This window comes from Medicago sativa, chromosome 4 (assembly GCF_051527215.1).
Source record: "Medicago sativa cultivar Bolivia chromosome 4, Bolivia_mono, whole genome shotgun sequence".
NCBI classification, from domain to species: domain Eukaryota; kingdom Viridiplantae; phylum Streptophyta; class Magnoliopsida; order Fabales; family Fabaceae; genus Medicago; species Medicago sativa.
Window position 1 is genome coordinate 99252946 of NC_140752.1, and position 70007 is coordinate 99322952.

The window sequence follows — 70007 nt, forward strand, 5'->3', positions numbered from 1 at the left end:
GTTATCAAAAATTTCATTAGAGCTATAGAAAAAAGTTCTCAAAATCATGCGTTGGTCAATCCCCGACATTAAGAAACTATGTTTATTGGTTAGAAGAGACCAAATGATAGTTGGGAGAAGCTTAATCAGGCTAGAGCGTGTAAAAGCAATGGAGAGATTGTGGGATGCAGAGGGCTTCTTCAGAATTCAGATGGTAGGCGGCTTAAGAGATTTAGTGGTAAAATTCGAGGTTGTGATGCACTGTATACAGAGATGTGGGTTCTTTATCTGGGACTTGATATTGCTTGGAGAGAAGGTCTATCTCACCTAATTGTTGAAAGTGACTTGAAAGTGTTTATTGATATGGTTACAAAAAATTGCAAGATCAATGGAACTACCCCCTTCCTTGATTCGGCATATTCAACCATTTCTTCGGCATGATTGACAAAAGAGGGCCAATACCCAGTTTAGTGACTGCAAGTTTTCAAGATGAAGTTGAGCGTAACAAAGGTACAGCGGAAATAATGTAGGTGTCGGAATGACTATTATTATACCTTTTCGAAAAGGGAAATGGCCCCCCGAGTTTAACACATCCCTTTGCCATGACATTTGAGCTTTTTAAGCCATCAGAGTTCATCTGAAGGCCAAAAATCGATTTTATTATTTCAACCCAATTTTAATAATTTCCCGTTTTAGATTTCGGTCCCTTAGTATTTAAACACTTCTTGTTGTAAGAGAGACATTTTTTTTCATTCAATACAATTTTAGAGAATTTTCTCAATTTTTGGTAGATTCTGAAACCCTTTTTTCACAAGCTTGTCGCTTGCAAACTTGTCTCTTTCCAACCTAAGTTTAGTGTTTGATATCCTACGCTTTCGACTGTGTCAAGGGGTCTCTGTGAAAGAGGCATAGTATTTTTTTTACTGCATAATTCGCTACATTAACTCATAATTTGGCATGGTGTTTTTTTAGTGCATAATTTCCTGCAGTAACTCATAATTTGGTAGCAGCCAGGTAGTTTAAAAACATTTCGGACGAGGCTTTGAAAGAAAAGATTGTGAGTGTTGATGTGGTATTATCTTGATAATCTAGGTATGTTTTTGCCGTCAAATTTTGGTTCTTAACCGGGGTTGGTGTCTTTTGTTATTAATGTCTCTTAAGACTTCATTTTTGTAGAGTATGGTTTGAATGTAGAATGCAAATAGAAATGTCGCAAGCTGGAGCTATAATTTAATTTTGGCTTAATAGCAGTTTTTGCCCCCTAACTTTCACGAAGTTGCGATTTTGGCCCCCTAAGAAAAAAAATTACAAAACAGCCCCCTAAGTTTTGCAACTGTAGCAGTTTTGGCCCCCCAAGACCAATTTTTGGTAAAAAAAACAAAAAAAAACACGTGGCACCTCACTTAGGGTGCCACGTCAGCGTAGACCGAGTCAAAATTGACCTTGGGGGCTAAAAGTAAAACTGCCACATGTGCAAAACTTAGGGAGCGGTTTCGTAGTTTTTTTTCGTAGAGGGCCAAAATCGCAACTTTGGAAAAGTTAGGGGGCTAAAACTGCTATTAAACCTTTAATTTTTTACTTTCTTTCCTTCCACTTCTTTTTCTAAACCAAACATGGTGGTAGTGATTTGAACACACCACAAATCCAAATAATAATGTATACCCAACAAATGCTTCCACTTCTTGTTCGATTCATAGCACATGAAACAGTGGGCGAAATACCATGGCATCACTATTTATTTTATCGCCGCATAAGAAAAGCTCATGTGACTGACACTCTTCCAACAAATGTCTTTGCCCTTGTCCTTGTCAAATTCCTCAATCTGAGACATATTTTAAATGAACCATTATCACATGGACCAACCTGAAGATAGAAAAAAAGAACCTTTTATTTAATACAATTATTCAATAATTTGATCAGAAATGCTTCTGAGCTCATAGAGTCCAATAATGCAAGAAAGCATGTCTCATCTTTGCACTATTATACATTTGATTGAGCATATAAAAACGTCAATTGATTCAGCTTCATTCAGGTCACAATGGGTCAGATTTACTTTTTTTATTATTTCCCACCTCTCCACTTATGGATATAAAATTAACTTAATGACATGGTTTAGTCGTTTAGAATGCTAAGCATGCAAAGCTTTTCAATCAATATATTTTCTAATGACACAATTTATGGGTAATATGGAGTATGATTAGTCACCTGTTGCTTATAAGTAGCTTTCAAGTTTCTTTATTTATACATTTCTCAATTTAACAATGATCTCAGCATTTTGCGCTGTTGCCATACTTAGGATTTAATAATTAGTTCATTAATTTCAATATGTTACACTAATTATACTTATCCACATGGATCTATATACATATTCTTTTCCTCCAACTTGTGCTAAGCCTCATATATCACACATTTTCATATATAAAGTTGGTTATTTATTTCTACTTCCCATTCTGTGATCACCGTTTCTGCCTTTTCTAATCTCTCTATTAATTTGAGTATATGAGTCACGTTTCTCCTCTTTTAATACATTTCTGTTTCTTCCATTTATAGTTATGTCACCAATGTTTGGTATCTGTCTCCATTGGATTTAGTTTGGTCAATGTAATTTAGTGGTTTATCACATGACAAAATTTAATCTCACTGGTACTGTTTTCTGTCATTATTCTAGATAAATTCCATTGGTTTTTGTGCAATTTGATTTATCTCCCCAATAAAATTTTCACCTTAAGCTTCTTCTTTTTTCCCATACCTGATGTTCCTTTTTTCCTTAACATAAGGAAGTGTTGTGTTGTGTTGTGTTTTGAGAGCATATATAGGCTATAGATTCCTTCAACTCACATAATGGGGAAACTTGGTAAAATGTTGGATACATTCTGTTTTTCTTCTGGTTCAAACTCATGCTTCTGTCTAAATTCCATAAATTTTGATAATGAGTTTGAGAGTAAGCCCTTGATTGCAAGTGACAGAGATGATCAAAAACTACGATTGAAGGATGTTGTTGCTGGAAAGCAAACATTGGCTTTTCAATTGAAACCTAAGGTGAAGTTTTTCTTCTCTTTTTCTTCATTGATGTTTCTTTAGTATTAGTCACTAGTATCAACTTAGTCCACCAGATTGCTTATATTTTAAAATGATCCCTATACTTGCACAATGTTAATCAAATCTGTCCCTTTATCTTGATCTGATTTCAAACCCATCTCTGTCATTTTTAACTTAATTTCAAAAGCATATTTGACATTACCGATTTGATGTCATTATAGTTCCTGCAAATACCAACGCGGAAGGACGAACTTGACTAACATATCTTGCGATTTCAATGATATTTTAGAATATTAATGAACTTGATTCACATCTTACAATTTCAAGGATATTTTAGAATATTGATAATGTAGAGGACTAAGTTGATACAATAATTAATATACTAAAATTTCAGAGATCAACTTGGATATTTACTCTTCATTATGGATACTCATTCAAGTAAAAAAACAAAAGAGATAGTTGATTAAGAATGTTTCTATTATATATTATATAATACAACTTGCTAGATATCTTGTTGTTCAAATATGCAGATAGTAATATTGAAGGTATCCATGCATTGTCATGGCTGTGCAAGAAAAGTTGAGAAACATATATCAAAGCTTGAAGGTGAGTATTTTCATTTCCTTTAATTTTGTTTGTATTTGTATGTGATATATTTATTTATTTCAAGTTTGAAAAGTTCATAGAAGATGAAACAAATTGTATTGGTTAATGTGATAAAAGCAAAGAGGTTGCCCACACCTCCCATCTTATGAGATATATTATCTTAGCCATCTTGATATATAAAGGCCAAGTCACATATGAAAAATTCAACGTTGTTATTATTAATTTAGTTTCTCATAAGATATAGTATCAAAATGTGGCATGGTATAGACATGGAGCTATTTTGTTTGCTTAGTATTTTAATTGACTCTTTGCACTTATGAACAGGAGTGAGCTCATATAAGGTAGATCTAGACACCAAAATGGTTGCTGTCATTGGCGATATTCTTCCATTCGAAGTGTTGCAAAGTGTATCAAAGGTTAAAAATGCACAGTTTTGGAATTCCACCTGCTAATTATAAAGAAAAGATATACATTCTGCATTGCTAAACTCCACCGGCATTAGCAGATTCCACCAAGACAAAAGTAGACATACTCTGTCATTTTGTTATTTCATGAAGAGTATAAAATAATATTATTGTTATTATTAAATAATCAATACCCCATGCAATGCATGTTCTAGCAACTCTCTTTGCAGGAAAGAAGTTGAAACAGAGAGAAAAAAAAAATGTCGGTTGATCTTTCTCCTTCTCGGATGAATCATGCACATTTGCTTTATGGTGCAGAGGCTGTAGGAATTCAATTTGATGTTTTGTGTATGAGAAATGAGAATGCACATCTTTTAATTAGTAAATTTGGTTAAAGTTCTGAATGTAAGAAAGACATTAGCATAATTATAATGGCTACTTTTTTTTTTTGGCATATATGTTATTTTATACCACTGGCTAAAAAATCTACTACGATATTTGAACTGAAAGACACCATGATACACTTTATGAGCTTCTAGTCTAACTCAAAAGCAATCCTAGACCACACAATACACAAATGAAATTAGTAGCGTGACCAAAATCTTAATTGTATTATTGATGTTTGAATTTGGGTGAGTATTTAACAAGGAAAATTCTATGGTGAAGTCATGAGAATGACTTTTTTGGTAAAGTTAATCCTATGGTCAATCGTTGAACATTTGTGTATTTAATCCATGCCAATTTTTTCTATATTGTAGTAAAAAATATACTTCAATGTCAAACACATGAATAATCCAGCACATATGTATTAACAAAATGTACATAAACTCTTATAAAAAAATGTACATAATGACAATAACAAAAAAAAAAAAACATATGCAAGGGTAATATTTTAATGTAAAGCAGAACAGTGAGTACCTTCGGGGTGAGCCATCTTTTGCAAGGCTGTAGGGGCAATCATGATAGGCATTGATATATTTAAGCCTAATATAGTTGTTGTCAAATCTATCTTGCTCACATCCATAAGAATCTGGGGCCTGAACCTATTTCTCAGATAAATATAGATAATGAAACGAGGATTTGAATTCAATAGAACACAAGGTTCAACTAAACGGAAGATGAAAATCAAACAAAAGTAGTTTGTAAATTACAGAATCCTTGAGAATGCATGTTGGTTCTTTTTCAAAGTCCACTGGTCCTCTGCCCTGGATGCATAGTAGTCATAAATCACCTTTGACAACTTTTCCTTTGCAATTGCTTCATAAAATAGTAGTTATCCTATTCGATAAACAAAATAACTTTTTTTAAAAAAAGTTAGTTTTTTGACTGCACTTTATAAGTGCCCGTTTAACGGGTGGCACTTTGGTGACATTAATGTCACGGTGACATTAAATCTGAACCACACATTACCATTGTCATTGCATCTGGGCCGCACAACACATCTAATGTCACCCAATGTGTGGCCCAGATTTAATGTCACCGTGACATTAATGTCACACAAGTATTTCCCCCATTTAACAAAGAGAAATGATATTTGAACATCCATTTGTGATAACTTTTGTGACAACTTTCTCTCTCATACTCACATTACTTTTTACTTTATCTCTCTATTGCTTTGATTTTCGTGCAAATATCAACTTTTTCTTTATAAATTGTGGTTGTACTAAAAGTTGTCAACCAAATGGTTGTTCAAATAACACACCTCTTTAACAAACGTGCTTTTGAATTAATTTAATTTATAATATATTTTTTTCCCGATCAAGTAGTCTAATGACTAGAAATTCACCATTTATAAGATGAATAAGTTAGTGACCATTCACGAGGGTTCAAACCTAAGCTCTTGCATACATTATGCAATGTCGATACCAACTTAGTTGTACGTAATATTATTTTTTCTATAATTGACTTTGAACTTTGAAGTTAATTATATTTACTTAAAGAAATTAAATTATAGAAAATACCTTCAACTATTTGCTATAAAATCTTTAAAAAAATAATATATAAATTATTAAATATTAAAATATTTTTGAATCTGTAGCGAACGAACTTTTGATTTTATTAAACAATACTCACTTTTGAATACTTTCTCTAGCACTCACTCTTTTATTGGATGAAATTCATGCAAGTTTCACAATAGTATACACCCTTCGGTCACAAATATAAGCAAAAATCAATGTTTTAGATTCATTCAATAAATGATATAAAAACTAATGATTCATTCAATAAATGATGTATGTGGTCTTTATTGTAATGCTCATCATTTATTGAATGAAATTAGCTACTTTTTTTTTGGTAGTTGATAGTGGCCGGGGTTTGAACCCCGGACCTTGCATATTTTATGCATTGTCCTAACCAACTGAGCTAAGCTCACAAGGACATCAGCTAGCTTATTTGACATCACTAAATCGAGGCAAAACCACAATAAGAAAAAAAATAAACTAAGAAATTAATTAAGTGGTGATGTCTAGGGTGAACCATCAATTAAATGGTTCACCGGTGGACCACTTTTATATACCATCAAGATATATCTAAAGCTCTAGATTAAATAGAAATGAATATGAGAACACGTACATTTTACCTCACACAATCCATTTCCCCTCTTCTCTCTCCCAATTTGTTCAGATTCACATCCCTCAATCCAAAACCCAGCCAACACTGCAACTGCCACAAACTATCTCTAGCACCCCGCCTTCAAACATTTCTCCATCCTCCCTCCTTCAACGGTACTAACCGTTGGTTAAATGTAAAAAGTCAGATATAAAACATCTAAGGGGATTCAATTCATTCAAATAAATTGGCTGACATTCAAGAATTGTTTTATTATTTCCACCAACATTATTGTTTTGTTTCTGTATTCTATTTTTTTTACGGAAGTTTCCATATTTTTTATGTCAATGTAATTTGATTTTTATCATCAAATACATGAGTGATTCAACATAAAACAATATTGAATCATAACAAATGATAAATCAAAAAATTAATATATATGAGGCTTGCTCCATCGCCCCTAAAGATGACATAGTATTCCAATTTCCTCTCTCTTAAGTTCTATTATTATTTTTTGAATTCAACAGGGTTAAGTAAATCACAACTTGCAAATAGTAAAAAAAAAACGTTTCAGATAAAAGAAAGTCTATTTTTAATTGTAGAAAATGTAACCATGAACACGAGAGAGATATGAAGTTTTGTGGAGAAGAGAGAGAGGATCAACATAATCCAGTGCGGTAATGAATATGGAAATTGTGTGTATCTTTTTAATCTAAAGGTCAAAATTAGTGGTACACCGGTGAGGGACTTAGTTGAACCCTCACCCTAGAATCCACCTAATTAAGTATTACAACATAATATAACGGGTAATTTAAAGTTTTGTGACTAATGTAATGTAACCTTGAGAAGAGAAAGCAAAATAAAAAGGAAGAAAAAGGAGGAGGGGCTAAAAAGTCAGAAGACAATAATAAATGTAACTAAACATAAGAACAAAGTATGAACCAACCAACCAACGGCATCACAGGAAAAGAATGCTACTACTTCGTACTGTCGTAGCTAATAATCGTTTTGTTCTTAGTTCATTTCTATCTTCTTCTTCTCTCTCCAAAATCAAACCTTTCTTCTCTTTCCGACCCATTTCTTCAATGGCTGAAGAATTCGTCAAAGGCACCGTTAATTCTAACGGTGTTGCCCTTCTCACCCTCGATCGCCCCAAAGCTCTCAACGCCATGAACCTAGGTTTCTTATTTACATTCATTTTATTGCACTTTTCGTATAATTCTCTCTGATTTATCTTATGCAGTTCTCAATTTCTTCAAAATTACTATTTCTGATTATTGTCATAAGGCACTTGAAAAAAAATATGTAAAATTTGGGTTTTTTTTATTCATATTTTAATGAAAGGATGATTCTAGCTAGGTGTTGATTGTTTATCATGGAATCAGAAAAACTAAGAATGTTTCACATGTACACTTTTTTGAATTTTTAGTTAATTATGTAGGATTCAAAACAATTGATTTTTTTGTGTGTGTGTGTGAGTGTTGTTGGCTTGATTTTGATTTGGAAATCTTTGTGGTGCAGAAATGGATATAAAGTATAAAAGTTATCTTGATGAATGGGAATCTGACCCAAATGTCAAATGTGTTCTGGTTGATAGCAGTTCTCCTCGTGCCTTTTGTGCCGGTATGTATGATTGAGTCATATTAGAGAGAAATGCGCATAGTTTATCATTCTTTTAATGCAATATTGAAGCATGTTTCTAGCTCAAATACATTAAAAATTAGTCTCTTTTGCAGATGTTCTACTTATTTGGTTTTGAGTGGTAGGTAAGGTTTTGAGAGTCACCATTAATGGTCAATGCAGGTATGGATATTAAAGGGGTTGTTGCTGAAATACAGAAGGACAAAAGCACACCTTTAGTGCAAAAGGTCTCAATATATATTATTTGTTAATACATGTTTATCCAGTTGCATTTTTTACATGCTTCATTGGATATATATTTTGATTCTTTGCCGCTTTCGCCATCATCATCATCCTTCTTTGCTATGCAACTTTTCTTATAGTTTCTGTTTCGTCGAGTAATTTTGCTTATCTATTCTCGATGACCGCTTACTTGGTAACCGAGATCTTAGTTTATCTGCAGGCGGTGATGTGAAGCACATAGCAATGAAAAACAACCTATCAGATGTGATTGAGGTCTAGTTGTGTACTTCGTAACTATATGCCATCAAATTCTTAACCTTTCATTTATAAAAACCATGCCAATTCAAAATGAATACCTTTTGTGTAGATATTATTAGCATTTCTAAACTGACAAACTTAGCTCCATTGTCAGCATGATGTCTTTTGAAAACTTCAATGTTTTAAAATAATTGGTAATAAACAGTTATTAAGGAAGTTTCATGTTCAAGTAGATCAAACATAAAATGTATTAAATATGCAACTCTTGCTCGGTGTTAGTTTGGCCTGGGTTAGAATGTACTTCCAGTTGAGGTTCTAATGAGGCCTTAACCTTTGAATTGCATCTGCTTCTCTCATTACAGGGTCACCCTTTAGTTACATCTTTTTTGTCCTCCAGAGACACTGAACTTCCTTATGGATGTTTCTGTGTGTGCCTATTAGATTACATTTGTAATTTGGTTGATTTTAAGCAGTTGATTTTGTCGATTAATTTACATTTTGTTTGTTACTAATTGCTGTCAGCACTTTAAGTGATTACACGTTTTTCTGCATCTTGCATTTTTGCACAAGTTGTTAAAGTGGAGCGTCAAAATAATATACCTATTATGCTGCATATTTTAGGTCTTCACAACCGAGTATTCTTTGATATGCAAAATTTCTGAGTACAAGAAACCATATATAAGTTTCATGGATGGAATAACAATGGGTTTTGGAATTGGCTTATCTGGTCATGGCCGCTATCGTATCATAACAGAGGTATGGCCGCTATAGTATAGTTGCTTAATTTAATTTTACATATTTTTTAAATTCATAATAACTGTCATTCTAGATCTTGTTTATGACATCTTTTTATTAACACATTTCCAGAGGACTGTTCTTGCAATGCCAGAAAATGGAATTGGCTTGTTCCCAGATGTAGGATTTGCTCATATAGCGGCTCAAAGTCCAGGAGAAGGAGCTGTTGGTAATTTTTTTTTTTTTTTTTTATGATACATCATTTGTAGTTCTTTCTTGTTTATTCGATGATTTAATAAGGACTGAGGGTTATTGAATTACCAACCCTTCCATTTCTCCTTTTTGTGCACTATTTTCATAATTTTCTTGCAAATACAAATTGTGTGACTATTAAAACATCTAGATGTGGTCTCTGGTTTTCGTTAACAGCTTATTAGTTTTCATAGGTTTTGTTGAAAGGTTTTTCCACTTACTTTCTGTGGAATCTCCGAATTCGGTTTGAATATTTTACTGACTGCAGGTGCTTATCTTGGATTGACTGGAAAGAGGGTTTCTACTCCAGCAGATGCAATATATGTTGGCTTAGGAACACACTATGTGCCATCGGGAAAGTTAGGTTCATTCAAGGAGGCCCTTTTGGCAACAAACTTGTATGTCAGCATTAACCTTTAAATTGCTCTTGAGTCTTTTTCTTTAGACTACCACCCTTTAAACTTCTTAAGTTAAGATTGAATTGGACCAATAAAATTATAATATAATACATTGGCCTGATTGTGTCGGTAATATAAGACAAGTCTTTTACATTTTACTGCATTCACCATATGTGTCATGGTTTTTTTTTTTTTTTTTATTTTGTTTTTTTTTTTGTTTCTTGAAATAATCTCCATCAGCGTAGTTTGTTCAGAAGTATATAATTGTAAAGAAAGAGTGCATACATATCAGTCGTAATAACTGCAACGATCTTACACAAAACTATTGGTTATTTAGTTCTCAGGATCCCCATCAGGACATCAAAGTACTTTTAGCAAGATATGAGTCAAACCCGGACAGTGAGGCACAGTTAAAGTTGCTTTTACCTGAGATAATTTCTTCATTTGGAGGAAATAAATCTGTTATTGAAATCATCGAGGAGCTAAAAAAACACCAGTCGAGCACTGACTCTAATGGTATGCCTATCATTATCACCATATTTTTTGCTTACACTGAAATGTTTAGACACAGTTATTGTTGTGTGTGTTAAATACTAGTGTTTGAAATTATAGCTAATTGCTTGTTGAATGCTTAGTATTCTAATTTTTTCTATTTCTAGTTGCTGAGTGGGCTGATGAAGCTCTCCAAGGCCTTGCAAAAGGTGCTCCCTTCTCCCTTTTCTTGACAAACAAGTACTTCTCTGCCGTTGCCTCTGCACTAGGCAAAAACGACTGTGAATTATCCACGGTGAGCAGGTTCCTTTTCCTTTTTTTTTGGTGATGGTGATAGTTTCCATGTTTTCCAACATGAATTTAATGAGTGTTCTATCTGTATTGGTGATAATCCAGCTTACCAGCGTAATGAAAACTGAGTATCGCATTGCCTTGAGGTCTTCGCTGCGACATGATTTCGTAGAAGGTGTCCGAGCAGTATTAGTGGATAAAGATCAGGTTCTCTCTTCTTCTCGTGATTTTTTTATACTTTTATCTGATGAGCAAACTTTACTTGTTCGCCAAACCAAGTATAGGTGCAATTGACATGCATGCAGAAAATTATTGGAGGTGTTGCTAACATCTATTGATAAATTTTACTTTTGCGGCACTTCAAGATAGTACAATTGGTGGAATGAAATGACGCATAAATATGCCCCGTTTATGCTTTTATACTCATAATTGCCTTCTAAACCAGGCAAACTCTTTAGAATCTACTGTTTCTGATTTCTCTGCATATGAAATTATGAATATACAGCTTAAAGTGAGTCTTTTTGGATTGACTTGTTTGAACTTATTTATATTGGTGTAAGCACTCGTGAGACACTAGAAACAACTTATGACATGTTCATAAACTGTTTTAAGCATATTTCCATAAGCTTTTGAGGATAACTTATGAAAACAACTTATAGTTTATATGAAAACAGTTTGACTTTGACTTCATTTTATCTTTTTGTTATAGAAAATTTTTATACATATCACTTATATGATAAATGCTTATGCTATTAGAGCTGATTTAAGCTGTTTATCCAAACATGACCAATCTATCTGCATATATTGGGGGAGCTCAAATGCTGGTTCTATGGATCCTTTGTACAAATCCTTTTTTTGTTGTTGATAGATTTGTACAAATCCTTTTTTTGTTGTTGATAGATTTGTACAAATCCTTTTGCTCAAAAAAAAAAAAGATTTGTACAAATCCTCTTTAACCCACAGTTATGTTTTGTTCAATATTTGGTACATGTTCTTGTTTCAATGATATTAAACAAGTATTCACTGCAGAACCCAAAGTGGAAACCATCAAGGTTGGAGGAAGTTGATCCAAGTGAGGTTGAAGCCGTCTTTAAACCCTTAGGAGCAGAGGTGGGCGAGTTGCCCGTGTAATTTTCGATGGAAAGGTTTCATTTCATTGAATGCATTACTGAATTGTACGACACTTAATCAAATAAATAGATGGTGTTATCATCGGGTCCTGTCTAGTGTTGCTTGTATTGTTCTAATCATGATAAATAAAATTCATGGTCTTGAAAATCAAAGGGATGATGTTGCTTCTAGTGTGTCTGCATAGAAATCATGATAAATAATTTTATCTTATGGTTTTATCGCAATTTTTTATTTGGATGACAGCAGAAGTACTCACATTTTGAATGACAAATTAAAATCAAAACCAAAAGTACTCACATTTGGTGTAAACACTCCCACACACCTTGAATATGACTACCTCCGATAGAGAAATCGAAAAAACTGAACGCACTATGCACAAAGGAAAATCCTTTGTTAAGAGAGGAAACCGAGATAAATTAACATATTTTCCATATCTCAAAATGAAGTGACTGATATATCAAACTGTTTTTGTGCTGTTTTTGGTATTAACTGTTCAAATAAAGTATTCCACTTCTCTTTATCAACTGATGTAAAATCTTAGACAAGAAAGATGAGAGACTCCTTCGAACGAGGCTGTAATATCTTCCTCGTCAAGTAATATCTTCCTCGTCAAGTACTCGCATTCTCTATTTCTTCCGTAACAGCATTTGTTACAAGAAAAGGCAAAAAAGAAAAATGAAAATTTGACAAATTGAAAACAAAATAACTACTAAAAAAATTCATAATAGAGATATCTATCCTTCGAGAGTTTACTTCTAGAAAAGTTTTTTTTTTCTTTCCAGTAAACCTTTCCCCGACAAACTACCCTATCTAATCCTAACTACTACAACTCCCTTCTATTCTTTATCCTTAACAGTACATAAGGAAATCTATTGAACTAACAGACATCTAGTGAATGACCAACATAAAAGATTCACCAACTCTTTGTTTCATTCAGATAATTCCACACTATTTACAAAGTATTATAACATTGTTTCTAAGGTCTTATCTTTTCCTTCAAGCTAAAAAAAACATAGTTTTGAAGGAAGAGATGACACATGCATCAGAGAAGCTCCACAATCAGACATGTGTACAGTACAGCTCCATTTAACATTGATTTACAGGACATGGCCAATATGCTTTAGTATCAAATGACAGTATAGTTTTTCTCACATTCTATCCTGTAGCTGAGACTTGTGCTTTCTTTCTCAATCTTAGAGATCTTCGGTTCGCTTCATGCTTTGAATTTGTCTCCACAAGAAACAAACGGGACATAACATATGACAAAAGTTCTTCATGATGAGAGAAGGTAAAATCCAAATGAGCATATTCAAACTCATTGAATGACACATCTACACCAACCTCCTTCATCAATTTATAATGTCTCTTTACCATTGAAGGTCTTACGACTTTGTCTTTCTGACCAGCAACCAAATCAACAGGAATGTCAATGAGCCAATAATGTTCTCCTAAATCCAAAGGCTCAGGTGAACCGTAAACTTCTCTATTAGCAGAGGGACTTCCATAATCAAACATTCTAAATCTTCTAGTTCTCTTTATCTGTGCAAGATGAAGACCAACATAAAAAGATACTGCTGGCATGTCATTCATGTTGTAATGTGGTGTTCCTAAAACTCCTACCCAATTCGAGCTGTCCCCTCCGAGAACATAACCTACTAAAGTTTGAACCAGTCCTCCGACTGCTGGTAGGTTTTGCAAGTCCCGGGCTAACTTGTTAACAAGCATACGAAAGAATCGGGTTGGTATATAGAAGGCGGGGAAAATACGAGACAAAACAGGAGCTAGAAAAAATATTACACGTTCCACCACAGAAAAAACTATGTTGGAGTCATGATGAAAGCCAGCAGGTGATAACAAAATCAATCTAGAAAGTCTATGAGGCTTCTCTTCTATCCTACGTGTAATGACATACATCAACATAGATGCTCCACCCAGACTATGGCTAATTGCACAAAGTTTGTAGAGCTGATCATCATTATTATCCTTCTCAATATCAGGCTTACTAAGTTTCAACTCGGCAGTTTTTACTTGATGGATTTTTTCTACCATAGCAGGAATGTCCTCAGTCCCATGTTCGTTGATTGAATACCGCCAGTATCTGCATTACGTCGATATCATAACAATATTATCGTTTCTGACAGCAGTAGTATTATGACATTGCAATAACATGATAGGGTTTGTTTTGAGGACTTACTCGCGTGAGGAGATGTTCTTGTTGATGTGTTCTCTAGAAACCAAACCGCGAAAGTTTCCCAAAAACACGTCATACCCTGAAAACAAAAACAAACTTGTATATGTAATAATTCAAAGAAAAAAACCGATGTTCTTAGAGCATGCAAACTATATTGACAAATATATCAAACCTTGATCATAGGCTGCAAAAGCTGGAGATCCAACAACACCATTAGATACCCAACTGAACCAACAAAAAAAGGTTTAAATGAATTTGACTACCACTATTGCTTTGATAAAATTTGGAAGGTTAAAATGTAAGTACATTGATAAATGAAAATATGATCCTATAATAATTGGCCAGAAAATAAAATTCTTGCATCCCACAATGTAACAGAGAAAATCGTTTCAATAATTGAAAACAGTTCACAGTTCAGAGAGTACAAGTAAAAGAAAAAACAGAGAAAGTGGGATACAATACAGAACAGTATAGCTCATGAGTCATGACTCTCACCATTCCATACATGCCCTGATGAGTTCACAACTCGCTTACACACAAAGCCTCCTAAATCTAAGTCAAGATGGTTTAAAGGCTTGAACAAGACACGTCAATATTACTCACCCCATTGATGAATCAAAAACTCCATGCTGAAGATAAACAGCTTTTCGAGCATCTCGCCTGTGAAGTCAGATTACAGGCATTAGAGTGTACACAATAGAATTTCGTTATATCAGTAACACAAGCTACTTTATGTCTATTCTTCCTACATATTGCTCTCTAATTATGATTTTTGAATATTTTCTGAATGATAACACTGCACTATGCCTTCACAGAACTCTTCCACATATACACATAATACTCATAGGTTATGATCCCATAAGTTGACACCATAAGTGCTATATTTATGTCAGAAATGATGCACAAGTTTGAAACGAATATGAACAAAAGAAGGGAAAAAAAAGACATGCGAACATAATAATTTCATTTCAAATATGAGTTGTATTCATTGCATAAAACACAATGAAATAGTTGAGAGATCAATAGATATCAATTAGTATCATGAATGATGTTTACATTTCTATAGTTATTAACCATGGAAAACCAGATGTTATACATTTATGAAGGTCCCGCTTGTTCAAAAAATTTATGGAGGTCCTTAAGAAGTGTTTGCTTTACCTGGGTATTCTTTCCAAAAGAAGAACATATCCATCAGCAGTGATCACATGAATAGCTTCGTACGGATATCTGTTAAAGGTAGAAGGATAAATCATGAAGCGGACTAGGAATTACCAAAACAAAAAGAACAAATGTAAATGCGGCTGTCCAATAAGCTTTACCCAAGCTCTGTTATGACATCCTGACAAGTTCGGGCATCCGTGCTAAAAGACTGCCGAAAATCAGTATTCCTATCTGTAGGTGTGGGGACATTCTCTCCAAGAGTAGCTGTATAAATGGTGGCATTCTCAACCACATTATCATCATCTTCAACAGCTCTTTCTTGTGATGAAAACAACCTAGACAATTTTCCAAAAGCTTCTGATGGGGAAAGAAGAAGATGTACTGCTTTGTAAACAAAATCAAACACAGCTTCTATGAATATTTCCATGGCTAAATGAAGATCCTGATTGACAAAAATTAAATGCACATAAGAATCGTCAACAAAAATATTTATAAATGATAAGTAATACAACAAAGAAATTAATAAGGATAGAAATAGTTTCACAACCTCTATGATCCCACGTCTCCTATCAGTAGTTCGGTGAATAATTTGGTCCTTGAGGCTTTGCACCCTCGCATGTAAATGTGATTGTGCTGCATAGTGCTGATTTTCAGAGACGGAGCGCGGTTTTGACAACCCAGAATAAGCTAACTGGAAAAGACGAAATGGAATTCCGAGCAAAAACTTTACAGAAACCAAAATCCAAAGTAAGATATATTGGATCCAATCCACATGATTCCTACTGTAATTGGTAAAACTGGCTCTAGAGGAGGCTCTAGAACCCGCAGATGAGGGAGTTTCAGGATAATCATACCCATCATCATCATCATCATCCTCATCATATTCTTCTCCAGATGAGTATTCCACACTTGAAACATCAGAATCCACAGCAAGTTCATGAATAAATTGGTTGAAAGAGGACACGCCACTGGGAAAACAAGGCAAGCAAAGCAATGTCAAGAACATCATCCTCGTTTACATGTGGCAGATTATTAGGCCTTGTTTGGATAAACACCTCAATTAAGCGCTTATGCAATATCAAACAAAGTCAAATGGTTCTCACATAAGCTATGAGTTGTTTTCATAAGCTATCATGGAGAGCTTATGAAAATAAGCTGAAAATAGCTTATAGACATGTCACAAGTTATTTCCTTCAAAAGTGTGTGTGTCAGTAGATAAGCTCAAATAAGCCAATCAACCAGTAGATAAGCTATAACTAAATGCATTCATCCAAAAAAGAATGCAAAGCATAAACATGATAACGAATACAAAAACACATAATACAAAAATAACTGAATGATTCTACATGGACATTTGCCAACTTACTTTTCCATCCAACGGGGAAATCGCGGTCCACGAAAAGTTGGTCTAAGCTCCCAACCTTGAATACCTTCAAGTATATTAGCTTTACCAGGTAGTAAAGCCAACAAAAGAGCTGATACTCCATTGATAAACCTCACAATATTGTTCAACGACTCATAAGTAAACGTCTTCACTGACCTATACCAAAATTCAGATTATTCCTCTTAAACATCAACAAATATATATATCCATCTTTCCAACTAAGAAGCATCAAGACTCCAAAATATTTAAGATTGAGCAAATGTTTGGTATCACGGTAGCTTTAGCAGAATCACGGTAAACCACCAAGACTCTGGTGAAGCCACCGTGATACCAAACAGGCACTAAATAGTGTTAAATTGGTTGGCAATTAAAAAAATTGGGCATGCAGAAAATAATCCAAGTAAATATTCCTAGAAATGAAAGAAAAAAAATGACATAAAATTCAATAGAACTACATAATAATAAATGTACACATGCAAGAAATGAATTTGGAAGCAGAGAAATGTGCTTACTCTTTAGTAACAGCGATGACATTATCAGCAAGACGTTGCATATTCTCTCTCGATCGATCGATCAAATTTTGGGTTATTCTTTCTTTCTTTCAAATTACGAAAATGTGAAAATTCAGAATATACTGCGTCCGACAAAATTCGAATATTTGTTTTTTTCTGTGAAATTAGGGACAGACGAAGCGAATCGAAACCAACGAAGAAAACGATAAACACAATTCTTTGCTTACGACGATCGAAGAAGAATCTTTTTCTTTTCTTACGAGGAACGTTATTAAGTCGGTGGTGGATTTACGAGTGTTGTCTCCGATTCCACGTGGTTGCATGTGATTGGGTCGATGTGATTCGTGTCTTATTCTTCTTGCGGTGAATTTTTGATGCCGGTGACAGTTTACACGTAGCGTTTACGAAACAAAGGATTTTCGCGGTTATATCTATGGGAATATGTGGACCGTTGAGATTAGTTGTGATGAACGGATAGGATTGTAAGTGGATAAAGATGTTGACTATTGCGCATGATTCACACGTGGTATAAATGAGGTCGGTTTTGGTGAAAATGAAAAGAAGTGACGTGGCAGTTTAGTTGGGGAGGCACGCCACACAAATTAAGTAAGGAGGAAATCTATCACTTTACCCAAAAGAGATAGGATCGACCTAACTTAGATTAGAAAATGAAAGCTCATTGAAAGTATTATTATCGCAATCTAACACTCCAATCGCCCTTAATCATGAAGTATAAAGTCTTGTTCTCCTATACAAATTGTTATTGGATATTTTTAAACATATATATAATCAATACTATTAACTTGACTTAAAATATAAAATATCAAATTAATTACATATAAAAACAAAGGACGATTTAATAAAAGTATAAATTAACAATACTATCAACTTCTCTTAACATTAACATGTGTGAATTTAATAAAAAAAAGCTTATAGTAAGGGACAGAAGGAGGAGTACTAGATTTGTGCGTTAAAGTAAGTACATCTTTTAAATTTTTTTGGTGCCGAAAATGGTAATTAATGTTTTTGATACAAAAAATAAATGCCGGTTCATTTGAAAGAAAATATTTATTTTGTATCTTTAATTATAGTTTTGTTATATAAAGATAATGGGTTTTATCCTTTACCTTAATTATGGTCATGAGTTGCAGCAACGATAAAATTCTTATAAAGAGTTTGTCGTTTATTTAGGTCTCACAAAACTTGAGGGATTAGTCTCCACAAGTTGTCGCTCATTTAAGAGTTTGTCGCTCATTTAGGCTCATACAAACTTTATAATTAATTATTAAATGAGGAGGTTGTAATTCAAGCATTTTATGGGGAGGGGAGTATAAGATTTATTTTTTAAGGGAGAGTTGTGTATATTTTAACTTAGAGAAGAAAAGAGTGTAATTCGAGTTTCTTTTTACACTCTCCTCCCTTGAAAGATGTTTGAATTACACTCCCCTCTTATTCAAAACATAATTAGAAAATATTTCACTTCTCACCCTTGAAAGAAGCTTGAACCACATTCCTCACTCATCTTATGTTAAATCTACAATTTCCCCCCTTAATAATTTTTTTTTATTTCTATAAATTTATCAAAAAAATATATCAAACATACTCCGAAGAAAAATAGTACTGTAGGTCCACTTTAATATAATCAAAATTCATATTCTATTTTTTTCTATTTTTTATTCACAATTTCATTAACATCTTAGTCTTAAATCTTATTATAAATTATAAATATAAAACAACTGTTACCAAGTCATGCTAACAAATTCCTTAAAAAAGTCCTCGTCCTTTAAAAAAAAAACAAATTCCTTTTAAAAAAAAAATCATGCTAACAAATTATTACATGATAATAGTATAAATAAGGATATCTTGGGAATCCAAGCAAGTTAGTTAGGGTTCTTGTATTATACGCTATTGCATCACCATTGTATGTTATGGTGCAACTGCTTTTTAGTATAAATACCCTTGTACTCTTTGCTCTATTCAATAATAAGATTCAGTTTTCTAGTTTCATAATATGGTATCAGATTTTCCCTCAAGGGAAAGTTTGTTACGATCCTCGTAACCGTTTTCGTTGTGCCTTGTAGATGAAGTTTTGTTGAATCTTCATCTTCTTCCTCTGATTTTCCGCCATTTTCGTTGCTTCAATTGCAACGATTCTTGTTAATTCTTGTTAATTCTTGTTGATTTGTGAAGAAGCTTCTTGTTCTTCTTCTTCGTTGAGTTGATTTTACTCTGTTTTCTTGATCCGTTGTTTCGCCATTGAAGCATCTTCGTCTTCTTCATTTTTCGTTCAATTTTCGTTTACTCTGTTTCACTATGGTTCGCAATAACAATCAGCATCAACAATCGGATTCTGAATCCGCCTTCTTTGTTCATCCCAGCGAAGGACCAAATTCCGTTGTTGTTTTACCAAAGTTCAATGGTTCTAACTATCTTTCATGGAGTCGTTCTATGCAACGCGCTTTAGGAGCTAAGAACAAGCTCTCCTTCATCAATGGAACCTTACCTGAACCTGATCAAGATGATCTGAACCGTAATGCATGGGAACGTTGCAATCACCTAGTTCATTCATGGCTTATAAACTCGGTTTCAGACTCAATTGCACAGACAATTGTCTTTCATGACACTGCCTTTGAGGTTTGGGAAGATTTGAAAGAGCGTTTCTCCAAAGTTGATAGAATTCGCATTGCTCAATTGAGAACTTCGCTTCATACATTGAAGCAAGGTAACAAGTCTGTATTGGATTATTTCACAGAGATGAAGGCTTTGTGGGAAGAGTTGCACTCACATAGGCCTCTTCCTGCATGTCATTGTCCTTTTGCTTGCAAGTGTGATGCTGTGAAGTTACCTAAGACCTATAGGGTTGAAGACCAGATTATTCAATTTCTCACTGGTCTCAATGAACAATTTTCAGTGGTTAAGACTCAAGTTCTTTTACTTGATCCTCTTCCTACACTGAACAAAGTGTTTTCCTTGGTTGTTCAAGAAGAGAGCAATAATACTTCTGTACCTGCTATGGTGACTCTTGATGATAGCAGTGTTTCTATTAATGCTTTTGATGCCAGAAAGTCTCAGGGGCGTGGTAAAGGTGGTTACAATAAGCCTCCCAGACATTGTACTTTCTGCAACAAAACCAATCATACTGTTGATTATTGTTATCAAAAGCATGGGTTTCCCAATGTGAATAAGCAAAATTCACAGGTCAATGCCTCTTCTAGTGATGTATCTGAAGTCAATACTTCTACTGGTGTATCTGGTTTGTCTCAAGAGAAGGTGGATCAACTTGTAGCTTTATTACAACAGGCAAACTTGCTTCCTTCAGCATCAACTTCCACTTCTAGCACTGTCAATAATATTAGTGCCTCTCCTCAAGTTTCCTCCAGCTTTGTTGTTCCCTCTTCAAACACTTCTGCAGGTATAATCAATACCACTTCTCCTCTTTTATCAGATTCCTATTGGTTAATTGACTCTGGTGCTAATGAGCACATATGTTGTAATTTGCACTTGTTTAGCTCATATCATGCTATTCCTCCTGCACATGTCACTTTACCTAATGGATCTGTTGTCACTGTCACTCACTCTGGCAATATTCAATTCAGTCCTCAATTTTATCTTACCAATGTTTTATATTCTTCTTCTTTTAGACTCAATCTCATGTCTGTAGCCAAAGTGTGTGAATCATTGTCTTGTTTCTTTAAATTCTCACCTGACCAATGCATCATACAGGACTCCAAATCCCTGAAGATGATTGGTTTGGCTAGTCAGCAGGATGGATTATACAAGTTTCATGCTCCATCTCTTACTACTAATAAAGTGCAAACTATTTTAGCTTCATCTGTTTCTTGTAACTCTAGTACTATCATTCCTAATAAAGCCATTTGGCACTTTAGGCTTGGACATCTTTCTCATCAGAGATTGACTATGATGTCTTCTTTGTATTCAGATATTGTTTCAGATAATAAAAACTCTGTGTGTGATATTTGTCAATTTGCTAAACAAAGACATTTACCTTTTTCATTAAGTACCTCTAATGCTTCATTTAACTTTGAACTGTTACATTTAGACATTTGGGGTCCCTTATCTGTTTCATCTATACATGGTCATAAATATTTCCTCACTATTGTTGATGATCATAGTAGATTTTTGTGGATAATCTTGCTCAAAAATAAATCTGAAGTGTCTCAACATGTTAAATCATTCATTACTATGATCCAAAATCAATTTAATGTCACTCCCAAATGTATTAGGTCTGTCAATGGACCTGAATTCTCCATTCCTTCATTTTATGAATCTCATGGTATTTTACATCAAAGATCATGTGTGGAGACCCCCCAACAGAATGGTAGGGTAGAAAGAAAACACCAACATATTTTGAATGTAGGAAGAGCCCTTTTGTATCAATCAAAACTTCCTGCTTCTTATTGGCCATATGCTTTATTGCATGCTGTGTTTCTTATTAATAGAGTGCCCACTCCTTTACTTCAAGGTCAGTCTCCATATTACATGCTTTATCAAAAACTACCTGACATCAATACTTTTAAAGTTTTTGGTTGTCTTTGTCATGCATCTTCCCTTCAATCTCATAGAACCAAACTCCAAGCTAGAGCCAGGAAAACTGTTTTCTTGGGCTATAAGTCAGGATATAAAGGTTTTCTTCTTTTGGATATTCATACTAGAGAAGTCTTTGTTTCAAGACATGTTGTTTTTCATGAACATTATTTACCTTATCCATCAAATAAAGACTCTATCACTACTCAATGGGAATATTTTTCCTCTCCTTCATCTCCCATTTCCACTTCTGATCATGTGGAAACCATTTCACCAACTCCCATTGTTGATGATGATGATTATCATTCATCATCTCCTCCTCTTTCACCTTCTGCTTCTTCACCTGATCCATCCCCTAACATTCCTTCCTCATCTGTTCCATCTCCAGATACACCTTCTTCACCCAGACACTCAACTAGAACTAGAAATGCACCTGCTTATCTGCAAGACTATGTCTGTAACCATTTGCATATTTCTCCATATCCCATTTCCAATTATTTGTCTCATGCAAATTTATCTAACTCTCATTCTCATTTTGTCATGTCTTTACATTCACACACTGAACCTAAAACCTATGCTGAGGCAAGCAAGCATGAATGTTGGAATAAAGCCATGCAAGTTGAATTGTCAGCTCTTGAGCAAACTGGTACCTGGCAGATTGTTGATTTACCAGATCATATCAAACCTATTGGTTGCAGATGGATTTATAAAATTAAGTATCATGCTGATGGTTCAGTTGAAAGGTACAAGGCTAGATTGGTTGCCAAGGGCTACACTCAAATTGAAGGCCTTGACTATTTTGATACTTATTCTCCAGTTGCCAAAATGACCACTATCAGGCTTGTGATTGCTTTGGCCTCCATACACAATTGGCATCTTCATCAATTAGATGTCAACAATGCCTTTCTTCATGGAGAGCTACAAGAGGATGTTTATATGATGCTTCCTCCTGGTGTCACATCTTCCAAACCAAATCAAGTTTGCAAATTATTCAAATCTTTATATGGATTAAAGCAAGCTAGTAGAAAGTGGTATGAGAAATTAACTTCAATCCTGCTTCAACAACATTACACTCAAGCATCTGCAGATCATTCACTTTTTACCAAAAAGACTGATTCTTCCTTCACAATTTTACTTGTCTATGTGGATGATATCATATTGGCAGGCAACTCTCTTACTGAGTTTCAACATATCAAATCCATTCTGCATGCTTCTTTCAAGATTAAAGATTTGGGACAATTGAAGTATTTTCTTGGTCTTGAAGTTGCTCACTCCAAGCAAGGTATTTCACTATGTCAAAGGAAATATTGCTTAGATTTACTGTCTGATTCACATGCAATCAGCTCCAAACCTGTCTCCACTCCTTCTGATGCATCTTTAAAGCTTCATAATGATTCTTCTCCACCATATGAAGACATACCTTCTTATAGAAGATTGGTTGGGAGACTGCTCTATCTTAATTCCACCAGGCCAGACATTACCTTCATAACACAGCAGTTAAGTCAATTTCTATCTAAACCTACTCAATCCCATCATCATGCAGCTCTGAGAGTTCTCAAATATCTTAAGGGATGCCCAGGCAAAGGTTTATTCTTTCCCAGGAACTCTTCTCTTCATCTTCAAGGTTTTTCAGATGCTGACTGGGCTGGTTGTTTGGATAGCAGACGTTCCATTTCTGGGCAATGTTTCTTCATAGGTTCATCTTTGATATCATGGAGAACTAAGAAACAAACCACTGTCTCTAGATCTTCTTCTGAAGCTGAGTATCGTGCTCTAGCATCAGCAACATGTGAGCTTCAATGGATTCTCTATCTTCTCAAGGATCTTCAGATTCAATGCTCCAAGCTTCCTGTTTTGTTCTGTGACAATCAGAGTGCCCTCCATATAGCTGCTAACCCAGTTTTTCACGAGCGCACCAAACACTTGGAGATTGACTGTCACCTTGTCAGAGAGAAACTTCAATCTGGAATCATGAAGCTTTTACCAGTTTCATCTCAAAATCAACTTGCTGATTTCTTCACCAAGTCCTTATTGCCTCAGCCTTTTACTCTCCTCTTATCCAAGTTAGGGTTGTTAGATTTATACCAACCTCTAACTTGTGGGGGGCTATTACATGATACTACCTCCGTCCCGGAATAACTGACCCATTTTCTAAAAAAAAGTGTCCCAAAATAACTGACTCATTTCAATTTTCAATACAACTTTCATCATTCCCAATACAATATAACACTAAATAATACTACTTTTATCATTCCCAATACAATATATTCCACTTTTCCCTTCATTTATACACTTTTCTTAATCTGTGTGAAAAACCAAAGTAGGTCAATTATACCAGGACGGAGGGAGTAATAGTATAAATAAGGATATCTTGGGAATCCAAGCAAGTTAGTTAGGGTTCTTGTATTATACGCTATTGCATCACCATTGTATGTTATGGTGCAACTGCTTTTTAGTATAAATACCCTTGTACTCTTTGCTCTATTCAATAATAAGATTCAGTTTTCTAGTTTCATAATACAAATGTATGGTAATGTTCATTTCAAAATTTTATCGCTCATTTGTTACCAAGTCATGCGTGCAACTTGAGTTTGTATGGTATGGTAATTTTTTAATCATAAATTATAAAGTTTAATTACTATACATGAGTTACCAAGTCATACTAACAAATAGCGTCAGAAGTCATACTAACAAATATTTGTTAAGAGAAAAAAAAAGGAAATAATTGATAAGTTTGATCAGACAGAAGTCAATCTTTAAAGTTTCAAACGAATAGATGCACAATTTTTCAGATAAATTTTTTTCATTAATTTCTCAAATGAATATGATAACGTGTGATTTTATATAATTTACGTGCCAAGTAAAGAAATTCTTACACCACTACATGAACCCAACCTTAATCTGAATTGAATATACTATTTGAGCTACGTACACGCTCGAAACAGTATAATTAAATATGAAAGAAAAAAATTGGTTTCCTAAGAGAAACGCTGAGCTGCTTTTCCTATGACTGCAGGGTACATGCTATTCAACATCTACTCTAGGTGATGCCGCTGCTGCAGCTATGTCTGTAGATTTATTATGGGTCACCGAGAAGGAAAATTCTGACAGCAACGCCAAATGGTCGCTTCCCACTTTCTATTGATCAAGAAAAAAACTAGTTAGATGGAGAGAAAATATTACAATTAGAAGAAAAAAATTGAAGCAGTAATACCTTGCATGGGAGACCACCTTCCCTCAGGAGATCACTAATTGAAACGGTATCAAGAACTCTAGTTGGTACAATACCTTCAGAGTACCTGTATCATGTGCAATCAATCTATTTTTGTGTGATTGTCATTATTAAGGCTATAATTATAAACATCATATTTTTCATAACCCGAACATTATCAGCACTTAGGAAGGAATTTATTACCATAAATAATCTACAGTACCAAGAAACTTTGAGTGATAGGAAGTTGCCAGGGGTTCATCATTGAATCCCCGTGTACTAGCAGATCCCTGAATAGGTTTATCATTTTAATATTCTATAGACATAGACCATGAGAAAGAATATGGAAATTAGTATAAATAATAAATAATAGGCTACAAAAGAATGAATAGGTACATTGACTGTGGCATACGAACTATTCAGCTTTAATGGATGAACAGCCAAGTGACACTCAGAATCACCAGTTGCAGTTTTTACCTCTTCATCTGTCCAGCAGTCTAACAATCTGGAAATAGTAGCTTCAGAGCATCATAATGTGATATTAAAGAACTGAATAGCACAAACACTTGTAAGAAACATGCCTTCTTCAGTTAATGTATAAATGTCATAAAATGTTCCAATTTATATCATACAAAAAACTGCATGAAAATGCCGGTATCATATACAAAATGCCTAACCTATATTCACGAGAGGGCATTCATGTGAAAATTGTAGCAAATCCAATGAGCGAAAAGCAGGTCAAGAAACTTTTGCTTTTAGAAAACTTCAGGAGAAATATATTATTATTTAGGAAATAGTTGAAGTGAACAGAAATCGTAAAAGATGAATACAGTTTGTTGCACACTGATTTAGAACACACACATTCAAGAGTGGAGTTTAGTTATAAATTGTGAAAATGTAAAACTTCCTGATTTCAAATATTTAATCAAACTTTGGTCAATTTTTTTTTTTTTAATCAAGCTGAAGATTTTACAGTCATACAATGTCAAGCAAAGTTTGTTATAATTTAAATATCAAATAGTAATTCTTTACCATATTAACTGCTCATGCAATCCTAAGTGGTAGCTTACGATATAGAATTAATAGAAAGAAAAAAGGAAAAATACCCATCCAGTGAACTAAATGGACTAACTGTTTCTTTTTTCTCGCCTAAAACTTGAGCAGGACGACAGCGTTTCTGTCCAGATAACTGCTTTCTGTCATATAGCTTGATATTAAGCTGCAAATGAAAACCACATATATTTTCAATTAAGCATCTTAAAGATAAAATACTTGCTACGACTCATGGCATAATCAATCTTATTGCTGTGTCTGGTATAAAATGAATTTGCAAAACTAAGATTATGAGCATGTAATATAAAAATTCAAAGAAAGTCACCTCAGACGTTGACAAGAACTTGTATATTCCACTCTGTTGAAGAACGAGTACAAATAAAAATCAACATGTCAAAAATGAACAACACAAAGTAACTAAATGAATAACTCCTATCTATTTTCTGAAATATGCACCTCAGGAGTACTGTTAAAATCACCAGCTAGGATTACAGGGGCATTACCCCATTTCTCTGAGAGGGACTGTGCTTTTGATGAGAGAAAACGAATCTGCAACATTTAATATTTCAAGATAATTTAAGGATTAGGTGTAGGCATTAAGCTAATGTAAATAGTAAGATATAAATAGGATTTTCAAACTTAAGGTAATGTAAATACTGAATAGTATTTACAAGATGACAAAAGCATTTTAGGATTAGGCATTAGTAGTTATTTTCCCCAACTGATCAGCCGGACCTTTATGCAGAGGGGGGAGTAAAAACCTTTGTTTATAGGCCAAAGAGAGAATAAAACACTTACTTGACCTAATTTAACTTCTCCCCTGTTTGGGTTATAGAGTACGTGGATATTACCAACCAACAGTCTTCTTGAGTCAGATCCAGACATCTGCCTGTACAGGATGGAGTTAAAGATGCATAGGATGACCAACAGATGTACGGCAGGACAATATTTACATTAATAAAGCTAGACAATAAAGGATTGCTACTGCTTAAGTTCGAGCTAATATAAGAGATCATGCTACATAAAGCAAGAGATGACAAAAGGAGCAAGGAATTCAGGCAGCATTCAAGTGCCACAGCACTCACTGTTATACAAATTTTTATGTTTGATAAATAAGCCTACAACAATGCTAATAATCAATGTCACAACTATATAAGATATTCTCCTTTACATGCAAATTTTATACTTTTGGAAAGTCATGCATGCAATGCAGTCATAAATCAGCAATGGTACAAACCCCATAGGTAGCAAACACCTACTGGGATGGAAACCTTGCATATGCTTGCTTTATGGTTCCATGGGAGAAAACAATCTCTAATATTTTCTTCTAATGGTTTAGTGTTCTGATTAAAGAGTTTTCCGACGTTGATTTTGTTTAACTGTGCCTGATGCAGTGCTCAAGTCATTTTTTTAAATAGAAAAAAAAATATTGTTCAAAAAAAGAACAGAAGCAAAGTTTTGAAACGCCAAAACGAATAAGCATTCGCGTCATTGGCATCAAGGGACTCGTACCTCAAAAACTAGAAGTTGAGCAACATTATCACGAAGGCCAATGTTCTTATATTGAATGCTTTCTCCATCTAACAATCGGAACCTAACAGACAAATAAGAAAAAGACTAACCAAAGTGAATAAACTGGTATCAATTTTTATCTAACATAACAAGCAAAGTGAGCTACTAGTAGATTACTTATCAGTTTTCCAAAACATTGCACAACCGTCAGATGTATCTCCAGTGCGTCTCTGCAGCTCCATTTACACAATTCATTAGGCTCCCATTAGTTAGAACTTATAAACCTACATATCAAGGTGCACTGCTACCAATGCTAAATTTTTTTCACATTTGAACAGAGATAAATCAGTATGTCTTATTGTCATTGCAGATAAAATCAACTACGTTTTATCATTAATTTATTAATGAACTGAAAATTGATTGAGAATATACCAGGCATTACAAAACCAAAGTAAAAAATAGAAACTCAAACCCTAATTTGAAGTCTTATTTTATGTCTCTACACCATAATATAAAGAGAACTAACTATCAATTTTGGTCAAATCTTTTTCTTTACCATTTTATGCTTAATAACACTTATTTTCCTTCAAATTTTTAAATTTAAAAACATACAACATTGATATTGAAACTCAAATTTAGATAAGTTTAGATAACATATTATGAAAATGGAACAAGCAAATTATATGAGCATCCGGAAGCAATAAATAGCACATAGGGCCTGTTTGAATTGACTTATTAGAGCTTATCTACTTGCATAAGTTTTGTGAGACTATTTGGGAGAACTTATGAAAACAGCCTACGAGGACATCGTTGATATGCTGTTTTTAGCTTATTTTCATAAGTTCTCCAAGATAGCTTATTCAAACAGCTTATAGTTTAGTACCTTATAAGAACCTGCATATCCAGCCTTTACCAAAATATTGGAGAGTTCAACGTACTTGTCCACCTCCTGATCAATGAGTGAGAATAATACATTTTTGAGTCAAACAGCTTAATTAAGTGCTTATTAGCATAGTGAAAAGTTGGTTGTTACTTACTTGTAAGCAGATAATATCAGGGTTCCATTGAAAAAGTTCATCAGAAAGAATCTTTTGACGACGATTCCAATTGATGTAACGAGAAGGAACGTTAACGTATAAATCAGAGTGTTGAGAAGCATTTCTATCAGCAAGTATATTGTATGAAGCTACTGTGAATCTCTCCGGAGATGTGAGGGATTGATCGAATGCTTCAACCCAACGGCGTTGGATTCCGCGAGAAGAATTGGAATTTGTATTACACTGACAGACACAGTGAATTTGTGAAGCTGCTCTCGTGGCCGTGGGGATACTGAATTTGAAGAAAGAGGAGATGAGCCAAGTTGAAGAGGCCATTTCCAAATCAACAATGAAACGCGCCACAATTCGTTATCTAATCCCGATGCTTTTCTCTCCTTTTAATCCCAGCCTTTCATTTTCCCTTTCAAATATATATGATTTCGTTTTACATATCCTTCACTTCAAAATCTTAACTTCTAATATTTCTATTCTTGTAAAAAAATAAATTATAATATTTCTATTAAATAAATAAATCTTACTTGTAATATTCCTATTCTTGTAAAAAAAGAAAAAAAAAATCTTACTTATAATACTCCTATTCCTGTAAAAAAAAAATTGTAATATTCCTATGAAAAAATAAAATAAATCTTAACATGTAACCTAGTCTATATCTATATTTTCTTTTTATTTTTTCATATCTTGTTAGGCCAGCTTCACGCAGTGCCTTTCCTCATATTTTGTTGTTTGTTGTTTTAGATCAAGCCATATGGTTTAACTTCATCATTGTGTACTCATGTAAATGAAGTTAAATGTTTTGACAAAGAACCTCTAATACTTACTTAACCTTTTTTTAAGCAATAATGGTTAACATGAAAAAGAATTTAAAACTAAAAAACACAATTCAAATTTCATTTCTTATATTTCCATTACTTTCTGAAAAGAGTCTAAGGTTGACTTATACATGAACGTATTTTAGAGTGTATATTCTGAAACATATATTTTAGCTTCGAATTATATAAACAAACCAGCATTTTAGAGAAAGAGGGCCTATCGACACTTATGGTCATGGATAATACACACCCCACGTCTTACTCATATTTTTTATTGAAAGATCGTCTTATTCATATTTGTAAAACAAAAATACTAAATGCAAAGTATACATTTTATCCACTCGTCAACTACTTCAAACTTTGCAATCAATTTTCTACTTCTGCATCATCCTCGACAATTTTACGTTTCAATAAATTTGATAACTTGAAAAGACAATATATTATTATATTCAAATGGAAAACAACACACCAATAATTCAACCTATCCACCCCTTGCCTTGCAAATTTTCCCTATGAGTTAGTTCCTTCAAGTGTGTACAACAAACTTTAAACTTATCCGATAAAAGAAACTAACTTTAACTAACGGAACAACGGTTGGGTGACCACTTCCGTCTTTAATTATACAATCTATTCAAGTTTTTTTTTTTAATCCTTTTTATATGATCTTTTTCAAATTTCAAAGTACATTAATTATTTCTTCGCCAATATACCTCTTTTTTTTAAGGAATATACCTCTATTTATATTACATGTTTTTCAACAATATGTAATAGTAAATACTTTATGATAACATTAATTAATTCTTTGTAACATGTAAAATAATACTAGCAATTATCAACAAAATTAATACAACAATTAATTTTTTTAATGTTTGTGTTTTTTATAAAAAGGGTCCTACAATTAAGTACAGAAGTAGTAAATACATAAATCAAATACTTAATCCGTTTTAAAATGAGTGTCATTTTTGTAAAAAAAAAAAAAATCATTGAAAATGAATGTCATTTTCGACTACCAATGCAATAATAAATTTTCTTTCAAACTGCACCTTTCGATTAATAGTTGAATTTCTTAATTTGCGTATAAAAATCTTAAACGACATTCATTTTAAATCAGATGAAATAGATTGTTGACCTATGCTTATATATCATCAAAAATTTCAATGCAAAACAAGAATAGAACTATGGCTCTAATTCTGAACCAATTGTTTATTTCTTTAACATTGTCACTCTTCTTCTCGTCCCATGCTACTAGTAATGAAGCTACTTCCTCCTCCGAATATTCAACAACCTCTGTTTTCAACGTCACAGCCGCAATCCACAAAACCCATCAAATCCTCTCCTTTGAACCAGTTCATCGTCATCATGATGAAGAACAAACACAATTCCCCCAAACGTTTTCATCATCTTCTTCCTTCAAGCTCAAATTATACCCAGTTGCATCTCTCTTTAATAGTCATCATCAACACAAGAACCACCGTATCCTAAACTTAAATGCTACATTGAACCCCGGCATAACCACAGGAACCAACGATTTCATAGTACAAATCGGAGTTGGAACACCACCACAAAAATTCTACATGATTTTTGACCTCCAAACCGATTTCACTTGGCTTCAATGCCAACCATGTATCAAATGTTACGATCAACCTGATTCAATTTTCGACCCATCACAGTCCTTTTCTTACACCCCACTTTCTTGTGAAACTAAACACTGTAACCTACTACAAAATTCATCTTGTAGTGTTGATGGTTATTGTCGATACAATATTACCTACAACGACGGTACAAATAGCGAAGGCGTCTTAATAAATGAAACAGTGTCGTTTGAAAGCTCCGGATGGGTGGATAGGGTTTCATTAGGTTGCAGTAATAAAAACCAAGGTCCATTTGTAGGCTCTGACGGAACATTTGGGCTAGGCCGCGGATCTTTGTCTTTTCCATCTCGTATCAATGCTTCGTCGATGTCATATTGTTTAGTGGAAAGTAACAATGGATATTCGTCGTCAACTTTGGAATTCAATTCGCCGCCATGTAATGATTCGGTTAAAGCTAAGTTGTTGCAAAATCCTAAGGCTGAGAATTTATACTATGTGGGACTAACAGGAATTAGTGTGGGAGGTGAAAAGATCAAGGTTCATAATTCAACATTCACAATTGATCCATCTGGAAACGGAGGTATGATTGTAAGTTCAAGTAGTTTAATAACGTTGTTGGAGAATGACACATATAATGTCGTGCGTGATGTTTTTGTGGCGAAGACTCAACATTTGGAACGTTCAAAGGCTTTTTTACAGTTTGACACATGTTATAATTTGTCGTCTAAGAATACTGTGGAGTTGCCGATAGTGGAGTTTGAAGTAAATGATGGGAAATCGTGGTTGTTGCCGAAGGAGAGTTATTTGTATGCAGTGGATAAGAATGGAACATTTTGCTTTGCGTTTGCACCGTCAAAAGGATCGTTTTCAATTTTAGGGACTTTACAACAATATGGGACACGTGTCACCTTTGATCTCGTTAACTCTTTCGTTTATTTACACACCCTCTGCTGTAACTAGATTAGACCTAATGAAATAATTTTTAGGGACTTTATTTACAATAATATATTAATTATTATAAAAATATTAATTATTCTCATATGAATTTATTAATTATACTAACTTAAAATATATTAATTATTCTCATTATTAAAATAAAAACAATATATGTTATCAGTGTAATATATTTTATAAATATAACAATTAGTGCCAATACAATTTTTTAAATACTTATTTATTAACTTTCACCTTTTTAATTCAATATTGACTAAGTAGTTTGATTTAGTATACTATCAATGTAAATATTTTATATTGGAAGAGTTGACAATATGGTTCTTCCCGCAAAAAGGAATTTGAATTTTCATTATGGAGTCATCTATTTTTGAGGTAGTCCAACCCTATAAAAAAATATAAAGCATCTCAACCAAAAAAAATATAAAGCAGATGTTCCATTACCCACTTGAAGCCTATACAAAATTCAAACAGCCAAGTCGTGAGGATATATTGAGAAGAAGATTTTTTATATTTCAAACAAAATAAAATATTGAGTGTGTCATTTTAATAAATATCGTATATTTCACTCTTAAATTATAATTGATTATATTTTCCTTTGCAGGTGAAAATGGTTGATGACTTGTGTGCATTTTTTTTCTTCCGAATATTCTAGTGGCCACAATCACAAATCTTAAGTATAGAGAATTGTTAAATCTTATATTTGAATCTACACCTCAATGCATCAAATGTTTTTTGCAGCTATCAATCTCTTTTCACATGTATTGGACATCTTTTTGTGACGGAAGAAGGCCAAATACCCCAAGGAAGACAACTAAAAACCACAAGGGAACCGCTAGAGAAGGCAAAAACCATAGTATTAGATCAATCACGATTTGAAATGGGGTTAGAAATTAGAATTCAGTGGAAAGTCAGAGTGAATTTGTGTTTCTCATGCTTATATTACTCTCTCTCGTCTATTTATCATTTCCACTTCATCTTTCTCTCTCATAAACACACAAAATTACACTAAAATCACCAAATCCCAATCCATTTGAAATGAAAGCAGAAACATAATTTTAATAACAGGGAAATGCTAATTTTACATGTATACATACGTTCGAAAGACAATATAATGCACAGAATACTTGGTTGAAGAAAATGCAGCTCCCATATGAAACAACCAAATATTTGAAGAAAATGCAGCTCCCATATGAAACAACCAAATATTCTCCTTTTATCATCATTATTATTTTATTATATGTATAAAAAAGTGTACAAGAGGCCTTTCGACCGAAAGAATGAGAAAAATGAATACCTCAACAGAACCAGAACTAATAATTCCATAACTATCATGTTACAATTCACTGCACCGTAATCACTCAACTAATGAAACACAACCATATGTATTAGGTTCGAATTCACTGTACTGAAACCTAAACTGCTTTCTGAAAGAATGGATGAATAATATTACTTCCTCCAAACACATGTCTTTTGATTGAATGGAGGCTTGAATGAGTTTGCAGCTTAAAGTTAACTTGTGTCTTCTTGCAAAAAGATCCTTTTTATATATAATTGTCAAAAGGATGTTCAATGTGTGCAATTCCTCAGCCTGTTTGCTCCATCTTTTTGGCACTATTAACAAATGTTGCACCTTTATCAAACCCATCCAACAAAATAATCCGCACGGCTTCTAATCCATCTTGTAAGGTAAAATTCAGCTGAAAATTATTATATAATTATCATCATTTAGGGTTTCCATGTACCTAAAAGCCAATTTGTTGGTTCAAAAAGAATGAAAAGAAATACACACCTCTTCCTTTTCCTGTTTAGTGAAAGGTCGAAGAACAAATGCCACAGGATCCATCTTCCCAGGAGGTCGTCCAATGCCTAACAAAATCAACAATAAATGACGATAGATATTATAAGTGAGTAAGTGACTGTAACATGGATGAATATTTCAATAATAAAAACGACACGAACTTACCAATTCTTAAGCGAGGAAAACCAGAATTCCCTTTCAAGTGATTAATAACACTCTTCATTCTGCAGGGAGAACAAAATTAGTGATGCTTAAATATAAATTCGATAGGATGTCACACCAAACCCAAGTAAATGCTGCAATGGAGCAAAAAGAGAGTGAAACTATAGATGATTATAGTTACCCATTGTGACCTCCATGTCCACCCTTTGGTAGAAGCCGTAATTTAGCAAAAGGCAAATCTAAGTCGTCAAATATCTGAAAAAGAAGAATATTGATTGAAATGAACACCAAGCAGATAATCCTTCTAATTTTTCTTCATCACTTGCAAAAAGAACATAGTCATAGCATAGATATTATACCACAAGTACTTGCTTCAATGGAATCTTGTAATATGAAACTATGGCTCCAACCTTCAAAACAGATTCCAACACCAGCAACTCAGCATTAAAATATAAGTATTTACTATAGTAAATTAGCATGGATACAACAAACGACAAGGATATGTGTTACTAACTGGATACAAGGGGGTATGACAAAATTTTCAAACTATAAGACATGACACGACTATACTGCACCATATTTAATTAGCCTAGAAGTGGCATATAAACTCAAATCTTAAATCAAAAGAAAGAATTGAGTCAAAATATTTAATTTCTTTTCATTGCTTATATCAGTTTCCATTTCTCTTCCCGGGTTACTGACAACAACCAGGTGCTACAAAGCTTCTGCCATGGCAATATTCCCATTTGTATTGGTATAAAAATAAAATAAAAAAACTATTACAGTATGTAGCTAGTGGGGTATTTGAAGTATTCATAAAGTGTATGGCTACTATTTTGAAGTTTATGCTACCAATGGTAAATTCATTGACTATTGATAGCCACAAAGCTCTAGTGTTACATTAAGGCTACTACCCTAAGGGGTGTCAATTTTGAGCTGTCAAATACTAAAGAAAAAAAAATCATAGCTGTGACATGTTGGAACAATCACTTACATTACAGAAATTTAAAATATATGAACGTCTAAATGTTTATACAAATCTCAAATTTCAAATCTAACTGTTTAAATGTACTTTAATGACCAAATTTATTTTTCCAGGTTTAAAAAATAGTAATTTGGTTTATTATGCATTTCCGCCCAGCAATTCATCATTCGATAAGTCATGGAAATTTGAGTAATAACTTTTTTCCCCAAATATACAGAACTATAGAATCAAGTCATGTGGGAAACAGTATTTTTAAGACCCTTCTGTCCCACTCCATCATTACATCTGAAGATTCTCCAAACAGAAAACTTACAGATTCACCACTTAAATTCATAAAAGTCTGCGGCTTTGCAAGTATAACTGGTACATCGCCTATGTAGCCTGCAAAGGGAAAAAAGTTGTCACAAATGGTACGTGCTGATTAATACTTAAAATTCAACCTGCTTTTATCCCCGTCATTCAGAAAACTTAACTGATATTATGTGGAATCAATTGCTGTTTGTAATATTTGTGAAAGGCATATGATGCAAGATGCATTAATTAAGAAATAGACAGATTAAGGTTTGGTAAGAAACTTCTTTCTGGCCTTAATTGAGAAAAGTATGATCTTTTTATCATTGTTTCTACTTTCTAGTGGGATACAACCCAGAGATTAAATATAAAGTAGCAGCAGAAAATGAAATCATCTTTAGAATAAAGTCTTTTCAACTGTACCGAAACAGACAAAATTTCCGTAACACGGTAGCCATGTGACATCACTAACTAAAATATCCAAACAAAATGCCGTTGTCAAAACAATATTTTGTTAAAAACTGGCCACGTTCAGTAGGACAATACATTATTAGCACCATTAATCATGATGCATGCTTGAGACTGAACCGAATCCAAAATATTGTTAACAAGTCGTGATGGCAAGCTATGTGAACCGACCTCAGACTTTACATGTAAAAAGCACGGCGGGTCGGATCATAGAAGAATGAAGATTCAAGACAGATGCAATCGTCGACTAAATCCAAAATGTTGTAATGCCTATTTGACAAGCTATGCAGAATGAATCCATCAACGGCGTAACATGAAAATTACTTTCAGGCAATATGACGTTGTAATTTGTTAGACAAAAAAGAAAAATAAAAATTAAATTTAATAACCTTAGAAAGTAAGCTTAAATCTACATAATTTTAGACAATGATATGAAACCATGAATGGCATTATACAAATAAAAGAATCTTACCCTATTTATGGCAATATCTAAAGAGCAATAGAGAAAATAGTGTTGGAATACCAACATTTTGATGCTGGATACTTAAAAAAAAAAAACAGAATGTGCAGCTGGCAATCCAAGTGGCAAAGCTTGTTCTTGCCTCAATCTTTAATTGGCATTTACATCAGTTTGATGTGAACAATGCCTTCTTGCACGATGATTTGAAAGGGGACTTGTTTCAATTCAGAAGCCTAATCAAGTGTGTAAACTATTCAAGTCCTTGTATGGACTCAACTCAAGTAAGCCAGCAGAAAATGATATGAAAAACTGACTTCTCTAATACCATCTTAAGAATCAAACAACTCATAATAAAGTCCTGATTGAATAAACAACTTAATTTGCAGCTTTTAGCATAAAAGTTTATCATGATAAGTACTTATGTATAAGCTATTTCCATAATACAGAGATAAAATGAAGTTTTTATTTTCGTATAAGCTATAAACTGTTTTTAAAAGCTATCTTGTTGAGCTTATGAGAACATGTAATAAGCTGTTTTACTGGATTCTCCTAAACAGCCTCACAAATGATTATGCCAGAAGATAAGCTCGAATAAGTCAAACCAAACAGACCCTAAGAGACGACTAAGTAACTAAGCTGTTTTTCTTAACACTATTGCTATAGATATATCTATGCAGAAACCAAAATAAAAATAAATTATGAAATTTAGAACCTTTTCCAAATAGAGCTTTGAAAGAAACACTGCTCATAGATATTCCTTCAGCTTCAGCTATAGCATCAACCATCTCAAAACCCACCTGAAATAATAAAAACAGAGTCTGAATGAAAGCAACAGAAAATAAAAAATTGTTAAAACTAATTAAAATAAAATTGTGAATGTAGTACTAACATTGTGGCGTGTACCATTGAACTTTTTGCCGGGATTACCGAGGCCAACAATTAACCAAGGTTCATTCTGCTTGGATTTTGTGGAGTCTGAGGTTGTGGATATGGATGCAGCTGAGGAATTTGGAACGGATAACAAAGACATGTTGCAACGAATAGAGATTAAGGGTTTAGTGAAGTGGCGAATGGGAAATTGGAAGCGTGACATTGAACAAGCTCCAACGTTCATTATCCCTTTCCACAAGATTGATGGATTCATCACGATGATACTACGAATATTCAAAAATGAAAACCCTAACAAAAGAAAAAGAAAAAGAAAAGGGGGTTCGGAGGAGGAAGAATGGTTTTGTTTTGTTTTGGGTATATGAAATGAAATGAAAAAAAATAAAAAAATAAAAAAAATCGCCGTTGCCGGGGATCGAACCCGGGTCACCCGCGTGACAGGCGGGAATACTTACCACTATACTACAACGACTCTTTGATGTCAGATTTCATTCTTAAAACTTCTTATAATGTACAGATTCGTCTGAGTTGCCATAGTGTCCGCCGTTTTACTAATAGAAACCGAGCACACGCTGAAACTATTGTGTGTTCGTTTTGTGCATAGAACAGTGTAATAAGGAAGAAAGCCAGGGTTTTAGTTTCGCTTCTGAATCTGAGAAAATGACCAAGTTCAGGAAGCTGAATCGAGAAACGTCTCACCGGATATCCATGCTCAGGTTAACATGCTTTCAATCCAATCCTCCCATGCCTTTTTTTTTTTTTCTTCCTTCCAAATTCTGAACTGTGGCTACTCAATTGTTATTTATTTAGAACCATGGTCTCGCAGTTGGTGAGGCATGAACGCATTGAAACTACTATTACCAAGGTAATATAAATTAAATTTGATCCTATGCATTTTCGGTTTAAGAACGTATTGATTATGCGTTTGTGAATTTAAATTAAAGTTTGCTGGTTGTAATTTTGATTTTAGGCTAAGGAGGTTAGAAGGGTTGCAGATAATATGGTACAGCTTGGTAAAGAGGTTAGTTTTGTACTATTCATTCAAAATATTTAAACCGTCTTACTTGTGCTATGATTATGATATGATTTTCAACTTTCACCTCTCATTCTTTACCATTGATCACCCAATATATATTTTTTAAACCAGTATTCAAGTGTTATATGTTATATTGAAGTCCCGCTTAAGACATGTTGGGAGCAGAATGTTGGACGGTGAAGAACCAACACAAGAATAAGATATGCGTAGCAGAGATGAGGATGTTACTTTGGATGTGTGGTAACACTAGATGTGATAGAACCAACACTAGATAGGATAGCACCTATTGTAGAAAAGATGGTAGAAACAAGACTTAGGTGGTTTGGACATCTAGAAAGAAGACCTGTGGTAAAGGAAAACCTAGAAACGCCCACCTGTGGATAGCACCTATTTCTTCCACTTGCTCCTTCCTTTTTTCCAAAACCCTCCCCTTCCCTCCCCTCCAAACTCCCAAACAAAGCCTAGAGGTAGAGAAAGACCTAGAAAAACTACAAGAGAAACTATCGAGAAGGATCTAGAGATTAATGAACTGGATAAAAATATGGTTTTGGATAGAACACTATGGCGTCGTTTGATTCATGTAGCTGATCCCACTTAGTGGGATAAGGCTTGGTGGCTGTTGATTATTTTATGCAATGATTCTGATAATTTTATTTAGAAATGAATTTAAATATTTCTCTTATTCTGTCATCATTGAACAAACAATATTTTTTCAACCTGGTTTAAGTTCAAAAAGTAAGAGGTTTGAAAAATGTCGGCCCTGAAGATAAATGTTGAGTAAATCAGTGGGTGGATATTGATGAAAGACCGCCAGGGGTTTAAAACATAGTCAGTTTCTCAGCTGCTATTAATATTATAACTACTAATCAGCGGGTGAATACTGATGAAAGATCAGGGGTTAGTTTATGGATTTTCCGCTAACTCGGCTTCTCTCTGTCTGTTTCTCCCTCTCTCAATTAGTTGGTTCAACAATTTTGCTCCTTTAGATTGAAGCTGCGTCCCAAACTATCTGTTGAATAGGACCAAAATCTGTTCTGCAAAAGTTCTGTGCATGTAAGTAAGTCTCATTGATAGAACTCACGTGAACAAATGCTTTTTATGAGATAGTTGTTAATAACCATTATACTGATTGCCTCAGTTCGGTATAGTGTTGCAGCAGCAAATACTGATAAAAACTTGTGATTGTCATTTCATTATTAGAAGCATTGTCCTCTAATATGCTACTATCAATATGATTAGAAGCATTGACCTTCCTTATTTTTCTCTACTTTTGTTTTGGTTGTTTGATTACTTTTAGGGAGTAGTTGATATTTGTTTGTTGGCTTAAGTTAACGTTCTAACGTGGATGAAAATCTAAATGCTTGAAATATAAAGAATGGCGACACTGGCAAGCAATCAAAGAACAATTAACTTAATGCAGGGAATTCTAATAGTTAAATATTAAGATCCATTTAGTAAACTGGAGCACACAGGCTTCATAGTTTGGAGCCTGTTTCTCAATCTTTTCTGCACCTACATAACTGCTTTCTTTTAAAATATGTAGTTTATTTTTCTTGTCATCCTCATTTGTGTTTTATTTCCGTTTAGTGCTTTTACATTTGGGCTTTTAAAGCTGTGTTGTGAACTTGTTCTTTGATGAATTAATTTGCATGAAAAACATTTCATGTTCGCTTTTCTTGATATAGACTATTATGTCTTATTATTTACCTTCCACATGCATGTTTGTTACAGTTTACATTTGTCTGACACAGTTGCCCTTTTCCACCATTAGTTGCCATGATGTCTCCAATAAAACCATGGCTATGGATATTTTTTATTTTGCCTTGATCTTGAGCATAAATTTGATAGGAAGATAAACATTTCATCTATTTATCTAGCTTGACTACTTGGATTGACTTGTAGTTTACACGATAAATTGTTAGGGATCCGTATGTGCTGCAAGGCGAGCTGCTAGTTTCGTGCGAGGAGACGATGTTCTTCACAAGCTGTTTACAGAACTGGCTTATCGGTATAAGTGAGTATTAAACTTGATGTAATTTCAGTCGCTAATTTATGACTGTTATTGTGTTGTGAGACTGAATAGACATTGTGTTGTGCAGAGATAGAACTGGTGGATATACTAGGGTGTTACGGACTCGCATTCGAGTTGGTGATGCTGCACCAATGGCCTATATTGAGTAAATCTCTGTTTCCTTTCTGATATTCACTCGTTTAACTGACTTTGACGGTTCTGTTATTTTGGTAACCCTGCTCGAGTTCACTAAAGAAGTGATTTCTTTTCATTGTTGTTGATATTTCCTGTCTTTTTAATCTATTGTGTTGTTAGTTATAGTTTATCCTTCAAATCTTTTAGGTTGCTTAGAATGAAGATATTAAGATTTGACCTTGTAAAAAAAAATGTGCTTTGAAACAGGCTTATTGATCGCGATAATGAGCTTAGGCAGTCAAAGCCACCAACTCCTCAACCACCACAGAGAGCACCCCTTGATCCCTGGACACGATCTCGTCTTACCAGGCAGTTTGCGCCTCCCAAAGTGGAAAAATCTGATTCTGATTCTGATTTAATCTAATTCTGATTTGTGATTCATTTGAATGTATTGCAGTAACTAAGTTTTACCCACATAGTCTGAGATGCCTGAATTTTGTCTTTGCTTATTTTATAATGGCTTTGCAATAATAAAACAATTCTCTGTCTACTACTATTACTACAGGAACTGAGGAAAGTGTTCTGTAACATAATTTGATTAGAACTGAATCGATGTGGGAAAAGAAAAGCTTAAAATATCAGTGCTAACATGCTTAATTGAAACTTTTATATTTTTATTGTAACCCCAAACTGGCAATTACTGTTGTAATGTCAAAACCATTACAATGGCGAATGTATAAACAAGACTCGTTAGATAGTGGGGTCTGCTTAGTTGCTATTAATTTTTAGTTGATATACATGTTCCATTAGTCAAATTCTGTTTAGTGGAGCCTTGCAAGAGATTTTGGTTCAAATTTACTCTGTTTTAAAACCCGGACGGACCATGCCTTCGATTAGGGGTTCAAATTTACTACCTTTGAATCTTTGAAATTTAGCAATTTGCTACCTCTTTTTGTTTCAAAAACAGTTATCTTTATCTGTAAGTCATAGTTTAATTGACAAATTTTTAAAATGTTTGGTTGGGTATATGTGGTATACTGTGTTCAAACCTGAATTTAGCAATTTGCTACCTCTTTTTGTTTCAAAAACAGTTATCTTTATCTGTAAGTCATAGTTTAATTGACAAATTTTTAAAATGTTTGGTTGGGTATATGTGGTATCTCTATTATATATATTTACACTATTTTATTTTGATAGTACACATGGCATCCTTATATTGAAAGGTACATTTAATGTTTTATGTAATTGGTACATATTATGTGATTTGTGCAAGACTTATGTAATTAACATGATTATGCAAGTTGACTAAAAGGCTTATAATGACAAAAAAAATAAATGGAATATTTTATTCAAATTATTTTTGCTATTTAATGTGTTACTAATTTCATTACTAAATTAATGACATAATTGATGTGACTTGCTTCTTTTTTCCTATAAATATTGTTTGTCCGTCTCCAACATCTTCACATCATTTAGAATTCATACTAAAATTTTAAAATTATTCTCAAAATCTCTCTTTTATTTTATTGAAACACTTTTCTTCTTAACATATTTTTTTCATCACTCTAATTTCAAAAATTGATTCAATTTATGATATTACTCCACTACATGTTGTATATATCCATGTATTTTGTTCAAATTCACATATTCATCCTATGATACCCTCGAGTTCTAACGGCTTATGACAAGATATGTACCAATTACATGTTGGTACATAATTCTTAATTATCATCCAATCAAATTGAAATCAACACATCATCATATTAAGTTAGCCACTCTTGAGTTTTTTTTTCCTATATATAGTCAATTTGTCTTTCATCATTTGTATATGCATCTTCCTTTCGTACAAATCTCTATTATAAACATTTGCCTTAATTTTTTTGAAAAGTACACTTGGCACTCTTCTATGTTAAACTTCATTTGATGTATTACACACCTAAGCATCACTAATACACATGTGCACCTCATCATCTAATTGTAGCTTGATTATTGGCTATTGATAAATCATTGTTACATATTAACACATGTTTGACCTTGCCATTTATTACAATTGATACCGATATGAATGCTGGTACAAAAGTGGCATCCTATAAGAATATGCTCTCTATTGAACCTACAACCATTTCATTTTGTACGTGTATTTCCACTAATTAAACAATCACCCTTTAATGTCCATAAATGTCTTATAATTACGTGTTAAAAAAGTTCTAAATTAAGATCTGCATCAACAATTGTATTGCTCAATTTTTCTCTATAAATATTGGTTCAACTTTCACCATTTCATATTCATTCAAAGAATTCACAATTCTTTCCAAATATCGTAACGAAAGTTGTATATGATCGTGGTTCGGGTAAAAAGGTGTTTTCATTTATACTATTTTTTGTTAGTTTTCTCTCATTGTATTGTTTTTATTTGATAGTATTATCTATCATTTTTTTTAATTCACTTATAAATATTAGACTTCTTTATCAAAATCCAAGGATTATGGATCTAATATGTAACGTGGAGGCTAGACCTAGCAATTAGACATCTAAATTTTGAACTCACACCTTTCAAGCGATCATTTGATATCAGGATCAACACATAGCAGCAGTACAATTTTGTCCAAGAATTTTTGAAGAATATTAAGATTGAGAAGGATCTATGAAACATGGAGATTTTTTTTTTCTTTCTATGAAACATGGATATAAACACGTACTAATGTTCTTTTTAGTGTTTACTGGCATTATCGTCAAATTGTCTGTTGATAATTTATTTTTTTGGCTGAAATATATAATTTAGTTTTTTTTGAAGGAATAATTAGTTGTTTCTCCTTAAAAAAATAATTTGGTCGTTTCAAATTAAAATTTTGCTACGTTAATGTTGTTGTTTTTTTTTTTGAAGGAATGTTGTTGGTTGGTTTTTATTGTCTTTGCTTATTTTATCATATTTTTTAATTATATTATAAAACAAAGCAATTTGATTAGATGCACCAATAAAACAAAGTGATTTGATATATCAACAAAAAGAATTGTTGGTATATACAAGTTAACTCATTCACTATATACGAAATTACAAATCTATATTATTATAAAGATAAAAAAAAGAGAGATGCTATTTAGTATGGGATTTTGGCTACGAATTTTCACGGAAGGTTGTATCTTTTTGTTTTCCAGGCGCTGCAAAAAAATGTACACTTTTTTTGGTCGAAAAAAAAAATCTCCAACAACTAATTAACACACCACACAAAAACTCCAATAAAAAAAAAGAGATGTCCAGTCCTGTGTAGTGGTACAACAATCAAACAGCCACGTTGAATAAGAACCAAACAAGCTACCTCCAAAATTTAACAGGAAAAAGAACTCGCAGCACAGCAGTTCCAACACGTTTTTCCCCTTTTCCAGTAGAATTTCCTCCCCCACCATCACACCTTCCTTCCTCACCATTCAACAATTTTAAACAGTGAAAATCCATATGAAAATAAAAACAAAATAAAACATGTGTATAAGTAATTAAATTCTGCATTAGAAAAAATTGAATGTTTGCAAACTTTGTTGGATATTTCAAACATCATGTTTGGGATGGTAAGAGCCATTGGAGAGCATTGAAAGAATTGGGGAAGAAGGAGAAGTAGTGTGAGTTGAGCAAAAAGGGTGTTATTTTTTTTTTGGTACAAAAAAGGGTGTTATTTTATTAAAAAGGGATAAGAATGAGAGCTTTTACTTTTTAAGGTTTGGAAGCTGCTGGGCAAAGAAGAGAGACGGTTAGTTATACTTTTTTAATTTTTTATTTTATTAGAAATGTTCAGGAACTGGACACGTTTTCATGCGGACGTAGTTTTTCGTTTTCAAAATTGCCGTACTGTTTATCATTTTCCTAAAAAAAATAGTACACGTGACATTTTAATTTGCTTACAAGACTTAATTGCTCTTAATTCTTCATTTGTAAATTTCCTACAATAAACACGTTACTTCTTTTTTGTTATTATTACTTACTCATATTAATTTAGTAATTTTTATGAACATTCAAAATCAAATCAAGAATGAGAAGATTTTCACGTGCCAAAGCAATTGTCCTTTTTTACGGTGAAAATTTTATAATTTTTTGTCAATCATTTCTATACATGCTAACAATTCAATTAATAATCTTAAACAAAAGAAAAAAAAATATATCTACTTCAAATCTCTATAATAAACAAAAGGCATGCACAACAAAAATAAATCAAAATAGGCGAATAATTATTGATTTAAATTGTACTAGAAAAAAATCGATTATGATTTTATTATACAGTTTCAACTCTATTTTATTACTCAATTATAACTTAATCGTTGTATTTTCTTCATGATTTTTTTAATCTATGAAAATAATATCCTAAGTAAATAGAAAATCATTTTTACATATTAATTTTCTCACGAAAAATTTAATAAAATAATTTTCCAAAAATTTGTTTTATTTTTTGGAAAAATAAATCAAGGTAGGCAAAGATAATTCATAACACATTATCATACATTATCACTACAAGAATTTTGTTTTGAATGAAAATTATATGCATTGATTTTAGTTGATTACATAATATGCATGGTCAAAGATAATTCATAACACATTTACCTTCAATTCCTTAATGGTGATCATCATTTACCTTCAATTCCTTTTTTCTCTAAAAAATAATTTGTTCAATTCCTTCAACATGATAAATGGATGATTTGCGTTTTTAATTATATGTTTAATGTTCAATAATCTGCTAGCCTTTTTCCCTATATATAGTCGATCCATCTTACATCATTTTCACTTGCTTATTCATTTCATACGATCTTATTACCTTTTAAAAAATTGCAATGGTACCATACCCATGTTCCATTTTCGTTGTTTCTAAATATGAATCAACCATTAACGTTAGAAAAAAATTAATCAAACAACGTGTTTTACTTCTCTTGCTTGAAACAGAAATTTTATAACATCAAATAAAATGTATAATTAAATTAAATGAAGGATTAAATAACAATGAAAATTCATGAATGAGTTTGAATGAAAAATAACTGTTAAAATAAAGCTTATAAAATAAAGCTTAATTCTCTCAAAAAAAAAATAAAGCTTAAAGAAATTTTTTATTTAAAATAAAGCTTATAAAAATATCCAAATAAGAACAATTACATTGGACAAATCCTTTTGCTTAGTAATATTTGTTTTTTGATACATTTTACTTAGTATTTTAATCTCAACAAGAGTGCACCAAAGATCCTATGCAAATCTTCTTTCATTTTTAATTTCATTAAGATAATAAATAAAACGATGTTAACCCTTTACCGCCGATTAAGGATCCATTTCCTAAAAATACCCATTCATTACCAAAAAAAAAATTGTGAAGAAAAAAATATTTATGAGTTGATTATTGTTTGTATAATATTACCAAGTTTACTCCGCTAATTTTTTTTTTACCAAAAATGGTAACAATCACATTTGGATTGAATCCGTGTGAGACGCACCAATATATAAAGTTTTTTTAATTGTTTTTCTTAAAAAAAAATTGGTATATGCAAATTTCACTATTGTAAACAAATAAAAAAATAGCTTCATTTTTTTTTTCAATTAAAAACTAATTGAATTTTTTATCACTTATTAATCATGTTTCAAAGGCAACCATCAAATTATCATCATTGTTTGATTTCTCAACCAATCAAATGGAGTCACATACTCTTTGCCTTAACTTTCTACCAATTAGAGTAACTACATCATCATAGGTTTCAATCATACACGTATTTGTTAACAAGTAAGTCAAATATATATATATATATATATATATATATATATATATATATATATATATATATAGACACACACACACACACACACACACACAACAAATATAACTTTCTAACATGCAAAATCTTAAATGTTTTTCTTCTCAACTTTCAACTAGCATGGTGACGTGACATTTTTTTTTCTTGGGCTTTCATTTTCATTTTTTTTCGTTTCTCAAATATGAAACGTATCATTGATGTCATTACAAGAACCATTGAATTGCTTCTAAAATGCAAGGACCATTGAGTACGAGTATATGATATAACATAATGAGTATGTGTAACATTCCAATTTGAGTATTAAGAATTTAAAACTTTTTCAACTCAAATGGAGTTTTACTTTAAGATTTCAACTTAAAACTTCATATAAATGACTTTGAATAACTTTATTTAGAAGAAAGATTTACAAAATATTTACATTTACATAAAAGACACCTTTAAAAATACAAGGAATTATGAGATCCTAAACTAGACCCTACTGTGATCCGGCCTCTGATGATACTTTGAAAATTACTTATACCTGAAAAATAGAAATGAACATGGGGTGAGAGTATGAGTGTATGTCATTGCAAGGACCTTTGAATTGCTTCTAAAATTGAATTAATTCAAATTATTTTTGGTCAATTTGTTTTGATAAAAAAAAACGGATCCTAAAAATATGTCAAATTATATAGTTGATTTAATTATAATGCTATGAAGAGTATCATTTTATTTTTCTACAAAAGATGCAAAATCATCTTAGCATTTAATGAAATATCAATTGTCTAATTGAATGTATTTATTGGTTTTCTTTGATTGTGTTTTTCTGATGATGTTAGAGGTTCTTGGTACAAACTCGGATAAAGAAGAAAAAAAATTAATTTTGTTTTGAGAAAGAAAGAAAAATTAATCTAACAACTAATTATTAAAATTTGCCATTAAAAAGTCTTTGTTTAATAGGATATATTTTTTCTTAATTAAATACATTAAATATATAACTTTTTACCTATGATGATCAATAAAATCTTATGTCTTTCATTTTAAATAGTATTCTAGACATTTTTAAAATTAAAAATAGAAAATAATTGATATTTTAAGGATCTTTTCTAACAAGTTTTCTTAAGATAAAAATTTATGGAGAAAAAACAAAAAAAAACTAGGAGACGTAAACCTATTCTAATAAAAATTTAGGGACATAAATCGAATCCAAGAAAAGAGCTAACATGAACTAAGTTGTGTAATCACATTAGGTTAAGAACAACCACATTAATTAATACGGCATCTTCGTCAAAATCCTTAAGACATTAAATATATGGATCATCTCATTTATATGTTTCTCCTCATCTACTACTGATGCATTCAATATGAAACTTTAACTCACATATGACACATTAGCATCACTTATTGTGATTTAATGGATGAAGGTTTATGCTCATTTCTTTCATGAGAAAAGAGAAAGTAAATTAGGAAATGAAAGATGATAAAAAAAATTGAACATGAGAGAAATGATAATGAATATCTCCACAATCAATACATCATAGAGTTCAGAGTTATGAGGAAGACTACAATGAGTTGGATCATTACATTTGTCTAAGAGAAACCCCACAAATGAGATTGACACTGCATCTTCATTCAAAATCTTAAGACATTAGGTATATTGGACATCTCATTTATATGTTTCTCAATATTTACTCTTGCATCAAATGTAAAAGGTTAACTCACACATGTCACATTAACTTCTTCTCTCTAAGGGTGAGAATCTTGGTGTCTATGATTTGACGAAATATCCAAATAAGGTTGGAGACACAACCTGTAAAAAAGATGGGTTGGTGGCACTTTTATAGAGGGACGTTTTTACCCATTTCTTTCATGAGAAGAGCGTAAGTAAAATAGAAAAAGAAAGAAGATGAAAACGAAATTTAAACATGAGAGAAATGGTAAGGGAAAATAACGAGTTTTTGATAATTTATGAGTTTGTTGATGGAGTTATAAATTATTGGGTAATTTTTCTACCTAATATTAGAATCATTAAAAAAATGTCACATAAATTTAAAATGTCTAATAAACGTGTATTTTTTCAACTCATCATAACACATCTACATTTTTCCTTTTCCAGATCCTCCAAAGACCAAAAGTGAAGGAATTTTAAATATTGCTTTCACCAAAAAATAATTCCATCAAAGTGAATGACATCAAAAGTTTAAAATGTAAGATAATAAAATTAACACAAATGACACCTAAAAATTAACAAAAACAAATCATCGTAATGCTGGGACTTCCTATGAAGCTTACATTGAATTATATTCAACATCAGACTAAAAGAAATCACACAAATGAGATTGACACCACATTTTTATCCAAAATCTTTAGATACATGTATATGATTCATTTCACTTATATGTTATTCATCATCTACTCTTCCATCTATTGTAAAATTTTAACTCATATTAAACACATTAACATCTCTCTCTCTTTCTCTCTCTCTCTCTCTCTCTCTCTCTCTCTCTCTCTCTCCCTTTCCCTCTCTCTCCCCAATGTGTGACTCTGTGTCCTTAATTATGTGACATACTACATAGTCAAATAAGCTCAAATTGAGGCACAACATGGTCAAAAAGGTGGATTGATGTAATTTAATGGATTGGAGTTTATGTTCCTATCTTTCATGAGAATAGAGATAAAAAAAAATTAGAAAAAGAAAGAAGATCATGAAAAATAAATTTGAGGTTAAGAGATATGATAGTGGTAAAAAAAAAATAAGAATTGTGTGTTTTTTCCATGAGGATATAACAAATAGAGTGATTTTATAGTAATTTTATCGGTCTATTGAAGGAGTTTGAGATATTTGGGTAATCAATTTACCAAAAAATTAAACTCAATTAAAAATACGCCACAACATTTAAAAATGTTCAATAAACATGTATTTTGTCAACTCAACATAACACATCAACGTTTTCTATCATGAAATCCCAACGAAGACCAAAACTGAAGGAAGTTAAAATAATAGAGATTGATATTATAAAATATTGCTTGAAAGCGAACAACATCAAAAAACTTCAATTTAATATAAGAATTATGCAAACAACGTTGAAAAAACTAACGAAATAATTCATCAAAATGTTTAGAGTTTCAAGGCCACCTACAATGAGGTAGATTATCACAAAGCACACAGCTGAGATTGACACCACATCATCGCCCAAAACCTTAAAATATTATGTATATTGGTCATCTCACTTATATGTTTTTAAAGATCTACTTGCATATATTGTGGAATTTTAAGTTACAATTGACACTTTAACATATCTCTCATAAGTGTGAGACTCTTGCGCATGAGGTCTGGTGATATAGCCAAATAAGGTCAACCAGAGGCACAATATGGTAAAAAATATGGGTTGATAGTGTTTTGATGGATGTAGGTTTGTGATCATCTTTCATAAAAAAGAGAAAGAAAATTAGAAAAAGAAAGAATATAAAAAACCTATTTAAAGATAATAGAAATGATAAAGGAAAAAAGTAGTGTGTTTTATCCATTGAAGTGTTAGGAATATAGCGGGTTACTGGTAATTTTATGAGATAGTTGAAGATTTATTAGTAATTATTTCACCCAAAAAGAGAATCAATTAAAAAAACATCACATCATTTTTAAATGTCTGATAAGCATGCGTTTTTTTTTTTTGAGGGAGATAAGTATGTGTTTTTTTTTTTATTAACTTAATATAACATGTCTACAATTTTCTATTACTAGATCCCACCAAAGACCAAAAGTGAAGGTATCTAAAATAGTAGAGATTGGATTTTTTTTTTTTCTTTCATGAGAGTGAACATCTAAAAACTTATATTTAATATAATAAAATTAAACTAATGACATCCAAAAACTAAAAAAAATAGTTCATCATAGTGTTTGGAGTTTTGAGCGAGCTTATAATGGATTGATCATCACATTTGACTAAGAGGAACCCCAAAAATGAGATTGACACCACATCTTCACACAAAACCTGAAAGACATTATGTATATTGGTCATCTCACATTCATGTTTCTCAATATATACTTTTGCTTCCAAGGTAGAAGTTTAACTCACACATGACACATAAATATATCTTTATTATGTGTGAGACAGTCCGTATTTTCTGATCTGGTGAGAGTGCCAAATAAGATCATAGGCATAACATGTTAAAAAATGTGGGTTGGTAGTGGTTTTATAGAGAAATGTTTTTGTTCCTTTCTTTCATGAAAAAGGAGAAAGTATATTAGAAAAATAAAGAAGACGAAAAAGGAATTTGAACATGAGAGAAATGAAAAGAGAAACAAGTAAGGAGTGATTGTTTTTCTCTAAGAGAATAAAGTATATAACGAGTTATTGGTAATATTATACATTTATTGAAGGAGATAATAATTAATATGTAATTATCTTACCAAAATATTAGACTCATTAAAAAAAATGCCACGACAATTTAAAATTTCTAATAAACATGTATGTATTTTTTATCTCAACAAAACACATCTACATTTTACTATTGTCAGATCTTACCAAAGATCAAAAGTGAATGAATCAGATATAACAGAGGTTGAGATAAAAAAATTAAACAAAACAACATTCAAAAACTAACATATAAAAATATCACAACGTTGGAACTTCTGTGAGAGTCTAAATTGAGTTGTATGATCACATTAGGCTAAGAGCAATCACACGAGTGAGCTTAACATCACACCTTCATCCAATGTCTCAAGGCATTATGTCATGGATCATATTATTTATATGTTGGTCACATCTACTCTTGCATACAATGTGAAATTTTAACTTACACTTAACACATTAACATCTCTCCATTAAGTGTCAGACTCTCCGTGTTCGTGATCCACCACCTAGAACACTCCCGCTCCCCTACAACGTTGAACCATGATATCATACCACAGTTGGACTTTCTGGAGGAGCCAACAATAATGTGGATCAACTCATCGGAGAAAGGGCAACCACACAGTGAAAATGAGACTATAGTTTCAACCAAAAATTTAAGGCTTAAGTATGAGTTTTTCACTCTTTTGATGTTCAACCCGCACTCTTTCATCTAATGTTGAACATTAACTGACTTTTGCTACATCGCAATATTATCTCATAAGTTTGACGGAATTCTAGCCCGAGCTTGGCACGGGTTTCCATGCTAGTACTGTGTTCAAACCTGAAATTTTCCATTTGTTGGTGAATTTCATGTGGCATTTGTTACTCGTCTATGGACAAAAAAACAAACAGTTACCTTTTCAATGTCCTTGATTTGACTGAAACATGAAAATTTGTCTCACGTTTTTTTTTGGGTGGAGAAATTAAATTATAAAACATGAACTTTTTGGTGAAATAAGTGATGTTTTTTTTTAGGGTAGTGTTAACTTGTGCCCTAAGGGCACATGTTAAGAAACCTAAAAGAAGAAATATTTTCTAAAATTTTGTGCATTCAATTCATTAAAAAGTTAAATATTAAATGCAATGCACACTTTCCAATAAAATATTTCTATATTTGAATCATTAACTTGTGCCTTAAGGGCACAAGTTATCATTTCCTTTTTTTTTAACATCGAAGACAATTTTATGTATCAAGGAGATGAAATTAAGACAAATAATTTAAAACTCTTGCAACAATAAAGACAAATCATGCAGAAATCTTTTCAGAGGCTTTAAGTCAACCCTGAGAAAGGGTTGAACGGAATCAACAGAAGGAAGATGAGAACATGTATGACACTAGTGTGGTGCCCGTGCGACGCACAGGTGGAAAACGATCGACATTTAACTACACGTCGTTCAGATTCTACATGACACATGATTACAAATTAATATTACGTGCGTTATAGCCGACGATAGACCACATACTGAATGATGTGTACACCACACAGATACAAAGCGTAGAACACTAAAACTTAAAAATTTTCTACAGAATATTCTTGCATCAATTCTCTATTTCAAACATCTAATCCAACGGTAAATTTTCTCCTAGAACATATTCATTTTTCTGGGTTAAATAAATATTTGGTCCCTAAAAAGCATAGTCAGTTTTGTTTTTAGTTCTCATAAAAAAAAGTAACATTTTGGTCCCTATAATTTTTTTTTTCAGGACGTAGTTTTAATCCATATTAATGGGTTTCACGGATAAAAACATAAAAAAGATGCAACATTTTACTTCCTACCTTTTGAAGTTGTTTTTTGAATATCTTCTATTTCTTTTGGCTGATAATTAGAAGAGTTTTATTAAATAGCATCACACATCTAACAACAGTGACCAAGGAACATCTTATGGCCCATAAAAATCATACAAATTAGATCAATCCTGGAAGAGATACACCAAAAAACAAAACAATCTAATGCTATAAGTCTCTAATGATCTTGCAAAACACCCAATGCAATGAACTACCTATGCTTCAAGCAATGAGATTTAACACCAAGGCCCCTACTCAACTAATCAGAGCTCTAAAATAGGCAAACCAATGAAATATAGTCAGCAGAAAAACTTTGCACACCAGAGGTAAAAACCAGAAGAAAAAAGACAGCATCAAATACTCTTGTACATCACCTAGTTTCCACAGTCCTTCTCAATTTACTAAGAGAACACCAGCTGCAGCCTTCGTAGTGATTTTCATAGTGGCTTAACACAACCCCGCACCACTTATTTCTCCAAAACTTGATAAAAAGCTCATCATACCTCACAACACAACACCGCAAAAATCATTGAAACCAACCAAAAACCATCATGAGCATCCACATGAGATTCCCCAGACTGTGCTAGACAGGAGAAAACTAAACACTGCTAAAAACTTCCACTGCTCGTGTCACAATCAGGCCATCAAAACAGTTGTGCATTCAAGCTCGCAACTCCTCCGGCTGATGTAGTGGCAACTGATATTTCTTCTTTCCTGCAGCGCAATAGATATACAAAATAGGCATAACAGGTGCACGGCTACAGTTGCAGACCAAAATCGCCCGAGAATAAGGCATAATCAAATATGCATAATACAAAAATCTGCAAACACAACACAATTTCACAACCACCGCGGCAAAATTTAATAGCCAAACATACCAAACTGAAACTGTGGCAGTACAAAAACAATAAATCTATTCACCAGACACCCTTAAGTTAATGAAACCCACTTTTCCACCAAACAGTCATAAAAAACAAACCATGCCACCACTGCAGAATTTAATAGCCAAATATACCAAGCCAAAACAAAGGCAGTACAAAAACAATAAATAATTTAATTCGTCAGACTCTTAAGATTTCAGTCAATTTGAAAAAAAAAATGCTCATTCATATTGGTCTAACATTGGTATTTAATCTTTTCCAACCATGAAATTGAATTAGGTCCTTAGATCTTCATGGTTTGCGACAATGCAAATGACTTAGCCACCACCAATTTGATTAACAACAACAACTAAAGCTAGTGTGGTAGAGCCTGCTGAAGTAGCACATGCCATAACCATATGTTTTTTTTTTGCTTACACCAGCTAGTGCTAATATAATCTCAACTCCATTTGGCTCTTTCATCCTTTTACCATGAAGAAAATGACCCAAAATCTGATTGAAAAAACTTTATGTTATGACTCCCATTTAGAGCAGCAGTAGCAAAGCAACAACAATAGCAGTAATAACAACTTATGGCTCCTTTATGATTTGATACAGGTTTCCTAGCAAATTTAGAAAAAAATCATAATATAGAATGGGGAAAAAGCAAAGCAAGAACGACACAACATCGCTATTTCAAATTATAATATTCAACTAATAGCGAAAAGAAATTGCAAAAGCAGCCACTCGTGCAGGTTGATTAATGCTAAACATAGCATCAAGGTTGCTCAATACTAAACTATCTACAAATGTTGACCACCTAAATAAAAATCTGCCTCAAGCCAAAGTTGATGTATATCAATATCAATATTTATAATCATTTGCTCTATATCATTGAAAACCAAATCAAGTGTAGTACAAATATATACTATCTTGCCTTTAACACTCACATTCATTATTTGATTTTAATTGAAATATGGTTCAAATACATTTTAGTATCTTTTCAGGCATCTTGAAATATATTCAAGGAGGGAAATCCTACTATGAAGCTGGAAGTGTAGTATGCTTCAGTGAAACTTTTCATAACTCCTCATAATATGATCAAATGCAAACTTAGCAAAAAATAATATAAAAGAGTAAGATCATTTAAAAGTGGAACTTTGTAAAATTCTTCCACTGTACTCTTTAAAGATATAAGCATCTCTAGAAAATATAAGAAGCAAACATCATATTCATGAAATCCTAAGATATAAATCAATCGCAATCAAGTAACCTAGTTTGCACATAAAAGTAAGAGCCATATACACTAAAGGATACACCAATGGAAAACAATAAAGACAATAACCAATGACCTAACCTTTTCATCTATAAGCATCATCTCTATTGAGTTTGGTTGTTCAGGATTCAGAAAGGATGGAACCTCCCACATCCTCAGAACCCTAACCTTAAATTTTCTCTTTTGACCATCAGAATATTTACAAGTTATGGTCTTCAATTTTCTCTTTATCTCAAGAGTCTTTGAGGCATTAGGAGTACCGATTGAGAAGAACCATAGGAATCGATGCTCACACTTTGTTGTTTTTTTCTAATTAGTGTCAAAAGACATTTTCATCATGGATCCCAATATTCCTAATACATGTAATTTATACCTTTGATAGATCATCATACAATCATATTGTTTATTCTTTTCCGCTACGATTTTAGTTTTATGCTGGCGTGTCTTGCAAATTCATATTTATTAAGGCCTAAATTCTAATATAATTTTCTCTATTTAATAAAAAAAAAACAGTCTGATATGATCTAGTTTAACATAGACTATATCGTAGGTCTTTGTAAGCCAATCTAATCAAATAAACATACTACCTCCAATATATTGGATTGCATACCAAAATATTTAGATCGTGCACCAAAATATTTTAGATTGCACTCCAAAATATTTTAGTAAAACTTGGGGACTAAAAAAACACTTTCTAATAATGATTAAATTAATTATTTAATTTAAAATTTCCTAATAAATTATATAAATATATTTTTTCACTAGTGCTTACTTTGTTCACACATTAAATATACACCCCTACTCTATAAACACTAATAATGTGTGTGACCTATGGACTTTCATTTATTTTAATTCACACAACATTAGTTCTAACGTGGAATTTATGTTTAGTCTCTTAACTCAATTTTCACACATGTTCTAACATTTAATTGTTTTGAAAATAAATTTATATATGATGGTTAAATTTTTGTCAGTACGTATTTTGCAACCATACTTTAAAAAAAAAAACCAAATTTTGACAAACTTAAATTTAAATTTGACGAAATTTATGATAGATGCACTAATCTATTAACGAGTTGAGCTTGGGATATCTTTTAATGAATTTTGATTCATTTTCTAAAAAAACCAAATACACTTATTCACATTATTTAGTCTTTGAGATAAAATGGTCACAATATTTCTCACCCAAAAAAAGAGTTTCGAAATATTTACAAATTTTAAAAGAAAAATAAAACCATCAAGAAACATAAATGAATAACGTTTTAATGGCTTATAAATTTGAATGAACGATGACGATGAAACTGAGGAAATTTCACTAATAAAAATAAAAAAAACGCCGTTGCCGGGGATCGGACCCGGGTCACCCGCGTGACAGACGGGAATACTTACCACTATACTACAACGACTTTTGGATGACAAATATGTTCCTGTTTTGTATATAAATAAACCATTCTTAGAATTACCATTGAGTCCAAACAAAGTTCACCTGTAAAATGTAATTTATTTTCTGCAGTAGACTTTAGGCCCCGTTTGGATAAACAGCTTATATAGATGCTTATAGCATTAGGGCTTATAGCATTAGGGCTTATACCATTAGGGCTTACATCATAAGCTCTTATACTTGATAAGGTATTCATGTTTGGATATGTACACTAAAAAGTACTTACATAAATTGAAGTGTTTGGATGTGACATTACATAAGCAATTATCGAAATTTTAAATATTTTTAATTTAACAAAAAAATCAAAGAGTCGAACCACAATTATCAAGATTTTTTTTGATAAAATAATATATCAATTATAATTATATATATATAGTATAATCAATATTCGTCCTTAAAAAAATATCATATTCATAAAAGACAAAATTAATATTAGAGGTGTAAATAAACTTACCATATATATAGATATTAGTGTACAGTTTGTTACCAAAAAACGACAAGTTAAGTTTGTTTTTTTATTCAGTTTCATTTTGTTACGTAACAAAAAAATAATAAAAATCTTCCTTCAAAAAAATAAAAATAAAAATCTTAGTTACGTGTGTTACTTAAGATAAGTATATAGCAATTTTGTTACTCATGCACCGCCAAAGATAACTAACATTATAATTAAAATATATGTTTCGAAAAAGTGGATCCAGAGGGAATCGAAGGAGGTTACATAAATTCATAAGCTCCTTGTTAAGCCGGAGGGTAAGCTGAAAATTTAGGCTTATTAAAATATGGCATAAGCAGCTTATGAAACTATGATAAGCTATTTTTATTTATTTACCCAAACACCTTTAAAAAGGCTTATGAGAGTATATAAGCCCACATAAGCTCAAAATAAGTCAATCCAAACGGGAATATTCAATAATCAATAATGTTTTTATTCATAAGTATCCATATATTTTTAATGGTTGTAATATGATGGTCTTTTGGCAAATGAAATAAATCGAAATTAAATTAAAACAAGAGATTTCATTCATCCATAGACTGATTTGAATATATTGATAATTGATTTATTTAAGGAAATATTTGATAGAGAGATCAAATCAAATTACTATCATTCTATTAATGTCTTTATTTTATTTTATTTTTGGATCAAATCTCCAAACCTAAGGTTTTCCTATAAAAAGGCTTAGCCACACACAAATTAAGAGATAATAAAGAGACCCAATGATCTGGTACGTACCGCTTCTCTCTATAAATTTTTAGGGTTGTTTTTTGTGTTTTGTTTATTTACTGTTCATCGATATATGCTGTTGCGTGTGAATTTTACAAACTTAGATTTTTTTAATCAAGTAGAGTATGTAGTCAATGATCATTAACCGACTTATGCCTCCCATTCACAGGAAAGGTGATCGATCGCTAAACATTAATACAAATCATCACAATTCTGAAGATTTATCAATGACTTGCAACCCAAGAAACATGCATTCTGCTATCCGTTTCTTTAAGATTGTTACCTCAACAAATATTCTAGATGGAACCCTAGTAACAATTCTTTCTTTCATCTCTTCTTCATTCTTTAATTTGGATTTTTTTTTTTTTTACTTACACAAAATGTAAGTAGGTATTGTTTGTTGTTTGTCTAGACTTTAAGATTAGGGTCGGTCTAATTAAATCGGAGACCTTTTCAAATATCAAAACTTAACTCTTAATAAAAAAAATGCATTTTTTTTAAAGAGTCATCATCTATTTCAATTAAAAATAACTTTAATAACATAAAAAAGTAGACATCTTTATAAATTAAAATAAAAGTAAGTTTTTACGAACGTAACCAACTTTTGTTGAGCTCCACTAACCATTTTTTTTTTAAGGAGTAGTGTAATTTGACAACTTATGAGACAACTATAATTTACAAAGAAAAAGTGTGTATTTGCACGAAAACCAAAACAATAGAGATAGATAAAGTAAAAAAATAATGTGAGTATGAAAGAGAAAGTCGTCATAAAATGAATGTTCAAATATCATTTCTCTTTTTTAAGAAGACAAACCAGTCAAACTAACCACTAACTGTTATAATATTAAAAACGGGGTCCTAATCAAAAGGAACACCAAATACTAAAAAAAAAAAATCATCACTTTTTTAATGTTAAATGGATCTTAAGTATATTCGTCTTTGTTGCTTAAAAAAAGTTTATTGGTCCTTGTTGATTAACAAACAAATTATAACCACTTACAAATTATTTTAGTTAAATATAAAATTAAATTATTCATATTTCTTAATTTGACTTAACAAGTTTTCAGATGTATATATTTGAATCCAACTGTCAGTGTGAGAACCTTGGTAATAGGGTAATATGATAAAACACTATATCTCTAAAAATGTCAAATCTTGGGGCTTTTCTGGACTCTCGCGAGCCTTAGGAACCAACTCTCCTAAACTTTTATTTATAAAAAAAATACATAAACCACATATGTATATTTCTCTCTTTTGCTTGTGAACTTCATAGTACATGCATGCTAATATAATTTGCCATGACTGCAGAAAATTCCAAATGCTTTCACTAAGAAATATAGTGGTGATTTGTCAAACCCAATGTTTCTCAAGACTCCAGATGACAAAAAATGGGAAGTACATTTGACCAAAAAGGATGGTGATATTTGGATTCACAAGGGTTGGAATGAATTTGCTACACATTATTCTATAGACCATGGACACATGCTGATGTTTCAATATGAAAAAACCTCTCATTTTGAGGTTTACATATTTAACAAGAGTACTTTGGAAATTGAATATCACGTTGATAGTAATAATCAACATGAACAGAACAAACTTGTTGAAAATTTGGATGAAAAACCTACATGCAAGAAGACTAGATCAAAATCACAAATTTCAAGTCCTCAACCACATAAGAAATTGAGAATTGGCGCAAGTGAAGATGTTGGAACAAGCTCCAAATTGAAAAAAATTCCTAAACTTGTCCAAGTTAAAGGTATAATAAATTCATGATTGGATTAATCTCTATCATTTCATTTATCCAATTAATATTTTGATTTTTGAGATTGATTTTTCATAACATGCCATGTTCAATTTCTCAGAGGAGATTGAAGATACCACTAAATGCCTAAATGTGAAGCATGATCAAGAGCCGAATAATTCATCTTCAAAAATTGCTGAAGCTTTAAACAAAGCAAAAAACTACAAAACTAACAATCCCTTTTTCACTGTTGTCATGACATATTCGTATGCTAATAAATACATGGTGAGTCTTTGAATAGCTTCATTTTTTATTTATTTTTATGTTAAGATAGTTTTATATTTTTAACTTCAAGTTAATGTACATCTTAATTATTTGTTAGATTTTCTAACTTGTTACAAAATTTAAATCCAGTACATCCCAGTAGATTTTGAACTAAAGTATTTGAAGGAAAAGCAAGGCGTTATCACCCTTCAAGTCATGGATAATGAGAGAACTTGGAATGTTAAACATTGTGGGAGACATATTAGTACTGGATGGAAAAATTTTGCATTTGATAATAATTTGAAAGTGGGAGATGTTTGTCTTTTTGAGATGATCAAAAGCAATTCTTATGCTTTCAAAGTACTAATTTTTCGACTAGGCGAAAAACATTCCCTTCCACCGCAAGGTAATTCTAGTTGATTTTTCTTTAAGTTATTACTCTTTTTTGTTGATCTCAAGAATAATGGTTATAATTTTCGTCCTTCGAATCAGTTAATGGAGATGGAATTAATTGGGTTGAAACAGCAAGAATCCCTAGAGTTGAACATAAAACTATCATGTCACATAAAGGTAAATCTTTAACATTGTCGTGACTTCTTTTGGAAAGTTAAAGTTGAATCCAACAGTATTTAGTACAAAACGGTGTTCAATAGCAGCTATATAGTGGCGCTACGACAACATAATTCGAATATACCGTCATTTTTTGCGAATCACGGTTGACAATACTAGAATAAGAAAGCAATGCAACTATGCATATTTCAAAAATAGATGTAGCTTATTTGTAAATTGATTTTTTGCTTTTGTTGGCATACCACAGGAAAGAAGGCAACTCAAAATTCACTGAATGCTAGTTCACGCTCTTTCAAAAGTTTTGAAGTTATGAAAGAATCCAATCAATTCACATCCACTCTGAAAAATCCACATTTCACTATCAAAGTGAAATCAAGTCATGCGGATGTTTACAAACCGGTAAGCAATACACACACACTCTCCCTCTGATCTTAAATATAAGCAAAAAAATATATGTATTTGTCGAAATTTGAACCAAATACCATTTATCTCATGATTATGTTTGAAACTGGAGTAGTATTTAATTCATGTCATGCATTCTTGGAGCAAGCATATGCAGTTATAATTATTGACATACTTCCGTTAACTGCAGCGTATACACAACTCGTTCTCCGAGAAGTACTTGTGTCACAAGAAGATTGTAACGTTACAGTTTAATAAAAACCTGTGGCATGTAAGATTGGCGAGCTGTCCATCCGAACCGTCAACCAAGTTGAGTACAGGTTGGAGTAAGTTTGTAGAGGAAAATAAATTGGAGGATGGAGATTCATGTGTTTTTGAGCTCGTCAATAAGGAAGATCTTGTGTTTGATGCTCATATTTTCAGAGGCTGCAATTAGACAATCGATTTGGAAAGATGTTATTGCCGCAATTATGCAGAGATTTATCATTCCTTGTGATACTACGAACTCGTTATTTCCTTTTCCTAATTGTACGGTTCTCTTTATTTTCTTTCTCCTTATTTCCCTTTCCTAAGACTGTAATTTTTTTTTTTTTGCCAAGATTGACAATATATGATGCAACATTGAATCAATTCTTTTATGTTGATAATAAGGTTTCAATTTCTTCTCCAAATTCTCTTCACTTTCTCTCTAGGAGTTGACACTCACTTGAAGAGTGCCGTTTTCTTCACTCTAAGATATTTAGAGTGTATCACCTTGCTTACCAATGTAAATAAAATTGATCTTTGTATGGTAGATGCTTTTTATCTTTGTATGGTAGATGCTTTTCCTAAATTTAGAAGATAGTGCTTATATTTAGTGCTTGTTTGGTGTAGCGGTGGAGTTGACGCTGTCGTGCGATGAAGGAGAAGTTGGAATTTCCAGCTTCACAAAATCACGATAAAAGCACCCTTGGGACGCGAGAATTATGATTCTACTGTGGAACCAAACATTGCATTAGTTTATTTTCTATTTAGGCTTTTGACAAGCTTACTTTTTCATGGATAATACAATCAAATATATTGAAAAATGGCACAAAATTTGTGCACTTGTTTTGCTCACAACAAGCACCGGAGATGTCAAGATACAAATAACATTTTTTTTTTTTAAAGAAAATAACATTCTTTGTATGTAGTTAAAATCACGATTTAAATAAAAAAAAAAACTCTAGAGTCTATGTTTCATATTATATAGTTCTCACCTTGTTGGTGTTAGACTTTATGGCTTGAATGATTAATTGGACCAAATTAATGACAAAATGATACTCCAATGAAACTCCAAAACAACAATGATATGATAACTACGTTCTCTATATTTAGTATGTATAGCTCAAAGGGACCGATTGAGTTAGATGTTTCCTTGGTTAGATCTTTCATTATTCAGAAAAATTTGATTTGGTCAAAGGCATACGAAGAAATCAAGCTTGCATGGGTAGACCCAATGAAATTTTTTAATTTGCATGATCCATGATCTTTATTTTGTTTAATTATGTTGAAATTATTATTGTTGTTTAACATTGTCGTATTATGTTGTTAAAATTGTTGTGATTTAATGGCAAACTTATTTTCTCTTGTGTTCTAATCACGCTCAAATTACATATTCCAAAATATCCACAATGTTTCAGATTTTATAATCTAAACTGGAGCAAAATGAAAATTTTGGAAGACACGTGAGAGATAAGTAGGATACGAAAGAAATTTTCTAACAAGTATCCTAAATGTTAATCAGGTTCTCTCTGAAATCATGGTTAAATGTATGGACACGACTCTGGATTCAAAGCCTTTACACTAGAAATCGCCTCTCTATATATAAAACGCTATTCTGTTGCACGTACAAGTAAAACATATTAGAATATAAACAAACTTGTTTTCATTACATTAAACGACCACTGGAAGTAGATTGTATACCCACTACAGTCCACGTGGAAGATCAATGGTTCTCTCTCCAGCCAGTGTTTCATCTGAGCCATGACTGTATAGAATAACAAGTACAAATCAGTAAAATTAATGTATAGAAGTTATGACAATGAAATTAATCATCAGATATTTACCTTAGATAACTCAAAGCTGACATTCTGTAGAGACAGGTAAAGACCAAGACATGCAACCCGATTGTATAAAAGAATGCAAAAGTTCGGGCATACCTGTAAAGCATAATTTTAATCAAATAATATTATGACACACTCATTGAGTTCTAAACATTTAAAAAACGAAACAATATCTGGAGACCCATAAACACGCTTTTTTATTTCCTTTGGAGTGCCATAAACGATATAAAAAAATTCCATTTAGAAGGATGTATCAATGAATTGCAAGAACTAAAAAAGGCAGAAGCATACTTGTTACCGAGAAGAAATCGTCCGCTGCTGAGTGTGATTCTGTCCCTGAATCCCAACTCCTTGTATCTTTGATCTCTTTCCTATTACATGCATGACAGATAAGTCAGTAAATAACAAGAATTGAATGATATTTGATAGAAAATAAAGAACGCATTTCAAACCAATTGCCTCCTTATCTGGCTTTCTCCCAACTCTCTACTCTGCTCCATACTCTCCGTGTAAGGTAAAGAGGAAGAGAGGGGAGATTTAAACAATAATTCGTCATCAAGATAGTAGTACCAGTTTTTTATTGATTTGACAAGAGCTACTAACATGTATATTTATGAATGGAAGTTCAGTCTTTGTTTCCAGAGCTGATTACTAGATATATTAGTGTTTTCTGATCTCATTAGTAAGACACTAGACACCTTATAGTTTAGATATAAATTATTTTGCAAGCAAAAACAGTTGTGAAGACTGAAGACAAGCTGTCAATAACATCCTCGAGCTTCAAATAGGTAGAAGATTCTCATGAAGATCATAATGTATGACTTAAGTTATCTTGGAAATATATTTTCTGACACAAATTTTATAGACTTTGAATGTGGTGCTAAATATTTTAGACAAAAATTAATGTGGCACAAAATACAAACTTAAAAAGATGTGCTTATAAAAATAAAATGCTTCACTTAGGGGAAGCAATTATGTGAAGAAAATGGCCCACCTTTTTTGAGAATGCAGCAAAAGGATTTATATCTTCCTCGTATATCTTCTTGTATTTTGATTCAACATCTGATGTGAAACCACTTTCAAGATCTTCTGCATACTGAGCATAAAATCACAAACAATATCACCAATTGAAGATAAAAACTAGATTATGGAGGGCAAAAAATATTGAAGAAACTGCATGACGTTAATTTACAACACCTTCTTAGAACCCCTGGAAACCACTTTCTCAACATTATAGTCTTGGACATAACGAATCTTCCCGTACAGTTTAACATTATCTGCTTTAGTCTTTTCTAGTTCCGCTGTTAATACCCCAATTTTCTCCTTCAACTGCCTTATTTCCTGTTAAATGTGAAAAATTCACCCATGTCCACCGTCATATTAAAATAAAAAATTTGATGGAAATAATGTCAAATAGAAAGGAGTAAGAAGAAAAGAGCGTCCTATACCAATATTAACTATAAACATACCTCTTCTGTCTCTCTCAAGCGTGTCCTAAATCGATCTCTCTGACTGCATATTACTTTAAGCATCGAGCTTTGATCTTGATCTAAGGCATGCCTTTGATCCATATTCTGATGATGCAGAAGCAAACAATCTTAAAATTCAAATGATGTAGATTGTAGGTAGATGTTTCACCACAGGGTTATAATTGCATCAGTTAACACTTTACAGAAATGCAATATAATGCAGAATAAAATTTCCAATGCATAAACAGTCGCAACAAAATTATACGGTACAAGAATAAAATTCTCAATGCTTCCCAAGATAATTAATGAAAACTAATTAGGTTTTATAGGGAAAAACAGTAATAAAACACCAATGGGATACAGCATATCTTCAGTTGATGAAATTATGATATTTGGTTTCTATGCTTCACAAATAAGTACACCACGGTATGAAAAGCATATTGGAAAAAGGAATTCACCTCAGACACCTCACTCCGATTAGCCTCTGATAGATCCCAGTCATCAAGGAAAGTTCCTTTATGATCTTTGGAACTGGAATTATATCCCTGCGTCAGTAGAGCAGCTAGTGATTAATAAATAAAATACTTCGGAGGAAAATAAAGAGGTTCATCTTCTATTAGTGATTGATATGGTAATAGAGGTTTCAATAGTAATTGTTCCAAACCTTGGATATATCATCTTCCAACTTTTGTATCAGTTTTTGTTGTTCATTAACCTTAGCTGAAAGTTCTGCCACCTTCTGCTCGGCTGTTTCGAGTGAAGATGTTTTTTCAGAAAGTTTGACCTGAAAACAGTAGAACTACATCTGAAAAATAATAGATATAATACCTATAGATCATATCAAGGAACAGTCTTATAAAGCAAATAACATGGTTCTTGATCCCATAACATGTTCAAATACACAAGATACAGGCGCACTAATAGTCCATGGCTTCTTGGGAAGCTACACCAAATATAGTCAAAATTATGTGAGTTGATTGATTCTACTCATCATTAGTTTCTTAAAAATATTGTGGATGGCATCAGATGCCTCATTACTATAAATCAATGATCATACCTTCAACTGTGTTAGCTCGTGTTCCATTTTTCGGTTCTTATCAAGAAGTAGAGATTCCATCTTGCTCATCTCCTCCCCACTTGTGGCCACTTCCCAGTCTTCAGCCTCAATTGAATTATAACCCACTGCCTGAATGTATGACCATGAGTTAGATGGATAGTGCAGAGCTCGATACCCAAAAGAAGATGTTACATAAAATTCCATTTGAAATGAAGAGTATAATCACCTGCAAAATTTTTACTTTCTTGCGCAAATCATCAACTATTTTTTCAGTTGGTCTTGCCTGAAGCTCTTTCTTCATTGCCACAATAGAAGCCTCCTATATCAAGAGAAAGCATAACAGAAAAAGTTAGAGCACAGCACATCTTAAACACACACAAATACCAGGACTAGAAGTCATACGTAGACTGCATTATAACTGTTTATTTTTTTTAGTTAGAGAAGACCTTACTTCTGGTTAGGATTTAGGACATCAAACACTGAACGCACAAGAAAAAACACCGTCATGCATTTTTGCATCTCAAATAAGAGCAACAAATAAATTCTCATCTGCCCAAAAGTAAATTTCACTAAGATCCTTCAAGCTAAAAGCCCAGTACGAATAGAAATTTCACTATGCTTTCTATATATTAGGTTTTATGTTGGGGAGAGCGGACGTAGAAACTTCATACTTGCTATGAAGACAGATGGAGCAATATTGGGAACTCAAAAGACCTACACATGGTTTTTATTGATTTGGAAAAGACGTATGATAATATCTCGAGAGGTGTTATGGAAGGTCTTACAATACAATAGTTCCGGCTGCTTACGTTCAAGTAATCAAATAGATGTGCAAGTGGGCTATGACTAGTGTGAGAGCATAAGGTGAAAAAATAGGATAGTTCCCTATAACCATAGGCATGCACCAAGTTTCAAATGAGGCACACAAAGTTAGCAACAGGCATAAATTACAGATTAGAGGTGAAAATTCAATACTATACAATATTAAAAGTCTCGTGTATAAAGCTTGGATGTTGTTGATGTAAATGGACTGCCACTAGCATTGCATCTGATTTGGGACTGTTCAACAGTCCAAACAAACCCAAAATATATGGGATCAAAATTTTTGGGTGATCACAATCTTCGGTTCAAACATCAGCAGAAACTGCTAATTTGAATATATTCTAATAATAAATTACAATAGTCCTTTTCAAAAAACAATCAGATAAAAATAGATAAAGGAAAATAAAGAGGCAGGACTTAATAAATTGAAATATCGGATGAATTTAGTCTACTTTGGAAAACAGAAACCTCACCTTTTCATTAAGCATTGCAGTGAATTTTTTCACATCATTAATGTGTTCTTCACGTTCATTTGATAAGGTTGTTTCAATATTGTGTAGCTCCATGTTCAATTCAGAGATTAACTTCTCTTTGGCAATTAAAGAATTCTCAAGTGCATTATTTGAGTCTAAATTATCACTGCAAAAACACAAACAGTAATATAAGACTATTGCCCAATTAAAGAAGAAACAGAGAGAAAAAAAAAGGGTGGTGTTAATGAGAAGTGTGCATATATAGATAGGAAGGCAAATGGACAGAAACAATTTGACTAGCCTTGTACCACAGAAAATTTATGGTGTATTCGTCACAAAGAGTTGATCATATAGAGTCTAGTCAAATAAACATATAGCAGAAAGACCAATTGAAACTAAGAGAAAACATTGAGAAAGAGCTTATCCAAATAATCTTTTTCAAAAACTTGGTCTTCAGTAATACACAAGGGCATCATTTAATCCATGAGTCCAACCACACCAAGTGGAAACATATTTTTATTGTCATTGTGTAGTGTGATATTTGCTCATCACCAAAAATTGGCTTGAATTCATTTGGAGCTTAGAACACATCCATTACTTAGCTGACAATACTTCAACGAGGAAAGAAAGATTGATAAATCGGGGTGCCTAAATGATGACTAATTTGTATGTGTCTCTTAGATTATGAGAAGATTTGTGATAATATGTTTTGGCAAAATATGAATATCTGCTGAGGTATTTCGGAACCAGCAATAGGAACTTTACTTGGTTTGAATAAAAGTAGGTAACTGATGGTATATGTGGTACTATTTATATTGCCCAAGGCAATATAATTTTTTTTCAGCAAGCCACTCCCATAAATTGTACTCAGATTTTTTCCAACAATTATTTTTGGTAGGAAAATGAGACAGAAACTTTGGAGGAAATAAAGATTGGAATATGCATTAAAAATTAAAATGATGCTAGAGATGCTCAGCAAGGTTATATTGAATTCTTAAACTCAAACTATAATGTTTCTTTACATAGAATTTGCAAGATAAAACGAATCATTTTCATTTTAGAAATCACAATGTGCTATACAGCTATAGCACATAGCTGCAAGTTATTTGTGTTGTGTTTACTTTGGGTGACATTATAATTTATCTAAAAAGAAAAAAAGACAAGGACTAACTTACCTCTTCTTAGTTTCAGAATCTTCATTTGCTGTTTGCAACTGAGATCGAAGTACCCCCTGCATGTACAACAAAGCATCAACATTCAACAGAAGTAGAACAAACAGCATAGCAGAATAGTAGTAACTTGATACTGAGTTATTTATTTCACTCAATTAGTGGGATAAAAACACATAATATTGTTTTTGCAGGAATCAATAATAACTGTTCGATATATTACAATTATTATCTGTCTCTTTATATAACTATTTCACAAAATTAAGAAACATGGTTAACTTAGTTAGCGACGTTAAATCTGTTAAAAAAGTTGTATATTTTTTTCATTCAGAATTAATCTTGAAACTAGTGGGACTCATCATCTCACTCTTTTAGCCTAATTAATTTGCATTGCTATTCATCACCCGCCTCTTTCCTCAATCATCACAAGAGAGAGAGAGAGAGAGAGAGAGAGATGATGAAGTAATTAAGGGTATTTTGGTATAAAAAAAAGTAATTAATACAAGACAGTTTGGAAGGAGACTTATAAAAAGGGACAAACAATTTCTCAAAAGCTTCCTATAAAAAAAGATGGTGGTAGTATAATCTTATTGCTTATGTCTATGGGCGGAAAGAATATTATCACTGATACAAAACAATACAGGTAAAGGGATAACAAGTGAATAATCACACCTTCTCTCTCTCCAAACCAAGAAGCATTGTTTGTGCTCGTTCAACTTCATCCATCAGGAGATTGGCCTCTGCTTGCTTAGCTGCCCTCTCTTCCTCTGAAAATATCATTTACGTGAGATCATTTTCAATATTGAATATTCTTTGTGATTCATAATTTCAAAATGAAGAAAGAGAAGGCATAGTGCTGAAGTCAGAATGCATTTGTAATATAAATAATTGATGTTACAGATTCAAGCAATAAGTGTATGCCCAGATTTGAAAACTATTTGATTACCAGACTGAGCACGGAGTTCAAACAACTGGTTTTGTGCAAGTTCGTGCAATTTCTTCATATTTGAAACACTTTCTTTAGCACTCTGCAGCTGGTCCTGTAGTAATTGTTCCCTGCAAACAATAGAGGAATCAATAGTCTTGGTAAGCAATAATAACTTAGAGAAGGATGATTCCAATACTGTAGTCAACGTATGAAGCTAGATCAGAAAACAAATGATATCTAAATTCAATGTTCTTGTCCAGTAAGCAAGACGATACCTTTCTTTTAAAATTTCTAATGTTTTCTGGTTCTCCTCTGCTAGATTGCGATGCTTAATCTCCACAATTTCTTTTACTTTCTCTTCCATCTATTACAAGTTTAAATGTCAAATAGAAATCAGTGGCTTAATCTCTAGAAATCAAACAGAGACTATGATATATTATGCAATAGTGTGTGCCAATACACCATAACATAAGTATTAACAACCTGTTGCTCTAATTGCCTACTTCGCTCTTCAAGTCTTCGTATTGTGGCCTGTTGATTCTTCAAGTGAGTTGCCTCTGTTCTAAATTCCTCAAGCTCAACTTTCATTTTCCGGTTCTCAGATTCTAGCTCGGACAGCTTGAGATCTTGCTCCTATACAAACAAATATACAATTAAATGAAAAAGTAAATAGCTTGGAAGAAGCATGCAAGTAAGATGTTCGCAGATGCACAGAAGTTTCATATATAACTGTGCAAGCATGCTAAGAAGAAAATTCTTGGAAACAAATAAAAGGATCCTAAACCGGTGTCTATAATCCTGTAAAAGCCCACCACGTATCACCATTAACTAGAATATGTAGATAACCATAAACAAATAGACGACAGTTAATATTTAGGAGAAAGACATCATATGATTTGAGAAGTATGAAATTTCCTATAGCACCTTTAGGATGATCACAAGTTTCACAAAGTATATCTGGTAGTTTCATTGGATGTAGCTGCCAGGTGTTGGCACAGGAATAGAAATTGCTCAACATTAGGGTGGCAAGAAGCTGGGGTGAGACATATGGCATTACACATGCCTATTAAGCAGTGATTCATGGGATGGTTATATGGAATTTGATGGTCACACTCACGATACACGTGCTAGAGGAATGATTGAAATTGTCAAGTGAAGGCCTTTTAAGGACTTTCATTCCAGTTATACCTCGTAGACAAGGGCCTGCAAATGCAATTAATTTCTGAACTCTTCATTAATTATCACACCATACGGCATGATAGAATGCTTATATTTGTATTCCTCTCCCTCAGCCTCCCTTTTCTTGATCTACACAGATCATTTACATTTTACATTCATCTAAACATATGTACATCTAAATGGTACATGAATCACATCAAATGACCATAAAAAATCTCCCGCAATTTAAAAGAATTGAGTCAATAATTTAGATATGACAAATATACATTCATACCCATCTCATCTCATGGACATATATATTCAATACACCAATACAAACGTAAGTTCTTAAATCTATTATCATTAACATACGAAAAATTGAAAACAAAAAATGCATTAAGATTGACAGGTATATTTTTACTGCAAGTTAGTGTCATGGAGAATATTATGTAGTGCTGGAACTCACAGCAACTGAGGCAAGAGCTGGATAAGGATCTGGAGCTTCATACAGCTTTTGATAGATGTTAAGGAAAGCATTTTCTCCAAACTTTGCTCTTTTTGTAAGATTATCAACCTCTTCCTGATACCCCTTAAGCAAGGCATTAAACAAACTTGACTTATCCTCGGGTGAAGCTTTCTTGAAATCTGTATACATTATAATTCGTGACCTTTCATGCTAGATCAAGTAGCCAAAATTTGGAAATAACAGTGAAAGTATATGCATACTTCTAGTGCTCTCTGCAAGCTTCCGCCTATTTTTCTGACTGTTTTCTTGGTTTTCTGCAATTCGAAGCCCTTGTTCATCTAACACAGATTTCTCCTTCTCTAAGTCAAAATCTGAAAGGGAGAAAAAATAAATTATTGCACCTATATGCTTTCCCTTTCACTTTTGTTAGTACAGAAACACTAATTCAAATATTTA

At 32.6% G+C, this 70007-nt stretch overlaps 8 protein-coding genes, 1 long non-coding RNA gene, 1 other non-coding gene and 1 pseudogene across 16 annotated transcripts in view; 5 read left to right on the top strand and 6 right to left on the bottom strand.

Moving 5' to 3' along the window:
- Positions 1–2009: 2009 nt before the first annotated feature.
- LOC146934586 (protein SODIUM POTASSIUM ROOT DEFECTIVE 2-like) lies at positions 2010–4482 on the top strand. The gene is made up of 3 exons (XM_085706490.1): positions 2010–3018; positions 3549–3624; positions 3949–4482. The coding sequence occupies exons 1-3, from the start codon at positions 2821–2823 to the stop codon at positions 4074–4076; spliced, it is 402 nt and encodes a 133-aa protein (XP_085562616.1). The 5' UTR covers positions 2010–2820; the 3' UTR covers positions 4077–4482.
- A 3029-nt stretch (positions 4483–7511) lies between these two features.
- LOC146934587 (3-hydroxyisobutyryl-CoA hydrolase-like protein 3, mitochondrial) lies at positions 7512–12147 on the top strand. 4 transcript variants are annotated; one of them, XM_085706496.1, is made up of 11 exons: positions 7512–7754; positions 8097–8198; positions 8379–8423; positions 8659–8711; positions 9318–9452; positions 9564–9660; positions 9952–10081; positions 10419–10597; positions 10741–10868; positions 10970–11071; positions 11894–12147. In XM_085706496.1, the coding sequence occupies exons 1-11, from the start codon at positions 7547–7549 to the stop codon at positions 11993–11995; spliced, it is 1281 nt and encodes a 426-aa protein (XP_085562622.1). In that variant the 5' UTR covers positions 7512–7546; the 3' UTR covers positions 11996–12147. The 4 variants fall into 4 exon arrangements, with proteins under 4 accessions (XP_085562622.1, XP_085562618.1, XP_085562620.1 ...); XM_085706492.1 differs by lacking the exon at positions 8659–8711 and having other exon boundaries at positions 8379–8443; XM_085706494.1 differs by lacking the exon at positions 8379–8423.
- Positions 12148–12907: 760 nt separating this feature from the next.
- Positions 12908–17487, bottom strand: LOC146934588 (uncharacterized). Its single transcript, XM_085706491.1, has 9 exons — positions 17244–17487; positions 16714–16887; positions 15895–16315; positions 15506–15789; positions 15345–15413; positions 14790–14846; positions 14359–14411; positions 14190–14265; positions 12908–14093 (listed from the first exon to the last, which is right to left on the bottom strand). The coding sequence occupies exons 1-9, from the start codon at positions 17282–17284 to the stop codon at positions 13151–13153; spliced, it is 2118 nt and encodes a 705-aa protein (XP_085562617.1). The 5' UTR covers positions 17285–17487; the 3' UTR covers positions 12908–13150.
- Positions 17488–24572: 7085 nt separating this feature from the next.
- On the bottom strand, positions 24573–28972 carry LOC146934589 (DNAse I-like superfamily protein). Of its 2 annotated transcripts, none has more exons than XR_015007825.1 (12): positions 28602–28972; positions 28448–28513; positions 27742–27794; positions 27565–27646; positions 26851–26937; positions 26509–26601; positions 26378–26410; positions 26106–26218; positions 25396–25504; positions 25204–25289; positions 25003–25107; positions 24573–24926 (listed from the first exon to the last, which is right to left on the bottom strand). XR_015007825.1 is itself a non-coding variant. In XM_085706497.1 (12 exons), exons 1-12 carry the CDS (start codon positions 28935–28937, stop codon positions 24813–24815), a joined length of 1257 nt encoding a protein of 418 aa, XP_085562623.1. In that variant the 5' UTR covers positions 28938–28972; the 3' UTR covers positions 24573–24812. The 2 variants fall into 2 exon arrangements, 1 of the variants encoding a protein (XP_085562623.1); XM_085706497.1 differs by having other exon boundaries at positions 25003–25087.
- A 1637-nt stretch (positions 28973–30609) lies between these two features.
- LOC146934590 (protein ASPARTIC PROTEASE IN GUARD CELL 1 pseudogene) lies at positions 30610–32058 on the top strand (annotated as a pseudogene). The gene has a single exon (XR_015008045.1). The product of XR_015008045.1 is annotated as a protein ASPARTIC PROTEASE IN GUARD CELL 1 pseudogene (transcript).
- Positions 32059–33167: 1109 nt separating this feature from the next.
- On the bottom strand, positions 33168–37614 carry LOC146934591 (Peptidyl-tRNA hydrolase family protein). Its single transcript, XM_085706498.1, has 8 exons — positions 37031–37614; positions 36854–36938; positions 35236–35303; positions 34297–34347; positions 34119–34192; positions 33941–33999; positions 33767–33843; positions 33168–33674 (listed from the first exon to the last, which is right to left on the bottom strand). Exons 1-8 carry the CDS (start codon positions 37283–37285, stop codon positions 33561–33563), a joined length of 783 nt encoding a protein of 260 aa, XP_085562624.1. The 5' UTR covers positions 37286–37614; the 3' UTR covers positions 33168–33560.
- TRNAD-GUC (transfer RNA aspartic acid (anticodon GUC)) lies at positions 37430–37501 on the bottom strand. Its single transcript has one exon. It is a non-coding gene; the product is annotated as a tRNA-Asp (tRNA).
- LOC146934593 (uncharacterized) lies at positions 37561–40761 on the top strand. The gene is made up of 6 exons (XM_085706499.1): positions 37561–37745; positions 37840–37894; positions 38000–38050; positions 39988–40079; positions 40165–40242; positions 40479–40761. The coding sequence occupies exons 1-6, from the start codon at positions 37690–37692 to the stop codon at positions 40633–40635; spliced, it is 489 nt and encodes a 162-aa protein (XP_085562625.1). The 5' UTR covers positions 37561–37689; the 3' UTR covers positions 40636–40761.
- Positions 40762–52220: 11459 nt separating this feature from the next.
- Positions 52221–54720, bottom strand: LOC146934594 (uncharacterized). 2 transcript variants are annotated; one of them, XR_015007808.1, is made up of 2 exons: positions 54367–54720; positions 52221–53522 (listed from the first exon to the last, which is right to left on the bottom strand). It is a non-coding gene; the product is annotated as an uncharacterized LOC146934594 (long non-coding RNA). The 2 variants fall into 2 exon arrangements; XR_015007807.1 differs by having other exon boundaries at positions 52221–53632.
- Positions 54721–57024: 2304 nt separating this feature from the next.
- On the top strand, positions 57025–60596 carry LOC146934595 (B3 domain-containing transcription factor VRN1-like). Its single transcript, XM_085706475.1, has 7 exons — positions 57025–57259; positions 58257–58704; positions 58811–58974; positions 59104–59359; positions 59446–59523; positions 59771–59922; positions 60116–60596. The coding sequence occupies exons 1-7, from the start codon at positions 57083–57085 to the stop codon at positions 60359–60361; spliced, it is 1521 nt and encodes a 506-aa protein (XP_085562601.1). The 5' UTR covers positions 57025–57082; the 3' UTR covers positions 60362–60596.
- A 1147-nt stretch (positions 60597–61743) lies between these two features.
- LOC146934596 (protein CASP) overlaps positions 61744–70007 on the bottom strand; it is a 9009-nt gene continuing 745 nt past the window's right edge. Inside the window, exons 2-19 of the mRNA XM_085706500.1 lie at positions 69812–69922; positions 69552–69730; positions 68411–68560; positions 68203–68291; positions 67946–68055; positions 67672–67766; positions 67006–67061; positions 65831–65996; positions 64762–64854; positions 64536–64664; positions 64143–64262; positions 63937–64023; positions 63479–63583; positions 63207–63350; positions 63004–63105; positions 62301–62380; positions 62013–62105; positions 61744–61933 (exon numbers count right to left, since the gene is read on the bottom strand). Of these exons, the coding sequence (XP_085562626.1) occupies positions 61873–61933; positions 62013–62105; positions 62301–62380; positions 63004–63105; positions 63207–63350; positions 63479–63583; positions 63937–64023; positions 64143–64262; positions 64536–64664; positions 64762–64854; positions 65831–65996; positions 67006–67061; positions 67672–67766; positions 67946–68055; positions 68203–68291; positions 68411–68560; positions 69552–69730; positions 69812–69922 (1970 nt within the window). The 3' untranslated portion in view covers positions 61744–61872. The remainder of the gene's footprint in view (positions 61934–62012; positions 62106–62300; positions 62381–63003; positions 63106–63206; positions 63351–63478; positions 63584–63936; positions 64024–64142; positions 64263–64535; positions 64665–64761; positions 64855–65830; positions 65997–67005; positions 67062–67671; positions 67767–67945; positions 68056–68202; positions 68292–68410; positions 68561–69551; positions 69731–69811; positions 69923–70007) is intronic.

Excerpts from the sequence above, each read along its gene's own strand:
- LOC146934595 (XM_085706475.1), top strand. The coding sequence starts at position 57,083 with ATGATCATTAACCGACTTATGCCTCCCATTCACAGGAAAGGTGATCGA. Across the intron at positions 58,975-59,103 it reads CGTATGCTAATAAATACATG|TACATCCCAGTAGATTTTGA; the intron begins GTGAGTCTTTGA and ends ATTTAAATCCAG. Across the intron at positions 59,923-60,115 it reads ATGCGGATGTTTACAAACCG|CGTATACACAACTCGTTCTC; the intron begins GTAAGCAATACA and ends CGTTAACTGCAG.
- LOC146934589 (XM_085706497.1), bottom strand. The coding sequence starts at position 28,937 with ATGGCCTCTTCAACTTGGCTCATCTCCTCTTTCTTCAAATTCAGTATC. Across the intron at positions 26,219-26,377 it reads AGTTCTTGTCAACGTCTGAG|CTTAATATCAAGCTATATGA; the intron begins GTGACTTTCTTT and ends TTTCATTTGCAG. Across the intron at positions 25,505-26,105 it reads CCATTTAGTTCACTGGATGG|ATTGTTAGACTGCTGGACAG; the intron begins GTATTTTTCCTT and ends TACTATTTCCAG.
- LOC146934586 (XM_085706490.1), top strand. The coding sequence starts at position 2,821 with ATGGGGAAACTTGGTAAAATGTTGGATACATTCTGTTTTTCTTCTGGT. Across the intron at positions 3,019-3,548 it reads CTTTTCAATTGAAACCTAAG|ATAGTAATATTGAAGGTATC; the intron begins GTGAAGTTTTTC and ends TCAAATATGCAG. Across the intron at positions 3,625-3,948 it reads ACATATATCAAAGCTTGAAG|GAGTGAGCTCATATAAGGTA; the intron begins GTGAGTATTTTC and ends ACTTATGAACAG.
- LOC146934587 (XM_085706496.1), top strand. The coding sequence starts at position 7,547 with ATGCTACTACTTCGTACTGTCGTAGCTAATAATCGTTTTGTTCTTAGT. Across the intron at positions 7,755-8,096 it reads TCTCAACGCCATGAACCTAG|AAATGGATATAAAGTATAAA; the intron begins GTTTCTTATTTA and ends TTTGTGGTGCAG. Across the intron at positions 8,424-8,658 it reads TGAAATACAGAAGGACAAAA|GCGGTGATGTGAAGCACATA; the intron begins GCACACCTTTAG and ends GTTTATCTGCAG.
- LOC146934591 (XM_085706498.1), bottom strand. The coding sequence starts at position 37,285 with ATGAATCCATCAATCTTGTGGAAAGGGATAATGAACGTTGGAGCTTGT. Across the intron at positions 36,939-37,030 it reads TCAATGGTACACGCCACAAT|GTGGGTTTTGAGATGGTTGA; the intron begins GTTAGTACTACA and ends TTATTATTTCAG. Across the intron at positions 34,348-35,235 it reads TGAATTTAAGTGGTGAATCT|GTTGGAGCCATAGTTTCATA; the intron begins GTAAGTTTTCTG and ends TCTGTTTTGAAG.
- LOC146934593 (XM_085706499.1), top strand. The coding sequence starts at position 37,690 with ATGACCAAGTTCAGGAAGCTGAATCGAGAAACGTCTCACCGGATATCC. Across the intron at positions 37,895-37,999 it reads TTGAAACTACTATTACCAAG|GCTAAGGAGGTTAGAAGGGT; the intron begins GTAATATAAATT and ends TTTTGATTTTAG. Across the intron at positions 40,243-40,478 it reads GCACCAATGGCCTATATTGA|GCTTATTGATCGCGATAATG; the intron begins GTAAATCTCTGT and ends GCTTTGAAACAG.
- LOC146934588 (XM_085706491.1), bottom strand. The coding sequence starts at position 17,284 with ATGCAACGTCTTGCTGATAATGTCATCGCTGTTACTAAAGA. Across the intron at positions 16,888-17,243 it reads GTCATCGCTGTTACTAAAGA|GTCAGTGAAGACGTTTACTT; the intron begins GTAAGCACATTT and ends ATTTTGGTATAG. Across the intron at positions 15,790-15,894 it reads GGAGACGTGGGATCATAGAG|GATCTTCATTTAGCCATGGA; the intron begins GTTGTGAAACTA and ends TTTGTCAATCAG.